Raw genomic sequence first — 72,089 nt, 5'->3', positions numbered from 1 at the left:
CACTTATTTATTTCTTGTAAGGCAGTTTGAACTGAGATGACTGTCCATTAATAGGCTGTGAGAATCTACAGGGGCTATCTGGACTAGGGAATCTGGGCTAGAAAGGAAATCAGCGCCATTCTGTGGTGGTGTTTTTTTTTTTGTTTGTTTGTTTTTAATTGTTTATATCTGCTGAGGATCTGCCCCATCCATGAGCTTACAGATGCCCACAATTGGCTAGTGTCAATGTGATTAATGAGAGAGAGAGACATAACGCTGTGTAGAGTAGTGTGTATATATAGAGTATAACGCCGTCTCTCCCATCCAGACAGAACGGCCATATTTGTTTCATTGGCTCTCGGTCACAGATGGCTGTGGCGTCTTCAGGATTTAATCTTGTGATCCTTAAAAAAGTAAGGAAAAAAAATAATAATCCACTTTAAGCTATTTAACAGCAAAAAAAAAAAAAAAAAGACGACGTCAATGCCGGACATGATTTTTTGTGCATTTCTTTTCCTTGGAAGAGCGGACGGCGCTCTTAAAGCGATTAATTCAGGTCACATGACAAGTCATTTCTTTGCGTTATCATGAACGAGCCTTAGACGCACTGTGCACTTTGAATAAATGACCAGATGACAAAACACAACACAGCCCTAGTTTTATATGGTGTTAATGTAATTAACACTGCCACAAAAAAATAAAAGAATTCATTTCAGACACTTGTAGGTCTAATAACAGGCATATGTAGCCTGTATTTTTCTTTTACTGCTGCATTGAGAGTTTTTATATACAATATTTGAACATTTTTTAATGCTTTTTTTTCTTTCTTTTTCCTTCCCCCTCTTATAACTTGTAAAAGTGACGGTGCATTTTATTTCTCTTTGCACCCTGCAGCAGATCTCCTCGAGCAGAATTATTGACGATACGAGCGTTATCAGTGTCACTGTGCACCTGTAAGGCCATTATGTAGGGACAGTCAGTCATCACCAGCTGGTGAATTACAGAGACGCAGGCTCTCGGAGCCTGCAGATGTTTACATTCCTCCGTTTTTCAGGAACAGCGTGACGAATCGTGTAGACACGGCAATGGCGGTTATCAGCCGTTAGACCGTCTGCGAGGTCATCGAGAGCAGGGCAGCAATCGAAAGTTTTTACATTGAATCTGTTTTATCGGCTCCGTTTCTGCAAAATCTCTCTCGGTACAGTTTAATATTATTATTATTATTATTATTATTATTATGATTATTATAATAACGTCTGCACGAATTAATGACTTAAAATTTTAAAAGGAGAAAAATAATACGTTCTGATAACTATTCAATTTTAATCAATAACGAATCTTCTAATGACGGCAACAACAGCAAAACAACGAGTAATAATGACATTTGACAGATTTTAGGATTCAGTACAAAGGATTTTAGGATTTTTTTTCTTTCAGGTCAAGAGTACTATGTGATGTGATGAAAATATGTCAGATAAAAACGTATTGTGATTTTCAACATTCAGTTAGCAATTTTAACACAAAATTAGCTAGTTAACGGTTGCTTATAAAATTGTTTAAAAACAAATAAATAAATAAATCACAATACTAGTGATATTTCCAAAAAGTCGGTTGTGACTTCATTTATCATGTTATCCAGATCTCATCATCATATATATATATATATATATATATATATATATATATATATATATATATATATATATATATATATATATATATATATATATATAATCTCTCTCTCTCGATCACCTGGCCATAGGCTCTACGTATTACACCGTGTGAGTGATATCACGGAGTTGATTAGTCATCACAGCCGTTTCCTTCAGACTCACTACCTGTGTTGATGAAGCAGGTCTCAGATTAGGGTCAAGGGGTGACTTGCTCCAATCCAATAGAGAGAGAGAGGGAGGGTCAGTCGTGGTTGCTGTGTGTGTGTCTCTGTGTCTTTGTGTGTTTGCAGACGACTTCAGCTCCAGAATTAGTCTCCTAAATCCATTACTCAAGGAGAGTTCTCCATGGCAATGGGTCTGTGATCGGTTTCAGCGCACCGCTTCATTAAGTGCGGAGCAGCTGATAAAGCGATGGTATACATAAACAATAAATAAGGTTTATCTGAGCTAGGTCACACAACATGTTTGTAATACTGTACATGCCTGCAGTTGGTTTTTTTGGGGGGTTTTTTGGTCACTGCCTTCATTTAATAGGAACAGAGTCATACTAGCATCGTTATGTTGTACTAGATGTATTAGAGTATCATACAGCATAACATACATTTGTTTCTGTTTTTTTTTTTTTTCTTGTATTTTAGGAGAAAAAAAAAACATTTCAGAGCTTATGAGTCTAGGAGCACATTCTGAACATTGACCAACAGCCTTTTGATGTGTATTCATGAGGGGGGGAAACATATCATTTTAATGTTTAACTATCATGATAAAGCCGATCCTCCATGCCACATTGGCTATTGGTTACATCGGTTATCAAGCAGCATCGATCATAAGCTGGTTCTCTTTTCAAGCAACTCGAGCTCTGAAGTGTGTGTATGTTGAAGAGCATTGCGGGATGCCTGGAGAAATTCCCAAAAAATAAATCAGGAAAATTATTGGTTGAACCATTTACGTTTCTCTTCCCCAGAATCCAAGAGGAAGTTCCCAGTAAGGAAGTTCTGGAAGAGGAAATGTCGTGGATGAAGGAACACCTGTCTCAGCTTGGCTCGCCCGTGGTGCTCTGCCACAACGACCTGCTCTGCAAAAACATCGTACACAACGTGAAGGAAGGTGTGTGTGGATGTGAAGTCCACGCTTTGCGATTTCTCAGTAAAGAGAGAAGCTGCGCTTTTTTTTTCTTCCTTTTTTTTTTGGCCTTATTGAGTTTAAAAAATAAAAGTAAAAAAGGACTGTTTATAGCTGCTGTAACATAAGTGATGACAGAAACTAACTTATTTCATGGAACTGTTGAATTATTGGCAAATTGCAATAATCTGAGAGGAATAACACGCTTTTGGACATGCTGTTATCTGAAAATAATCAACTTTGACATAGCGGGCCTAATCACGCCAGCCAGTCGTTTATTATTTTCCTATGACAGCATGCAATTAATCACAAAAAGCTGACTAAAACGGTGTCGTAACATCTCAACATCATTCCACACCATCTTTCAAAATGTCAGCGTCTATGAATATGCACAAGTATGCAAATTAGTCATCTTTAGCTGTCTCGAACAGTGTGATAGCACTTACTAACAAAGTAATTTAACTTGCAATCCTGTGTATGAATTTCAAAGCTTGTTGAAACATACCATAACAATCCTAACCGCTTTATTCGTTATAGTTGGCTAGTGAGCGTAGCATGCATTTTCTGTGACCGAAAGTTTCCTCCAGGATATCCACACCCTCGAATCCCCCGAAAGCACGTTTATTCGAGGTTATTGAGTAAAATGATCAGAGTGTGGCTCTGTTAATTTTTCCAGCTGTTTTGCTTTTACAGGTTACGTTCGCTTCATAGACTACGAGTACTCAAGTTACAACTACCAGGCGTTTGACATTGGGAACCATTTCAACGAGTTTGCAGGTGAGTGAGTCACACAGAATGATGAATACTGTAGCCCGGAGCATTAATGCTTTGATGTCATGTGCTATGTGTGTGTGTGTGTGTGTGTGTCACAGGCATGAGTGAACTGGACTACGGTCTGTACCCGAGTCGGGAGCTGCAGCTGGATTGGCTACACACCTACCTGAAGGCCTACAAACTCTTCACCAAGAAGGGAGAGGAAGTGAGCCAGCTTGAGCTTGAGACACTCTACGTTCAGGTCAACAAGTTTTCACTGGTGAGGAAATGAATGAGAGTGTGAAGGTGGAAAAAGAGAAACTTTCTCACCATTAATGGCTTGAGAATTGTTATGAGCTGCGTATTGAGCGGTAGAAAGGCAAAATGTGGGAAACAAAACCCCATCATGGCGGGGGGGGGGGGGGACAGAAGGATTCATACACGTGGACCGATGATGAAGTGGAACTACTGCTAAAGGTTCGCTCGGGTCTTATCCAAAATCCAAAATGTAACTGACGATTTGGATCGATGAATCGATTTAAAGGGCAACGACTGAAACGAATCAAGGCAACAATCATAAATAGATTGTTGCTGATTTATAATTTATTTATAAAATATTATTATTGAAAACGGACAGACAACCGGTGTGGGGAACAATATAATACACTACCGGTCGAAAGTTTGTGGACACACGACTGAAATCTTTCTCATGGTCTTAAAAACCTTTTGATCTGAAGGTGTATGATTAAATGTTTGAAATTGGAGCGAAATATTCCGATAAGTGTCCAGCGTAGTTGTGAACTCCTTTAATACTGTTTAAAAAGCGTCTCAGGGAAATTCCTCAAGAAATCGGCTAAGAAAATGCCAAAAATACGTTTCTGGAAATTCTAGGCGAAAAGGATGTTTACTTTGAAGATGCTAAAATACTAAATTATTTTGATTTATTTTGGATTTTTTTATCACAACATAATTCCCATAGTTCCATTTGTGTTATTCCAGAGTTTCGATTACTTTATTATTATTATTCTAAAATGTGGGGGGAATAAATAGAAATAAAGAATGAGTGTGTCTAAATTTTTGATTGGTAGTGTACGTGATGTGTAAATAGTTCATTTGGTCATTTGCTAATAACTCCGAATGGAAATTGTACCATCGTATCATGTGGAAGCCTTCGGTTTACACCCTTACTAATAACAAAATAAATTGAAATGAAATTACAAACATGTTCTCAAATAAGAATTTACAGAACAGGTTCTTCATTTTCAGTCACCCAAAAACAATGTATTTGGGGGGGGTTCGCCGAAAAACCGTAATGTTTTTAAAAATATCCGTACAGGCATGGACGAAGCCTGAGAGAGTGACGTTTGTCATGATGAACCTTTTGTTCCTCTCTTCTAACAGGCATCACATTTCTTCTGGGGCTTCTGGGCCCTCATCCAGGCCAAGTACTCCACCATTGACTTCGACTTCCTTGGGTAAGCAGCTCTCCCAAGGCACTCTCATCTCATTGGCTTTTATTTGACTAAGAAAGTTTAGTTTTAAAAAAAAACTATAGTCAATTCCAGTTATAATGTTGATTATAATTAGAATGTGATTAAATATGCTGGGTTTTTTTTTTCTTTCTTGCCCTGGCAAGCAGATAATATTATGCACTCCCTGACACTCCTTAAACCTGAAATGGTAGAAATGCTCATTTTCCTGTCTTAAGCTGTCAGTTCTAGAAGATTACATCATTTATATTGTTGTGGTTTTTTTTGTTTTTTTTGTGTTTTTAAAAAATGGTAAATCACAAGCAAGGCAATAATCAACATCACACAAAAAGCAAATTTGATCTATAGAAGACATTCAAAACTATGGCCGTGCTCAGGTTTATTATTAACCCTGGCATAATTAATACTCGGACAAAATGTTTCAAAGCAAACTCGACCGAATTTTGGATACGTTTTGAAGTGCAGTTATAAGCAGAATTATGGTTGAATCATGAAAGTGTATTTCTTTCAAGAACAAGTTGAGTCGGATACTCGACAAGTATTTAAAGCATGTAAAACGATGCTTGTCGCAGCTAGTGTTCAAGATGGCTAGTGTATGTATCGGTAATGTTTTTCTGTTTTAAAAATACATTGCCCATCTGTGTGGGGTGGAATGTGAATGAAAGCCTCACTAGGGGACGTAGCAGTTTTCTCGTCTGCTCGCCTGAATAAAAGGTACCGAACGCCATTGGTACGGTTACTAAAGGACGCCGGTATCTGTTTGCAGCGGAAACACAGAAACGTGAGTCAACAGAAAGCACAGGCAGGCTCTGGCACATTACTACCCCATCAACCTGTGGCAGGATTTCTGTTTCTACTGGATCTAATGACTTCCAGTCTTAAACATGCACTGCACGCACAACAAAACAAACGGGTTCGATGAAGGCCTGAACTCAGTGTGTCCTTGTGTGATTATAATAACAATCTGCACGGCGTAAGGGTTTGAAAAGGACATAGTTCGAGTGTGACAGTCGAGGTGAACAGAATTAGACACAATTTGAGGCGTACAGCATCGTAACAAGCATTATTCCATGTTTCGAGAACTTTTGTTATATTGTGGGTGTGGCTAAATGTTAATCTGTGCCAAGAATGTGCTTGGTTATTTTTACTTGGCTATTTGGCCTTTGAAAGATTTTACACTCAACTTCAATCCCTTCAGGGATCAATAAAGGTACATCTTATCTTATCTTCTAGTGTAATTAAAGCTAACTTAACCTTCAGAACTTATAATTGCTGAGGAATTTTGGTGTATGTGTTTCAGTTAGTCGTGTCATTAGGAATCCTTTAATAATTTCCTAAAATGAGTAACCCTGATCTTTTCTTCCACCCCTCCAGATACGCCGTCCTGCGCTTCAACCAGTACTTCAAGACCAAGCCGGATGTCATGGCCCTGAAGATCCCGAAGTGAGAGGAGACAACAAGCTGAGCTGCTGCTTTGCCCTTGGGAATGGAGAAGCCTTTTTGGAAAGGGGAGGGTTCTGGGGTACAGCACGGGTGGGTATGAGGGCAGGTCGAGTTCCTGGTTCCCTCCACTCAAACACAACTCGGTCCACATGTGTGTATTTACTTCCACATTTCATCACATCATAAAGCGTTTTTTTTTTTGTTTTGTTTTGTTCTTTTTGGCGCACTTTATTTATTTCTGGCTCACTTTTATATAAATATTATTGCATGCATTCACCCAAACTTCTTTTGCAGTGGGGTTTTACAGTGTGTATCTGCAATTATATAACTAATGCCTTTGCTTTCTTTCTTTCTTTTTTATTTCTTTATATATATATATATATATATATATATATATATATATATATATATATATAAATATATAAAAGAGCAAGCAAGAGAGAGAGAAAAGTTTCAGCTGCCCAAAAAAATTATAATCAGAAATTAGTTTTCAGACCTGAAGCAGCATATGTGGTAGTCTGGAATCCTATGCTTGGTTAAGCATGACATTTTTGACTTTTTTTTTTTATCATCTTCTTTTTTTTTTTTTTTTTGCACTCTAGACATTCCTGAGAGGTTAAGGCCACCGGGGCCAATCGTCCTTCTCTTTCTGGGGACCAGGGTTTTTTTCTCTGCCTTTTAAGCTTTTATGGTAACGAGTAACTCTGTTGAATTTTCCACTCAGCGCAGGTGATGGAAAAATCTCAGCCCTGGCCTCCGCCTCTGTCATTTGCCCTCACATTACCTGCTGAGGGACATACCGGGCAACCGAAGTCCCAGAAGCTTGACTGGGAATTTTTTTCTAATGACTAAAAAAAAAAATTCGTCAATCTGTTCAACCAATTCCTGAAAGGAAAAAGGTGCTGGAGGTTATTTAAGCTCGTTGCATAATTTGATCCAGCAGATGTTAAGGCTTTGTGTGGCTCGAGTTCCTCACACATTAGATCTTGAAGCAATAGATTCAGGTATAACCTTTACACTAATGAAGTGCATATTATTAATGATCACAGCAGACAGGTGACAAACGAAAGGGGGGGAAAAAACACACTTATCAAATCTCAACAAAATCGGACACTTACAGTACGAGGTGAGAAGTTAGACAGCGCGCTCCACCACCATCATCATCAAAACACCGCTTCAGAGAATGTCTTCTGGTGTTCATCGCTTCAGTACAGTTCCAAAGAGGTGTAAAATAGTTTTCAAGGTGTACTCATGTTGTACTGGTGGCTCGTGGTGGCCCAAAGCACCTTACTAAGCCACGTCCTTTAGCTTGTCCTCTGTTTGGAACAAAAGCTTTACTGTTAATAGAGATATGCCCTTATTTCTTATAAAGTTGTTGTTTTGAGTTGTCTAGTTTTTTTAAACTTATCTTGTTATTCTGGCTTAATATTTAACATTTCACAATCTATCAATAAAAATTAATTTATTGTGTATTAGCTTAGTTATTACTTCGTAAACTGTTTCCCTGATAGTCAGTAAGCCAGGCGCTGCTTTAGTGGAAATTCAGTTCACACATTTGTTATGGCTAGTGATTATTAATTCATTAAAATGCGTTCAGGTACGAACGATTCAAATTCGAACGAACAAAACGAGCGCTGTGATAGGACCATTCTGTCCATTTTAAGTGTTATGAGAATAAAAATAATACGACACAGACAGAATTGCAACATTATATTGAAATAATACGATACCAAGTCAAAATAACATATCCTCTCATGAAATAATGAGATCTTAAGTTGGAATGATGACGTATCTTAGAATAATGAGTTTAAAAAAAAATGAGAGATTACATCAAAATAATGACGTACCTTGAAGTAGAGTTGTCAAAATAACGAGCTCTTAAGATCTTCAAGCTGTGTTATTTCGACGTATATTACGTAGAGATAACATCTTGAAATCTTGCATTAAATCAAAATAACCATATCATGAAATAACGAGTTAAGTTGAAATAATGACATCTCATTATTTGCCTTTAATAACTCATTTCAAGATATTGTGCCATTATTTCAACGTAATTTATTTTCAAGCTAGGTTGTGATTTCGACTTATTAATCGTTATTTCGACTTGAAAATATGAATTCACAATAATGAGACATTACGTCAAAATAAGGCCATAGCTTGATTCTTAATTATGTTGAAAGTAATATCATAAAATAACGACTTAAGTTGTTGTAACGACAAATATTTCAATTTAATAGCCAATTTCTAGATACGTTTTGTTTGAACTTTATTACAGGACGTCATTATTTCAATTTAAGATCTTATTATTTCAACGTAAAAAAAAATTATTTTAACTTAAAATATTATTTAGATGTAATAACTTTTATATTTAAGATATTAAGTCATATTAATGACGGGGCATTGCTCTAATTTAACCTCGTGTAATTTGTTTGACCTTTGCATCTCTTTGCTTTTGACATTTTCTCCAAGTCGAATCTCTTCCTCACCAAAGTGCGAATCCTGATCCTATTCTCAAACCAGGTGGCATTTTCACACCAAAGTAAAAATAGATTGATTTCCGAGGTCGATGAGCTAGAGGTAGCCGTGCGTTATCCTGCGTCCCCGCCGCTCAGGTGCACTGCCGTGCGTTAATGGTTGATGACGCTAGTTAATAATGAATCAGGCGAACCTGCGGGCAATAACTGGAGCCAAGAGGCACTTCAGAAACACCATGAATAATTTTGTAGCCACTGTGTCACTAATGATCCTAAATGATCTGACGTCGCCGTGCTGAGTTTGTCCTGGCTTTGACTTCTCCTTTCTTCTCTTTCGTCTATTATTTATTCCAATTTTAAGTGTTTTTATGAAAACTTCCTAGGATTTCTTAGGGTTTTATTTATTTATTTTTTTTGTTTTTTGGAGACATGGTTATGAGTGCTGCTGCTTGTTAGTCTCCGAATTTCTTTCTTTTTTTTCTGCACTCTCAGAAGTAAAGGTACCGAACTGACTTTGATCCATGTCACTGAAGTACCATTTAGTGCGTGTCTTTTACAATTAATCCGCTTTTAGCGTAAACGTACAAGGTCCGATTTTATACCTTCCGGTATTTTTAAAGGTGAAAAAAGAGATAATATAGATACAAACGAACGATGTACCCTTAACGGTACCACACCACACCAGCGTAAAAGTACCATACCTTTTGCTACCTTTTTATTTGAGAGTGTGGTTGCTGTAATGAAATGCACTAATGTTCTCTGTAGGTGTATATATGTGAATGTTGCTCATTAAGGTGGTCCCAGAAAGAAAATAATCTAGCACAAAAAAAAACCCAAACACGAACGGATGCTGACGGTCATTCTGGAATAACGGTACCAAAAAGGTACTTTTCTTTGGTGCAAGCGTTGCACTATCAAGGACATCTTTTGCATGTACGTTTAAGGCATATAACCGGACCTTAAGGAGCATTTGTGAGCCTTTTTAAAGCTTTAAAAGCTAATCAAAGGTCCACACACTAAATGGTACCAGCCTGGCGACAAGGAGAAGTACCATTTGGTACTGAGATTTCCGAGAGGAATGAAAGAAAGCCAGTACTTAAATTTTTGTCTTTTTAGGCACATCTGAAAAGCTCGGAGTTATAAATATATAATATATATTTATACACACACAGAGTAAAAATGTACAAACAAACTTGAAAGTGAAGGCCCATGTTTTTTAAAATATGCATATGAAGTAGCACTAGTGTTAAAAATCTTTAATGTAACTCATTGCATCTGTCAATATTGTTTAGATTCATTTAAATATTTTATTATTGTTGTTTTTTTTCTTTTCATTTTTCCATTACAGCTATTTTCTCAGCTTGCAGTTCTTTTGTGATCGATTGTTTTTTGGGTGTTTTTTTGTTTGTTTTTGTTCTGTGAATATACCGAACTGACTTGAACCAGTGTACAGTTAACAGTGTGTTTTCTCTTAATCTCGACATTACCATTTTGTACCTGGAATTGGACTGGACCGGTTCCTGGTGTTTCTCTCCGACATGGTCACTATGAAACAGGAGTTGCATGGAGGTGTATAGACTCATCACCACCAGAGAGCACTGTAGGTTTGCGCTGAAGAGCACATGTGACCTTGAAGGGAATGTAAATACTGTGAAATATTGTGAAAAAGACGATACTGTACTGTACAATGACCCTTTCGACCTCGGCTCAAGCGCCGAAGAGAGTAATTTAACATTTTTGTTCTTAAAGAATTCCATTAAAAGAAAAAAATGTCTGAATTAAAACTGTCATTTAATCATTTCACCGAGAATTGTGTGCGGAGTTCGTGTTAATAAATACCAATAAGCTGAAGTACAGTGATGTTATTAGAAGAATATCTGTATCAGCACGTAGCATTCAACCAAGGATGTCAGATAATTCATATATTTGGGGATTTATTCTTAGATTATGAAACCACAGAATGACTTAAACCGCTATTTTATTTAAATAAAAATACCACCACAAAGTTAATAAATATTTATTTATTATTATTCGATTTTTTTTAACTTACATTTTTTAAAATAGTTTTCAATTATTAAAAGTAAATGATTACATTCTCATTTTGAATAATGGTTTAATTTAGTTGAATTTAATTATTAAATGTAGTAATTGAGTAAGCATTTAATGCTCTGCTTTGCCCATTTTAATGCAAGTTCAACAAGCTCCTCCAGATTCGTTTGTTGTTCAGGGGGACGCTTTTATTTTTAATGGTCGGTCTTGCAAAACTCTAAATGTTCTACATGCTCAACAAGAGCTCTGAAGGTGTGCTGTGTTATCTGGCACCAAGATGTTAGCAGCAGATCCTTTAAGTCTTGTAAGTTATGAGATGGGCCCTCAACACCTTGAGCTCTTAGTCATGTTACTAAGTCACTGTTATTAAGGAATACCGTTGCCATGAAGGGGTGTACTTGGTCTGCGACAATGTTTAGATAAGTGGTGCCACTTTCAGTGGTGGACAGGGGTCAGCGGTTAGCGGTTGTCCTTCCTTGGGCAATTTTGGAGATGCTCTGATCCAGTCATCTGGCCATCATAATTAGAACTCAAACACGACAGTAAGATGTGTGGACTTACTGTGAAAAAGAATAATCCAGACTGAATAGGATCATTAGAAGGTCGATCGTCTTCCTACGGCGGCGTTGTAGAATTCTTTCTTCGGATTGGCCAGAACGAGATGTTTAACGATTATGGAAGAAGTCTCCATTTTTAAGCACTTCGTATCAGTCCAAGTTTGTTTTCAACACATGGGAAAACAACAGGGCAGTTGAAGGAACAATTTTTTTTTTTATAGCTGCTATAGCATAAGTGATAACAGGAACTAACTTGTCTCATGGACTTTGCACAGGTCTAAATGTAACTACAACTGGATAAAAAGTATGACGTGTTGGGTGTTGGCAAATTGTTGTAGTAGCTATAAGAGGAATAAAACAGTTCAGGACATTTCGAGATGGTAAGAGTAACTCCATCACATGATTATTTTCCTATAATGTCGCAACACAAAAATGTTTTATTCCTCACTTCAAATACATTAGTACGTTTGTTTGCTGACCTTTTACATTGAGTAGCTAGATTTATTTATTTATTTTTGTGGCAATGCAATCATTTTAACTCAACAGCTTAAAAATAGATCAATAATTCAACCCTACATTGTTCATTGTAATTCTTGGTTTCATAAGAAGGAGAAAAGCGCTGCCTGGAGATTCGTGTAACGTGTCGGTTTGGTGCGTGTTCCTTTATTTGGGTTTCATCCTTGAACTTTTGCCCGTCTCCTCTGCTTCATGACCCGCGTTCACTCCCTGTTCCTCGGAAAGCGAGCACAGGAAGTCTTCTATCAAGGATATCCTGAAGCAAACACTCGCACACTGTCGAATTTCCAAGGCTAATTTGGAGTCACGCTTACATTTTGCTTTTTTCCCCCTTATAATGTGAGATCAGAGCGTTGTTCTCAAGTCTGTGCAAGTTTTCAGTAGTGTAAGAAATGATAGAATGTGCTTGATGCTGATTTGTCTGAAGTTGTGTTTTTTGGGGTTTTTTTTTTGTATAACTTTCTATAGTAAACAACTTAAACAGGGACTTGCATGTTGGATGCTCCACATAAACTGATTTTTTTTTTTTAAAGGTTTCTGATTAGAGATGTTTTGTTTAACATTTATGGAAGGAGTCTCCAGTGTCAGAAGTAAAGCTGTAATGTCATGTTTTCTTGACATTTCTTAGAGAAAATAAAAGGCAGGGTAGGAAAGGACTGTTTACAGCTGCTGTAATGTAAGTGAAAACAGGAACCTACTTGTTTTGTGGATGTTCCACGACATGAAATGTAACTATAAATGGATAAAAAGTATGTCATCAGGTTCTTTAATTAAAAATTATGTACAATACTGCTGCAGTATAAAGGAAAAATCACTTCAGGGACGTGTTATTTATTGGAAAGTAATCAACGTCAGGGTGGTCAGTTATCCCGCCTCATCACACCGCTCCGGCGCTGATTATTTTCCCATAACAGCATGCCACCACTTTTACTTTAGCTGCACTTTTCTCCCCATTTGAAAGTTTGCGTCTCCATTGAAACGTTGTGAAATTCGTAAGCCTAATGTCCATTTTAAGGAAAAACCAAAGAATCAAATCTAACTGCAAAAAAGGAACAATTATTTTTTATTAAAACCTCAAAACAAACCAAAACATACAGGGAAAATGTACACCTTTAACTTATACACTTTTATAAACAAAATAAAGTCTATAATCTATATTTACAACAGCTGGGTTTTTTTTCAACAGTAGACCAAATCATAAGTTCTTTTTTTTTCCTTCTAAAATTCTTCAAAAATCTGATTTTACAGGTAAGATACAAACTGTATCAATTCCTATTTTAAATTATATACACAATTCCAGCATGTTTGTTTTATATGCCAGCTAATGATAGACCGTTCTCTTTCTTTCATTCCTCAGTTTCTCTAGTTATTAATTTATTTATTAAAAAAAAAAAAAAGAATCTCATTTCAACTAAAAAAAAATATTTAAAATTAAAGTAAGTATTAAAATGGCAGTAATAACTTTTGAGTAGCTGGCATGGTCATAAGCTGTGAGGTGGAATGATCGTTCAATAAATCAAAAACAGTTACAAACGTTAATGCAAACCCACGCTATATACACAAACTAAACAAAAACGATGGGAATAAAGCGAGGTCGGATGGATTACTGCTCACATATTCCTTTATAAACTTTACTCAGACTGTCCTAATTTATATATATATTTATATATAGGTGCTCCAAAAAAAAAAAAAAAAAAAAAAAATTTTAAAAAGTGCATTTTACATGCCTGTGTGCCTCCTATACTGTAGGACTTAATAATCATTTGAGGTCAATACCAGTCCTAAACAGCAGAGGGCGCAATCAACTGCTGTAAACTCTCAGAAATCATAAAGTACCAAACTGTACTATTCCTTGCAAGAGTGGTAACATCTTTTGTACCTTTAGTATGCATCTAAGGTGTATTTAAGGTGCATAACTTGACCACTAAAATGCTATAAAAGCTAATAAAAAGAAAATTAATGCACCTTCCTCACACACTAAAAAGGCACAAATGATGCCAATTGGTACCATGCCAGCGACAAGGAAAAAAGTACCGTTTGGTACCTTTTTATTTCTGAGAGGGTACACATAAGATTTTGGGTAGAACTCCTGAAGTTAAACTCCTAAGCTCCTGAAGAGTACAAATCTTACTTTAAAAATTTTTTTTAACTGCATTTGTTTATTTTATTATTATTATTTTACATTTCCTTTTCCTTCACAGATAAGCATCTGTAAGAGTTTATCTTTCAGCACTCCAGGCATGGAAAGTACCGCATTCGGCTACGAACAGGAACTCTAACTTAAGGCAGAGGAAATGTTTGCCGGAAAAGCCTCGGTGACATAACAATAGTAAAAAGAGCAAACAACGTTTTTAAACACCGCATATAATTGAAAAATAATCATTTACTTTGTTTTCAGTTGAGTTATCATTTTTATATATATATATATATATATATATATATATATATATATATATATATATATATATATATATATATATATATATATATATGACTGCTGGGAACATTTAAAATGTAGATTAATAATAAATTTTAAAAAAAGAGTACATCTTTTCAGCGTTCACTCATAGAAAAAAAAAATCCAGCTTGGTGTGAGGAGCTAAAAAAAAAACAACGACAAAAAAAAACAACCTAGTACACCATCTCTTTGCCAGCTCTATAGTTTTTTCATCTTCCTTATTAAGTGATTAATGAAACTGATCAATAAGTGATCCAGGGAAGGCAATTTTCTAAATGTCTTACTGTTGCGTTATTTGCGTTATTAAAAGAACTTGTCTGATATAAGTATTAGTAGGCATATATTCAGAAACTGGTTCTGTTCTACCAGTTTGATGTGTGTTTTGGCAGCTTGTAAGATGTACTTGTCAGTAGCCTTAATTGTATCGGTATTTTAGTGGCATTACATGCATGTTTGAGATGCTTAATATTGGTATTGCTCGGATCACGGGCCGTGAGTTTGACACCCCAACACACTGCTCCTCATTCAATACAGAAATTGATGGGCCAAAAAGGAAAGTTAATCAGTCCATACAGGATTTCGCCTTCGAGTTTTTATTTTTCTGATTGTTGTTGGCAACAATGCTTGCTTTTTCTGCTCCCCCCCTACCCCCCACCCAAATTTTGCGACACAACTTGCAGTATTTTTTGTGCTTTTTTTTTGTCTGTATATGGAAAACTACTTGAATTGGCAAAATCACAACTGCATGAAATTCACTATTGCAGTGATGTTTGTTGGTAAATGAGACCTTTTAGCTGTACTCATGTTCGACGCACATGATTGTCCTCACAATACGCATCATATGATGCATCTTGGCGAAAATCTGCGGTGAATTCGAAAAATCGCGAGCTCCTCCAAATATTGCAGAGTTTGCTTGATTTTGCGTTTGTTTCTGCAAGAGCAAAACGCCGAAATCCTGGAGGGACTGCTTATAAGAGCGCCATGTTTGGTCTCCAAGATTTTATCCTTGTAGCTCCAGTGCAAACCTGGAACAAATTTACGTTTGAGGTCAATTATGCAGGTTTAAATTGATTAGTTCACAAATAATGTAAACCTATTGATTGATTTCAGCATGAATTAAAGGAATCATTTGGCCAAAAAATGATTTTCATTTTTGCGTATGTTTCCATTAATGTTAGCTCTGTTAGTCTGGTAGCGCTATTTAATTTAACCTAAACTACAACTGTTAAGCCTGATTTCCCAGAGTTTATCTGCTGCTCATACGCGCAGTTCTTCCTGTGACATCATCTGCATTTTAAAGTCCTTTTCTCTGAAGGAAAAAAAAAGTGCAGTACTTTGACCGACAGCAGCACTGAAGGACTGTCAAACACATCTGTTATTGTTTATTTTAAATAACTAGCATTTTTTAATAAGCCGTCCCTTAACATTGTCATCACGACTGGCATAAAGTCGTCTAGGAAAAGCAAAGATTCACTTCAGGGTGAACTGTGAGCCCTCGACACGTGAAAGCACGTCAACCCAGAAACCCGAACATTTCACCTCACAGCACCCTGCACTCTCGTCCCACCCGTCTGTCAGTCGGTGAGGACAACTAGCTCGCCCTCGCTGCGCTCTCCCGCGTCACTCTCTTCTCCCTCGCTGTACGGTGGTTTGGAACGTGGCCCGTCCGGCTCCTCTGGGCCACGTGGGGCTTGGGGTGGCTCGAGGGAACGAGGGAGGTAGTGCTCCAGAAGGGAAGGGTGCAGAGGCAGGGTCATGGACATGGGTTTGGTGGAGTACGGAGCATCGGCCGTGGAGTAGTGCAGCTGCTGATCTGATTGACTACGAGGTAAATAAGAGGATATCAGCTTTTGGAAACATGACAAGGAAGCCAAGAAATCAGTGATAATTATTTTCATATCAGTCAGATCTTAATTTTATAACATGATACATTCACTTAACCGTAAATACAATATAAGCAGATAAAAATGTACAAACGTCACTATTTAGTAGGTAAATGCAATTGTTGGCAAATTGCTCTGGTATAAAAGGAATAACGTACTTCTGGACGTGATGACATGAAAATGGCATCAATATCACACCAGTCGCTGATTGTTTATTTTGCTTACTTATTTATAAAGGAAAGTGTGGTAACAAGCCAATGCAGTTCTTAAGCAGGTGAGTGAGTAGTATTCTGTGCCAGTCAATTTTCAGCTTGATTTGTTCACCTGGGTGGGTATGAGCTGCGCTGCTCCTGCCTGCGGCTCTTCATCATGGCTTTGTACTCGCCCACACGCAGCCGCCTGCCTTCCACAATGCATGTGCGCTTCGGCCGGGGTTTGTACTTGTAGTCGGGGTAGCGCTCCAGGTGCTGCCTGCTCAGCCTGGCCTGCTCCTCATAGTACGGCTGCTTCTCCTGGTTCGACATGGACTTCCAGCGTGAGCCTACAGGGGGCAAGACAGAGACACAAATAAGAGTCACTCCATGGAAACTGCAGCTGTTCAAATGTATAAAGTTTCACTTTGCAGTGGATATTGTTTAATATGATTAATGCAAGGTGTTACACCTGCGAAAGTAAGCATTTACATTCAAACTCTTCTAATAAAAACAAGGTTTCTATTAATAACAACAATATTTCTCAGTCAGTCAAGCACAAATTATGGTATTTAACGGAATGAAGTTGTTCTTAGAGATTAGGAAGTACTGCAACCTATTAAATGTGTTTCGGGAATATTCCTAGTTTATTTCTGCATCAATATTTGTTGACGTGTATTACACAATCAAATATCTACGTTTACTATATATACGATAAATTTCCCCACATTCATACAACACAAACCAGCTGCCAGGGTTTTATTTAAGTAATTTATAAAAGAATGTTTACTTTTTTTGCATGATGAAAATATCAGGCTACATTTTATATATGCTGTAAGCTTTTTCCTTGTTTTTATTACCCAAGTTTTTAATACCTAATCCACACAGCTTTCCACATACAGATTGCACAACCATCGTCGACCTGATGTTCAGTTTATAACGTGACTAAACATTAATATTTAATTTAGTATTATAAATCATTAGGACATTAAATCATTATTTACTAACTGTTTTTCGCTCCCAAAATGTAACCTACACCTCTCTGTTTCCAAATCATCAATCATGGGTTTTTCTAAACTATAAGTAACGTAAGCGGTTGTTTAGGTCCTAAGAGCCACTACGGGGTGCTGAAAAAACCCCGCAAGATGCATTCCTAGGGTTCCCGGGATAAGGCTCTGGATCCACCGCAACCCTGAACAAGATGAAGCTCTTAGTGAAGATGAACGAATGAGTGCGATGAGTGGCAGTGAACCCATGTTTGATCAGGCTTTGCAGAACTTAAGATTATAGATAAAATCAACATTTTTTAGTTTGTCATTTTATCGTCCTTTTTTTTGGGGGGGGGGGGGTACACTGTGTTACGCAGTGTTATATATATTTATATATATATAAAACTAAAATAACTAATATGCTCTCACCTTAACTTCTAAGAGAGTTATCTTGAAATATTCAAGTTAGCAAACCTTGAGTTCGGTCCTTGAGTTTTTTTAGAGATAAATTCTTTGTTACTTCCGTGTAACTCATGTTTAAGTGGAAACGTTATCTTTTGACCCGTATGCCACATTTTGGTAATGTCAGGGTAAGTGTGAGACGGTTCTTCAAAATTCGTTTGTCTAGAATTTTACCCACCCTCATGTCACAGTTTGGCTTTCACCGACAGACCCATTGTGGTCTGTAGGTAGACTGTTATCTCGTTTAAAGTTTTTTAAAATTTATATTGAGAACACAATGTAGCATCCCAATAATGCTAAACGTTTTAAGCTCTGAAAGTCAACAAGCATTCAAAAATTTCACGTCCGTGACCCCGAAACTGTGTGAATATACTGCACACATGGTGCTTAGATCGTTCTGGCTGCTTTTGAGTAATAACCAATAATGCAAAGTTTAAGTACGTTAAACTGGTAGACGTAGCAGAGGTTCGCCTGTTTGACGGTTTGGTATTATCGCGTAAGCTCTAGAAGAATGTAAAGGCAAGCATGTAGACACTAAGGCATAGAAAAAAAAACACACTAAAGGTGAAGACTGAAGATGACTGGAGTAACAATAGGTGAGTAAACGGTTCAAATGAATCCAATCAGGGTCACAGGCACTGAGTGACTCGGGCAGGCAGGAGGAGATGGAGTGGTGGGGGTGTGGGGGAGGATGTCGTGAGTTTTTCAGACTCTGCACAATGGAAAGGAATGTTAGTGTTTTGTCAGAGGAAGAGGGGTAGGAAGGCAGCTGGAGGAGGAGGGGGTGGATCTGGGTGGTGTTTTCCTGTCGGCCAGGGAAGCCAGGTGGCAGTTCATGCCCCAAGCAGTGCCGCCTTCCAACTTTCTCCGTCACCCCCCTCATGCCCCCCCATCCTCCAGCTCGTTAGTGCCAGGGGCGGTGGTACATGAGATGACCTAAGAATCGGTAAGCAACACCTGGACTGATTGAGGAAACCACCAGGCAACAATGAAGGGCAAGTATTGTGAGGACAAAGATGGTGAGACAAGGTAAGGTGGAGAACAAGAAATAATTAATAAGATAATTAATAGGAAAAAAGCAGGTGAAGATTGAGCAAGTTAGAGGTTAACACTGTGCACACACAAAAAAGCAAAGGTGACTGAACAATCGAGCAAGGTTTTTTTTTCCCCCCTCACCCAGGATCTTGCTGATGCTTGAGTTATGCATATCAGGAAAGGCTTGTAGGATGCGCCGGCGTTCGTCCTTAGCCCACACCATGAAGGCGTTCATGGGTCTCTTGATGTGACCGGAAGAGGTGCTCCGGCTGTCGCTGTAACCCCCGACTCCAGAGATCATCTGTCCTATAGTACACCATGTGACAAAAGTATAAAGGCATGTGTTTTTTGTCTTTTTTTAAATTAAGGAAACAAATAATCAAGGGCGAGCCTTTAATTATCATTCTTTCGTCTGTTATAAATTCCAAAGTAAATAATGATAGCCTGCTGTGATGCAATTAGAGCAAAATATGCTAATTGTCACATGTGCTCCAGGCATAAGGAAGTTCTTGCGTTAAAATGGTCGAGCGTGCTTTCGAATCCAAAACACCAATTACAAAAAGGACAGTAGTACCTTCGGAGTCGCTGCTGAGATGCTCGTCGTTCGTCCGTACGGACTGTCCGTCCTCCGCACGGTCGGCACGGAGTATGCGGTCAGCTCGGGACGCTTCCTTATAATCGCTCTGTGCACAATGCAAACAAAACAAACGCGTTTATACAGCGAATGCCGTCAAATAATGCCGACCCAACCCGGTGACGCCCATCCCAAAAACAAGGCGTGAAGAAATTGACAAAAATAATAAACCTCTAAATAATCTAAGCGCTTCTCTATAGGTGACTAAACATATACTTATCATCAGGGTGTCATTATAATAAGAACACAAAAAACAAGTTTGAAGAAGGTCTGAAAGGTGACAGGCATTTAAAAACAGGTTCGTGAGGAATGCATAACAACCTGCATTCATGACAGATAAAGGGCAAATTATCGTACCATCCTGCAGGTTAAAGCTGAAAATACTGGAAAAACTAAAGTGACTTGTTGACAAGTGCTCTTCAGAAGTCACGGTCACACCAAGAAAATTAAACTTACAATAAGAAAGGGATGAAACCATTTGAAGAACAGCTGTTCCCCTAAACGCTGCCCCAGTTCAAGTGACTTGGTGTAAATCTATACTTGACCCTGAACGCGTTCTCAGATGTCACGGAGTTTCGCGGTGACAAACGGCATGCCCAGGTGCCACCGATCAGCCTCGTCGGAGAGAGCTGAAGTGGAGTGTGTAAATATGTGTGTGTGTGTGTGTGTGTGTGTGTGTGTGTGTGTGTGAGAGACAGTGTTCGGTGCTTGCTGCTTTAAGACATTGACTCACCAGCCTTGTGCTGCTGTCCCTCTCTCGGCTCGCTGGACCTTGGCCTCCTCGCAACAGCTGCTGGGCTTCGTGGATGGTTTGGCTCACAATATCCCCCTCTCCCAAAAAGCCTAGGGAAGGAGACAAGACAAAGACAGAGAGAGATTTACACGCGATCATTTATCCTCTCCACTCCTTCCGTCTAACACCTAAGGAACTTGGCTCTCTTCCAAGCTCATGGTCTTTAAAAAAGAAAAAAAAGAAAAGAAGCTAGGCTGCATTTCAAAGGCCTGATCCGCAGGGCACGCCCAAGGGGACTAACGCATTTTCTTGTTTAGATCAGGAAGCTTTGGAGGTGATGACAATTGTCAACAATGTCTCGATTTCAGTACGACAACAGCTAAGAGAAGAAGAAGAGAAGGAGTTACTCTTCTATAGACTCAGGGAAACACCCATGAGTACGTCATTATAAATCAATTAAAAATAATCAACATAAAATAAACATATCGTTTATTATGGCATTTTGTTTCGAGGCGTCATCAACCCCCCCACATTAAAAATGCCATATACATGAATATGTCTTTTTTGTTGCTGCTTTGTGAATGAACACAATGAGTCTGGATTTGAATTGCAAAAACGTTCAGCAATTTATTTCACAGCAGCCAAACTTATAAGCCAAAATATAGGCTTACTATATATCTTATATAATGGCCATATGTTCATCATGAACACCAGTCACGTCAGCTAGCTACAACTAAGTCGTGGGTTCCATGTCTTCGTCTTTTAATAATTAGCATCCGGCAGCGAGCTTATTTAGCGACACGACGAGCTGAGATCATACGCAACGATACCTTAAATCGGGTTGAAAGTCTTGATGGCGTGTAAACGATGCTGACCGGAACACCGATCTTCATATTAATAAAAACCAGCCGTTACGAGTTGAAGTTAACAGGTTCTACATTTTGCTCGGTCACGGATGAAATGGGATAACTTACAAAAGAAGTCAAAATAAATAAATAAATAAATAAATAAATAAGCAAACAAATAAATAAATAACAGAAGCAGAAAGTCGATACGAAAAATGAGCGACTCAAACTGGTTTTTAGATCAACGCAGCTCGTAATGCAGTCAATGGCTGAATCGATTCCAGCGACAGTGAGGAGCAATAGGGCGAATGTATTGATCGTGTAAAGTCTGTTGACTACAGAACGGTGAAAAGTTGTACAGCGCTTTATCACTGATTGTGCGTCTGAGACACTTTGCTTTGCTGTTTTTGCGGAGGCAGGATGATAAGAAAATGTAAAATAGGCATTCGGCAGGAAACCATGAGGGAAAAACCTTGCGGCTAAACGTAGGCATACTACGTATACTAATATTCCCATATTTTATATACACCAAGTTCATGGTTTATTACGTCCACCTACGATACAGGCATACTTTGTAGTATTAAAGTTATTGTACTTACTGACTGTAGTCCAACTGTTACCATGTACGTTTTTCTTTCAACCGTTTTATTCATCCTTCGACTACTCAACATTTTCTCATTATCTAGTGTAGAATTCACGCCAAACCCAAAGCGTAGCGACCTACAAATATGCTGAAAAGACGAAAGCCAACGAAGACCAAAGAGAGGACGTGTATGAGAGCTTATTTAATCTGTTCTTTGACATAACAGATGTATTCACTTGTACTAGCTGACCGCTAATTCAAAACGGTAGTAGACTAATCATCGTTTCCATAGCCGATGAGTGCGGTAGAGTTCATGCAAAGGAATATCAAAGTGAAAGTGTTCCATCAAAGCAAAAAGGAAGACATACATTTTGTCCCAGCGTAGTCTTATACAGTGACTATAGAATTTCCTTACCATCACTGGTTTTTCCACCACCCAGACTAGCTAACATCACCACAGTGGCAATCTGTGACTATATTAAATCACCTAATAGCGCAGTGATCACCAACCCAGTTCCTGAAGATCTAACTTCCTCAAGACTTTCGCTCCAACCATAATCGTGCTCGCCCGACCATCTAAATCATTGCCTTAAGACAGTGGTTCCCAAACTTTTCCAGGGCAAGGCCCCCCAAATGGCATTAACATTTGACCGAGGCCCCCCTTTTGCAAGATGTCTTTAAAACACATTAAAAATACAGACTTCTGAATATATCTCCATTTTTTTTTACTAATAATTACATCTTACATCTTTACATTACATTAGATTAGGAATTGATTGTGTGTGTGTGGTTGTCTGAGAGTGAGAAAGAGAAAATCATGTGTTTATTTATTTTTCACACCAAATTGTTGAGGCCCCCCGGGCGCCCCCGGTGGCCCTCACTTTGAAAACCACTGCCTTAAGACATTCTTGCTCAGCTAAAACGAGCGTGTTAGATCTTGGTTGGAGATGAAACCAGCAGGAAGGTAAGTCTCTAGGAAGAGAATCGGTGACCACTGTAATAGTGCATAACAGGTTCTGAAAGCTCTTCTTCTTCCTCCTTAAATTACTTCTTAGAATCTACTTTAAGAGCTGGTTATTAGTGTTCGAATTTGAGTTCGAGACCCCTGGATTCATGGAAAGGGAGCACCACTGAGAATAGGCGATCAAAAATATCCACCCAACCTTGGTGCCGTGGTCATAACCTCACACAGATGAGTGTACCTGATACACTCATATCACTGTCGCACATTACCAAACAGTGCACTGTAGCACTCGGTAATGTACACCGAGTGAACAAGAGGTTCACCAATCGGTGGGTCTGCTAAACCCTGTGGTACATCAGTATACACACTGAATGAATGTGCATATCATCACACACCCAGGCTAAGAGCAGGTCGAGGGGAGCTGTGCTGTAGATCTCTAGCCCTGTAGGTGGACTGAAGGTGGGAAGAGGGAAGATCCAGACTCTGGGGGCTCTTGGGTTTGGATGTGAGGTTCAATGGCTGACTGCTTTCCTGTAACAACAAGAAAATATAAGATTCACAAAATGAAAAATAGGAAATGATGCTGTAAAGCTGAGAAGAAAAGGAAAAGAAATATGTACCTGTCGAAAGACTGTACCACCGGATCTTTCGATAGGGGTGGAGTGATGGTTTGGGAGAAGCTGCATGGGATATTCCACTGAAAACATAAAAAAAGATGCATCCATCATGAAAACTAATTAACTGGCATGATTACTGGCTAAATATAGTTCAAAGACTTTTTAAAGTATTTCCTTGATGAAATGAGGGGGAAAAAAGCAGGAGAATGGTTCTTTGAGGGTTCTTTGAGGGTTCCTTGAGGGTCCCCCACCAAAACCATTAACTCATTGACTAACCTAGCAGTCATGTTTCTAACCCCAAGCGCTGAACTTGGACAAAACAACAACAAAACACAACACGTTAAAAAACACAGCCACTTCTTTTCTCCTATTGTGCTCCTTTCTTTTGAGTCACTTTTGCCTTAAGGGAACATACAGTACTTTTGAGCTATAGCATGTCCATGGCTTTCCACAACCAGCAGCAGCACACACTTCAAATAAAAGGACGAGTCGGAGCTTCTGCCGAGGCCTGCGCACAGTCTGCGCACCGAGAAGCAATTCAACTCCTCTGACCTCTAGTCGAGCTTCTCGTGTTTACACAAGAGGAACAAAAGCGGGAACACCAGCGTTGAGGCATTCATTCGCACAATTACTGCTTTTATTTACAAATTAAACCTTGAGATTAAGGGAAGAGGAAAGAAAAAGGGAAAATCAAAAACCAAGATGCACTGAGGTCAGAAACTCTGAGGTTTCTGAGAATTTTATTCAGCTGAAAATTGACTATGACCCAGGTGTCATCGTTTTAAAAAAAAAAATTTTTAACTCATTGTGCATTGCGACACACTAACAAAAGACAAAATCACACTCAGTAACCTTGGCCCACAAAAGACCAGATCAAACAAAAACAAACTAAAAAAAAAAAAACTTTCAAAAGGTGTGGAGGTTGTTAATATTTGAAATCATTCGGTTAGATCTCTTAGACAGAAAGCATTTGATCGATGTGAGAAGATCACGCCACTGAACCCGGTTCCTCCACTCGTGGTGTAAAAGCTAACAGTTACACAATACGGAGCTGACGTCCAATGCGACAGAATGCCAGGATTCGAGAAACAAAACACTCCATTTATTGAGTGATAAAGGAAGGAAGGAAGAAAGAAAGAAAGAGAAAGAATTTAGCACAGGCAGAAAGAAAGGAACAAAGAAAAACGCAATTACGAAAACAAGAACACGAGAGGGAAAAAAAATGACGCAAGTACAAGAAAGAACGCAAGTACAAACGTAAAGAAGGATGTAAAGAAAAGATGCGTGAAAGAACATAACATGAAGGAAAGAGAGATGAAAAGAACTGAAAGAAAGAAGAAGGAGCAAAACCTCGAATTAAAGGACAAAGGCGAAAGAAACCAAAAAAAAAACCAGCAACAAACAACATAAGAATAAAGACGGATGGAAAGAAAAAACAAAGAAACAATTATGTTTAGTTACTGTATATGAACGTAGTTGAACTACAGTGACATGCAACTCAACCTACAGACCTCGATTAAATGCGAATCTTCAGACTTCTTCACTTTCTCTCGATTTAGCACAAACGAGGTATCTATTGCAGAGCTTTCCTCACACCTTCAGACCACACGCCTGCTTCTACCAAACAATCTCCCTCTGCTCGCTGCTGGTAGAAGTTTCAATGAAGTTATGTTTGGTAAACACGGAGATCCTAACAGCAAATTAAAACTCAAGTCCTCGGCTGATTGGCTAAAACATGTTGCTTCGCTGAACTTCTGTAACCACGTCGCGAGCCAGAAGAACTTTGACAAGAAAAAGTCTGAACTTCAGAAGGCATGCATGTCTGGCAAGTACGTTTCGAAAATGTTCTAAAATGAAAGAATAATTGTTGCGTAACAATGGTGTGGTGTTTTACAATGCTACAGCACTGCAGCAGATTAGGTCACTCATGAAAAACAACAACAACAAACACCACCCCATGTTTGTCATCCTTATCTTTAACATACAACCTCGACTATTAGTATTAACGTTACCTAGCTAGCTAAAGTTGAGATGTTTTGGCCAGCTGAGAAAATGAACAGAAAGCAACAGCAAATAGCATTCTGCTACTAAGCTTAACATTTCTGAATACAAAAGATTAGTACGCAAAATATTTCACATGTTTCACACATAGCATTAGGACAGAGACAGCGTAGGGCAGAGATACTATATATTAATGCATCTTCGCATTTAAAAATATAATAATAATAAAAATCTTGCTTGTGATATTACAGTACAGAGTGGAGGAGGGAGGAGGTGAAGTGAGAGAGAGCAGGATGGAGAAACCACATATGCAGAAATGGGGAAACTGCACCACAAAAAAAACCCAAACAACAACAACAACACTACTGAGCAAAACACCAGGTAGGAGGTTTAGAGGTCAAGACAAAATATCCCAAACTCAAAGAAGTAAGAAGTCTGGTAAGTATCCATTGGACTTCCTTTTCATTTTCATTACATACTGTATGTTTCAGAGAAACCTCACTTGTGTTGTTCTTGTTTTGGGTTTCTCACATTTTGTATCCTACCGCATCAGCTAACGATGCATAGTTCTTGGTGTAAAAACATGTATACTGTACAAACACACATGCACACACACACAGGTATTTTTATTTCCTCATTGTTAGCGATCTCTAATCGCCCTTTATCGGTATGAAGAGCGTATGATTACAAGGATACGTTTAAACGTGCTCCGAGACACTCACCTGGCTTGCAGGGAATGGGCTGAAGCGGGAGCCCCATCTGCGTATCGGAGGACACGGACAGTGGCTGTGTATTCGGGTGGAAAGCAGGGATCATCACGTAGGGCAGATTCACCTGCTGAGGCAAAATGTTCAAAGGGTACACGGTCACTCTAGTAGAACAGATCTACACTACTTCTTTACACTTACTAAAACAGATTGTGATTTACGGTGGATTGGTGAGGCTTCACCTGGATCTGCTGCTGCAGGAGGTTGATCTTGTGCTGCTGTTGGATCAGCTGCTGCTGCTGTTTAGCAATCTGATACACACACACACACACACACGAGAACATCTGTCACTCAAAGCAAAATATTCCTGGACTAGGCAAGGAGATGATTTACAAATACATTATTTGGTGTGAACAGATACATATACAGATACAGAGGTTCACAGAACATCTGGTTGAGACTAGAAGTGACTGTGATCCTGTGGGATGCAACAAAAAGCCCAGGGTTTTTACTTCCATGCTGGTGTGAGTGAGCGTTTGGATACGAACACCAGCTCTGCCCGATACATTCACAGCATTCATTCGTTCATTCATCCTTAGTAACTGCCTGGTCAGGGTCGCTGTGGTTTAAAATGAGGCCACTAAATGTGTTTACATTTTCAGCTGAAGCTAATTATGAACTGGAGTGATGTAGCCAGAACACACACACACACATCATACTGACACCTCTGTCATTTCTACAGCTGGGGTTTTCCCCAGTTGTTTTTTTTCTTTTCCAGTGTTTCAGAGGAAGTGGTAGTAGGGTTCAAATTTAATTATTAAAAAAAAACTTCTCACACCCACTTTGGGTTTCAATGCAAATACAGGTTACAGATACGGAAGTGAATACTTGGTGTGGTAAACAGATACTGATATTCTGAACACTAAACAGATATGGTGTTGCACCACGATTGGGCACCGATCTAGAATTAAGCAGCTTGAAGCAGTTTGTTTGCTTCTTTTATATACTTTGATGTCTTTGATCATGCCATGATCATTGTAGATGAGAGGGGGTACAGAGGAGGCAACACACCCACACACACACACCTCTTCTCTATCCTCCACTGCCATTTATTCGTTCTCTGTTCATCTCCTCACCTGTTCCTGCTGCTGTCGGGCCAGCTCCATCTGCTGCTGCTGTTTCTCCAGGAGCAGGGCGGCCATGTTCCTCTGCTCCGAGTGTGCTCCCAGCAACTGCTCCCTCAGCCCAGACAACTGGTTAATCATCAGCAACAGCTGAAGCTCCTTCTCAGCCAGGCTTTCTGGAGTGCCTACACACAAACACACACATTTCAAATGTTCAGCTCAAGAGTAGGATAAACAACGACAAAACAAAACTTGAGAATGAAAATCACAGGATATTTTCCACAAATTTTAATTCCTTCCTGTATGATTGTAATTCCAGCATAATATACCGGCACGACATGCGTCACTATGACGCGCGTTGGACAGCAAGTAAAAACCTGAAACAGTTTTGTTTACCTTTTACGTTGGCAGTGCCTTGGAATCCCTTTCCCAAGATCTTCTCTCTCCAGTCTGCGTTCAGGATTTTCTCAATTGTCGGCAGCACTGAGGATCAAAAACATATTTTAAGATTAACCGAATGGCTTCTTTAGTTTTGCACTGGAGCTATGATATGAATTTCGAGAACGTGTAACGAAGGTTCAGAGCTCTGCATACTTAAATCATCGTGCACTTAATTCAAAGACATTTTTTTACATAAAGAATTTCCGAAAAATAGCATGATGAATAGGTAGAGTTATTAGATTGGAATGACACACTGGTGAACAATTACTGTACGATTTCACGCTCACAAACTGGAAGGAAGCCAGAAGATGTTGATTGGTGTATTGCTGTTGATGCCAAACTAGATAGAAAATTATAACCTTCCCTTACTTTTGTAGTAGCATGGTAACTTCTTTATTGCAAGAATACAGGAGCAACCTTCAGTCGACAAACATGTCTTGGATGATCGTGTGGGTTAATCATGTGGTAAAAGCATGTCTTAACTCTGTAAAGGAGCTTGTTACTTGCGTGAAATACAGTATGATGGACTATCTACCATGACTTACAAGCATTTCGGACAGAACTTTTCAAAAGGGAACCTTTTCTCACTAGTTCAAACTCTGTGTCTCTTGACCTGACTTGAACACAAACAGACCACTTGATTCCATAAGTGGCTGAAAGCTGAGAGAGACAATTGGGCTTCATTTTAACTCCAAATGTCGAGATTTGTCAAAATGCTAATACTAGACCATGGTTCATTGCATTTGAAACAATGCACTTTTTCGTTAGGAAGTTAAGAACTAGTAAAGACTTAAAGGTAGAACTCACCTTCGCTGACATTCGGCTGGGCTTCGGGCCTGCTGCTGGTCCTGTTCAGCACATCATGACTGCTGGGACTAAGTGTGTGTGCTTGCTCTTTGCTTGGTGAACTTGCCTGTGTATATAAAGGGTGTTCACTTTACACTAATGTCTACATGGTTGAACTGGGAATGTACAAGTTCATGAAAATTATTTTTGCTGCAGGGTAAATACGCGGCGTCACACTAGCATACATACAGTACATTCTGATTATATAAAACACATTATTTACACAAACTTGGGAGCATAATTTACTATGCAATTTTGCTGTGTGAATAATACAAGTTGAGCTATTAGGGTGGTGTGATTCGTTAATAATGGGGTTGAGCAGTGATATGCAGTAGAAATCACATCTTTAAGGTGCAGCTTGTAATGTCTACTTCATGCATCCTATTTGTTTGGTTCTGGCCTGGAAATACACAAATTACAATTAGTAATACATAGTTCTAGCACAAGTGGTGGGGTTGGTAGCCTTAGGCCACCTGAAAGGTTAATGCCTTCCCACTATAGATCATTTTTGCTCTGTAGGGTACCCTTATAGGACCCCAGGTCTACTCAGGGATCTTAGAATCAACCCCACCACTAGGGGATTGATTTTGTGGAAGGGAAAGGCATGAACGAGTGTTTTCTAGATTTCAAGGATCTATCCATCCCTCCATCCATTCCATACCTCTCATCCTACTCAGAGTCATGGGGAGCCTGGAGAGAATCCCAGGGAACTTGGGGCACAAGGCGTCGGACCCCCTGGACGGGGAGCCAACCCATCACAGGGCACAATCATACACACATTCACACACTACGGACAATTTGGAAATGCCAATCAGCCTATAACATGTCTTTGGACTGGGGGAGGAAACCGGAGTATCCAGAGGAAGCACCGGGAGAACATGCAAACGCCAGGCACACAGGGTGGAGGTGGGATTTAAACCCCCCAACCCTGGAGGTGTGAGGCAAACTTGCTAACTGCTTAGCCACTGTGCCCCCAGAGGGATTTACTCTTTGCAAACTGCTCTATTATATACATTCAGGTTTACAGACACACTGTACCATAAGCATCATCCTTACCAAAGGGGACTGTGTGCTGCGAATGCTCAACTTCTCAGGATCACCTCGTTCAGCTATCAGCCGTAATGACCGTTGGCATGAAGGCGAAGACTCCCTGACTCCGCCTCCTTCTCCAGGTGCTTCCTCCAACTTGATTCCGATGCCCACCATGGTCACGTTACCACTAGCATGGGGTTGTATCGCAGGAGGACTGGGCTCACACATTCTGTGAAAGCAATGACATCTTATCACTTACAATGATCCAGAACCCTGGATTCATTTCTAAAGTAAGCAATTCCTGTTTGCGATATCAGGATGAGGAATCTCTAATCTGGGCACTCCGCTACCATTCTTCGGTTATCTGACAGAGCAGGAAGGCCCAGACCAACAGCTGACTGCTTTGCATGAGTAACAGAAGGGCTTTGTGAGCACCACACACAGGCCAGCCCATTCAATCGCTTTTCAACAAAGCCCAGAATACGGTAGCACTTCTTGTGGAACTCCAGGGCTTCAGAGCACTCGTGGTTGTAAGCAGGAAGGGGGGTTTGTGTATGTATGTATGTATGTAAGTGTGTATGTGTGCATGTGTGGATATACACTTCTCAAGGACCCGAGTCTATCAACACAGCGGCAAAAGACAGATGGAAGACTCATGTTCTCCCTAGACCTCGTCTCAAGTGGCAAACCAAGCCCATGTGCGATGAAAGATGAAAGCAAGAGAAAGACGAGGACGGATAAAACAAGAAAGAACAAGACATTATTGTAAAAGTGGCTTAACTCTGGAACATCTCTCCAGCCACTGTAGTTTTTTTTAGTAAGGCAAAATAAATAAATAAATAAATGTGTGCACTTTGTACATATTGTACAAGGCCTATTGTTGCATAGACGGTACAAAGGAAGTATGAACAATGGGAAGGAGATCGACAAAAGCAATAAGCTGGGAATGCAGCAGGGTAACAATGCCGCTACGATGTGCCAAAAGGCTGTGGCTGCGGAAAGAAAAATAAACAAAAAAAATGCGGAAGACTAGCAAAGCTGCCAAAGGCAACAGTTCCTCTTTCAATTTTCTTTGACTTTGCCAACACAAAGCCACCTATGAATTCACACTACACAAGCTCTCGGATACTCAGAAGAGCGTAGTAATATTTGAGACGTAAAAAAGGTGGCTGTGTGGAGACAATTGATAATTGCCAGGTAGGGCTGAAGTTGCCTAAAGGAAGGGCGCAATGAAGAGACCTTTAGCTCTTCTCTGTACGAATCCGTCCGGCATTGTATAGAGAAAAGAAATGGATACCAAGTGACAATGACAGAAGTACAAAAGAGTGTTGGGGGTTCATTAAAACTGTGCAACTCTTATCAAGTTTTATAAAAGTCACAACAACCATGCACCAATCCAACTTGTTCACGCTGGGTATCAGCTGGTGTGTGACACTGATACTTACATCCTCTCACTAACCAAGTCAACTGTCTGCAAGTTATGCAAAAGAGCTTTGGCGTTGTATCTTGTTTGGGTGTCAAATAAAACCTGATACTGATCTACGATTTTAGACCAGTACTGGCTCTTTAAACCAGTACATCCCTAACCTAACCTAATGATTGACTTCTTCTTCCAAGGTCTGTAGGACACAGACTCCCCTTCTCCCTTCTTACCCATTGAACACATCTCTCTTAACTAAATCCCATCACTGGGTCTATTACAGAGAAGTATACACTACTATTAAGTTGATGGTCTGCAAGGGGAGCGCAGACTCGTCAGCTTATTCTGCGTGCACTTACAGATAAAGAGGTTAAAGAACTGTGGTTTTATTTATAGGAGTTAAAACTGTTAATGATGCCGGAATTAACGATGAGTATGGAGGATAAAGCTCTTTTTAAGTCCCAGCTCCAACGCAAGTGCAAAGTCGTGCTTGCAACAGGTGGAAGGTTGGCTTCCCTGGCAGATAAGATTGACAGGTGGTTGACTGACAGTTATGCAGATAATGAAAAAAAAATTGACTATCCACAGGCCTAACTACAAACACACAGGGATTACCCCTTCAAATTTGGATGTTGTAGTGCTTTAAAGTTCAGTATTTGTTTCTGGCAAAGCACGATTGGGTACTCAACAGTTTATAACACTCCTGATGTGCAAAACAGTAACAACAATATCTATATCATTAACCGAACAACCACCATTGACAGATTTTTGAAAGACTGAGATGCTAGATGGGCTTACACTTTTTAGGATTTATTCCTAAAGTTAATGGACTGACTGACTTGAAGTCTTCATACATGATTTGTTTTTTGGTTGTTGTTGTTTTTATAAAACAACACCCCAAATATAACTAAAATTGCTTGCTCCATCTTGACCGATGAGCTGTCCCAAATGAGACATGACAATTTTCATCTTACCTGTTGTTTGGTTGAGGAGTCATTTCTCTACATCGCTATAGAAGTGCTTTCTGAAGTCTTATTCTTTGTCCAAGAATGGATATTATTGTATTATTAGTATGTCAAAATAGTACACTGCCTACAGCAGTCTCGTACACTACAACGTAACTACAATACAGTTTGGAACTCAGCCTCGGCTGAGTCGCCTCCGATATCGAGTGCTTTCCATACGCACGACAAAATAATAAATGCCTCAGGTCGTCTAACAAGTTGCAGCACATTAGTTCAACCAGCTAACTAACATCGTGCCCCAGACGCCACAGATGCAAATATCACATTGCTCCCTCTGCCTCCTTCCCTCCGAAAGGTTCCACGGTGGTTAATTTCCTCATTATGACAAGTTATTTTTGAAAAAGTCCAAACAATAACCGAGAGGAGTGCCAGGAAAACGCCTGAGCTCGAGGAGAAGTTAGTGTCCAACACATGAAAGACAACCACAGCGCTTGTAGTAACATGAATGACACGATGCCTGTTTGAACTTGCTGTCTGCGAGCAAGACAGTACTCTTCCTTTTCATTTTTTTTTTTTTTTTTTTTTTAAATCTCTCTAATATGGCATGCACAATATAATCCTGACATGTTGCTTGTGGCACATATTGTTGAGTAACAGTTTGGCACTGTCAGAATAAACACCCGCGTAGAAACGCAATCGTAATTAAAAGATGATGATTTTTATCTCGTCTTTCAGATCGCGTTCAGATTCATTCATTTTGAAGATTTTTAAATAAATAAGCAAATAAATAAATAAATAACTTCAAAGCGAACTAGGCAGAATATAATTCAATGCTGATACATGTACATATACGTATACAAACTGAAAGATGCAACTAAACACGAGTATCAGAGCACGTACTCCAGCTCTGGAACGTTCAGCGACTGAAAACCGAACCATAAACTGTACCACTTCTCTGCTCTAACACACCTGAAACTAACCTAGTGATTTGAATGAGGTGCCTTAGAGCACGCAACAACACTAAACCATGTTGCTCAGACCCCCACGGTCACAGCTGTTCACTCCTCGTTCAGAAACTTCGAGTCCCTGTGCATGCTTTACCAAGCGTAAGCCCACACAGCTGTTGCATACCAAGAGTCGGAGGTTCCCAAACTCCTCTTGTACACTCACAAATGCACTCCAACAACAACAACAACAACAACAACAACAACAACAACAACGTGAACCCTGAGCAGTGTCCCTGACCTGCAAAGAGTATGCATACACCAACCTCAAGAATTCCCCGTCAGCCCTCATCACCCAAGACTCGTGTCTCGAGTGCAGTGCCGTTTGCCAGCGTGGGAAAGCAGTGAAGCATGTCATGGCACAGCTGCCGAGGTTCTCTGTGACCCGAGCGCTCGGTGACCTCCTCGGAATGGAAAAAACGCTCTTCTTGCTTTTTGGGCTATCCCTGGCTCTGTCTGGGACTCTGCCTCTGCCTCTACCTCTGCATGACACAGTGCAGCCACAAAAGCGTGCCTTTATCCAAAGCAAACAGTGGTATTTGCATGATAGGACAGCCTTCTCAATAATTACAGATAGTTATTGAGGGTAGTAGTACAAACAATACGAAATTTGTAAATGGGTATGAATGGGAATTTTTTATTTTATTTTTTTTTATGTGGTGTGGTGACTGATACTGATTTAAAAATATTTTGTCATTTAGTCAAATATTAAATCAGTTTCTGATTTAAATCAATTTCTGAAACTAATTTCTGAAAAAGTAGAGTGAAATCTAATCTAATACTGCGTATTACAAAGCAGAACAAAATGCAATATATGCGCAATAAACAAGGATGCAGTTTGTATAACTCACTTAGCTCTTTATTTATGCTGTTTAACGCTGCAGTCACTTTTAATGAGGGGAAAAAAGTAAGTGTCTCCCTGGTTATTTAAACAAATTTCATTTTCTCCTCAACAAATAAAATGCAAACCGATTACAAACAAACAACGACAGTATTCAAGTGGCAAATATAGAAATTAAAAAAAGTCACGACTGTCATGGATGCTATTTGTCTGTTTATCCACAATCAGTCATGCGTAACGCTGCTCACAGTTCAAATGTGTCAACCACTTTTTCTTTTTTTTTTAATAACTGCATAAAAAACATTCAAGCCACCTCTACAAATGAAACATCCTACTATGTGAAGGAAATCAGGTTGCCATTATTCAACCGTGTTGCACAATGGGGGAGAGAGAGAGTAGAGACTCTTTATTCTTTATACTCCAGGTCATAATGGTCCTTTAATATGGATTTTCCACTTCCCTGCCAGGGACAGCCCCTGCTCAGTCCCCTCCACACAGGTATGGGTCTTTGGATGTTTTGAATAAAGGAAGGGGGGGAAAAAAACAAATGCAAATCGACAAGGATCCAAGAGGAGACAAAACTCCAAGAGACAGTTTGCCTTGTATGTAAAAAAAAAATATATATATATATATATATATATATCTATATATATATATATATATATATATATATATATATATATATATATATATATATAAAACAATATTTGCAACTCCTTTCACAGGCTGAATAAATAACACACACTACCAGGTAAAGTCCACAATAAACAGTCTACACAGGCGGATTAGATGTACACAAACGTTGAAGACATCATTAATAATCATATGTAGAGCTTAGCAAATCAGCATTTGCGCTGCCATCTTAAACAGTGGCCTTCAATATTTATCTTCGAACAAAAGCTGGATCACATCATCAGGCCTGTGTCTTTTAAGAGCCTGAAAAGGGGCGGGGGGTCTCCTAAATAAGATGTCTTAATAGGATGATGACACAAGCGTGGATTGGAAACACACACACACACACACAAAATGGGGAAAGGAGAAAGGCATGCGCTGCTGCTGGGGCTTTTTCTCCCCCACTCTTCCTTCTGCTTTAAAGAAATGGAGGTTAAAAAGCGCACTCTTTCATCGTAGCTCTCCGGGCCTGAAACAGTCCGGTTATTGTGCCACCGAGCGAAAGGCTAGTGTGGCATTTATCTGAGACACAAGAGGAGGATGGGGAGAGGGGGGCAGTGAATGAGGGGGAAGGCACACACAAACACACTCCGAATAAAGAAACATAACAAGAGAAGAGGAATAAAGGATGTTTGTGAAGGGCCCCCTTTCACGCAAAAAAAAAAAAAAAAAAAGCCTCACAAAACCAGCTCTCCAATTTGCCAATTTCCTTCAGGCGAAGTAAGGGGGGATATTAAAAATGTACTGTTTTCTAAACCAGGCGCACTTTTATGTCCCATTCTGCTCTACATGCACTTTTGCATTGTGAATGTGTGTGTGTGCGCGCACGCATGTATGTGTGTTTGTTTGAGAATTGGTTTCAAGAACACATCACTACACTTCTAGCTTCATAATATTCGGCCCGCCGCTTGCGCGCCCTTGAACCACAGGATAAACAGAGATCTTTAAGATGCCAGGGCCACGCATATGTGGTGTTGCCATGGCGACCCGGCCATCCTCTTTTGTGTGGCGAGGAACACAACAGGTAATTCTGAGCAACTGCTGGTCCCATTATTGAACCCACTGTCGAGTGCGGCTCACAGAAAAAGAAAAAAAGAAAGAAAGAAAAAAAAAAAAAACACACACACACACACACACACACACACACACACACACACACACACACAAAAAAACACGGGGCGTGACCTCATGGCAGCATCCAGATTTAAAAATAGCAAGTTAAGTTTTAGTAGACAAATAGATTCTGAAGAGATTGGATTGTAATGAAGCGCTGTACGAAGGCTTTTACGAGCTGCTTTAAAATATTAGTGACGTTTAGGTTAGAAAGGAAATGCGTCAGAACGCTGTTACATATGGTATCTCTAGCTAAATGATTCATTGTGCTGTTAAATATAAACAACAACCTACTAAACATGGCCAAGGAACAACTTGATCCACTTTAAAAATGCTAGAATCTATAAATATAAGTTTTATAAGTATATAAGCAGGGGTGGAAAGAGTAAAAGTAGGCCTATTGTTACTCTGCAAAGAATGTACCGTAAGTTAAGTAAAAGTACCCATAATAAAAACTACTTAAGTATGAATAAAAGAATAGCTTGTTTAAAAGTACTCACACTAGCTAACCTAATTGTGTAGTAAAAATAAATAAATAAATAAAACTTCTTTCCTCAAATTAGAGGCCAAATTCCCCAACGCCGATAACGTAACAGGCTTCAGAAGGCAAAGCCACAAGAGAACCCTTCCTGGTTGTGACTTCGAAAAGCTCTCAGAGGTTCAGCCATGGATGCTTTGTTGTTGTAACATTAATGCATCTCCACCCACAAGCTCTGTGATTGTCATCAGTTGGCACCAGTTCTCAAGTTGTCTATGTGATCTGATATGATTAGGTGGAGAGTATAAACAGTCCAGTCAGCGTTGTGGAGTCAAACGAAATCGAAAACCGTGAACAAACTAATAGCAGAAAGCTAGAGGAGTTACACGAAAAACGGATACTTTCGGTGTGTTAAGCTAGCTTGCTTAGCCGGAGTTTAAAAAAAAAGTGTTGAACAACAATGTTATGGTTACATTTTGACATGCCCAGCTACGGTTAAATAAAATATTAAATAAATAAAAAAACTCTGACAAATGCGACTTAGTTTACTAGCGGTTAAATAGCCTCTCAAAGTACTATAACTGGGTCGTTTTTCCTCAGGATTTGTACTCAGTAATGAGAGTACTTGTAATTCGTTACATTACACCACTGTATATAAGTAATGCCCCCATGTCCTGCTCTCACAAACAGGTAGCCAACTAGTTAACTGCTAGTTAACCAAGTTGCATTTATCATCATATCAGTAACTGGATCTCAAAACATAACTGACTTAACCCTTAAGATTTGTTTAACACTGTTTTTACTAACTATATGCAAGTAAGCTAGCTAGCTAAGCACACTGAAATGTTCTGTTCCAGCCCTTAAAGTCCCCATGAAATCAATATTGAAGTTTCATGGCTTTTAGCATGAATATGTTTGCCTTAAGTTTATCTATAAGCTAGTGCGCTCCAAAAAAAATTTGCATGTAGAAGATTTATGCTTTCAAAATTTACAGTCTCTCTCTACCACCTATACGGATCACCAATACAATTACGATGACATCATTCCACACTTCAGCTTCTCATCAGATTTTCTGTCCAATCAAGTTGCAAGTTCCCAGGCTGGGAGGTAAGCGAAACACTATTGGCTGTTTAAAAAAAAAGGGGGAGGAGCCACTTGATGTGTCCCGCCCTGACTTCCTGTTTCAGTGGAAATTATGTCTAAACAACGAATAATGCTACATGTTTCAAGGCGCTTCACAGGGATTTTAATCTCAGACCTGATTGGTCCAAACTAAATTGTATATTTTGTGACATCACAAACAGAGCTAATATGTAACCCCGTCCTCAAATTAAAAGTAGTATACAGCTGTACTATGTAAATCCCTGACTTAAATGGAAAAATCAGACTTTTGTGTCATGACAACAAATTAGATTGTCACATTTTGGACATTTTTAGGCACAGATACAATTTTTGTGAGATTGCCCAACTCCACTAGGAACACAGTTTATAATAAAAAGCATTCATCGAAGTAATAACTGTAAATGTAAACTGGATAATGATAAACGGACATCAAATTAATTTCTATAACTAGGAGACCTGAAGACTGTCCAATTTTTATGTGCTTTATTTGTCTATTTATTTATTGTATTATGACCATGGTGGGGTGTTGTCCAGAGGAAGAAACGGTGAGACCTTCACCGTTCAGGACATCCTGAGATGGCCCAGGCCTCACCAAAGCCCATGTTCTCCTCCTGCTACAAACAGGATACATGCTTTCTCTACATGCCTAGACAGGGACACCACAAACAACGGAGGGAATATACAGAAATAAAAAAAATGACCTTTAAAGAACATTAGACAAGCCCTAAAAAGCAAAAGCAAAGGAGAGGTAGATTATGAAAGGAAGAATCAAAAGTATGTGTGTGTGTAGGGGGTCTGATTCAGATTGACTGGTTCCACGATATGAACCAGAAACTTCCATTACACAATTCGTACACAGCAGTAAAGGAAATATGGTTTTGCTGTTGTGGCTAATATAAGATTCCTAGTGGTCAGAAGGCGTTGATTAAGTCTCTCTAACAGCGGTGCGCACAGAAGTACAGCTGCAAATCTCAGGTTTGTATTAATGCTGTTCTGATGTTATCATTTCTGTAGTAACAGCTCATTCGTTCAACATAAGAGTAATAACAAACTGACTAATAAAACATATCGTCACTTGAAATCGTTCTGTAAAAAGTTATTCTTTTTAAATAAAACGAAGTTTTTCTGTAATGAAATGTTTATGGAATGAGTCTCCAGTCTCAGCACTTTATTTTTATTTTTATTTTTTTTAAACAGTTTTCCGACATGGGAAAGTCTTCAGGACTTTACACTTTGTGGTTTCAAGCTGCATTTCTTGCCTTATTAACTTGTTGAGAGAGTAACAAAGAGAGGCTGATGAGGGAACAAGTGATAACAGGAAATAACTTGTATCATGGACATTCACAATGTTAAAAGCGATTTTTAAAAAAAAAATAGGCCGTGTAATTCATAATAAATTCAAAAATTGTAATTGTTGGCAAATTGCTGTGGTGTAAGAGGAACTATTTGGGGTGTGTTATTAAAAAAAAAAAAAAAAAAAAAAAAAAAATTCTCCACTAATCTCCACTATAGTATTATGTTGAAAAGCGCATTAGATACAATTCGAAGAACTTATCGTACATCACTGGCTGCTGATTCGACCGGAAGTCTGAATGAGAAACATTGAATCTGTATGAATTTATTTGTTCAAATCGCTGATATGAAGTCAGATCAAGAAAAAGATATTAAATTCAACATCCGTCTTTTTAAAATATAAATCATATTTACACAGTATGAACACTTAAACAACAAAAAAATATATAATAATAATCGGAAAAAAATATTTTTCTGAGAGCGGGTGTGAAGGTTGCAATTCTCGACCACATCAATGATGGAACAGAGCTCCTTTTCACATAAACACACACACACATACACACACCCCATCCTTAGCTTTAACCTCCCCACCACTGATCTACGCAAAGTTCTAAGAAGACAAAGATAATATCAAATGTATAAGCTGTTATAATTGGTATCAAATGAGACACCGGATATAAGCATTGATACACAAAGCAGAAGAGCTCATAACCTAATGAGATGAGTAAGACAGTAATATACTCCTTACAATATGTATGTATATGCGTATAAAAGTTTTAAGAGTTGTGCGTATACTACTCCACAATCCAATTTTTTAAGATAAACGATCAGGTTTGCCCCACACTAACTAAATCTCCTGTGTAAACAATTTAAATAATAATAATAATAATAAACACTCTGTACAGATTCCCAATAGCGATGAAAAGAATTTTCAACCCACATTTCCTACTTTATAACAAATTTACACAGCATCATCCAACACGCTTGAATGATTACAAACTTCAGTTACAGTGTCGCATGAGTCAGTCGAAGCGATGCAACCAAACCTGTTATTTCGTCCTCAGCTACAGTGCGAGATCAAGTGAAAACACTACAATAATATAACTGTCACACTCATCAAGGATTAAATAATGGTTCAATAATTCTGATTAAACATCATGATCAGAAGTCAAAAGTCAATCCCCCAATCCCCCAATATCTAACTGTACACACACTATTTGTGACCAAATATTTAACAGTCTTTGGTTTATTTTAACCAAATCGTGAACTATAGCGGTCTAGTAAGTTATCGAACGATATGAATAGTCTCCGTGTTCTCGTGGGCGATGGAAGGGGGACATGCAAATCGGGTGCAGCGATATTTCCATGGCACATTCTTCACCAGTGAAAGCCCTTGCTGTGCTAAAAGAGCTGTTGTGAATTATTCCAGTTTGTGAAAAGGGGAATGAATACACAAATAACCAAGCAAAATAAAAAGTCCAAACAAATCTGTCTGTGATAGCTGCATCTAAAACGAGCACGATTGCGAGGCCGGCCTTCCCTTATCTTCTCTTATCTTATCTTATCGTTCGTAACACTAGCATGCGTTGTGCAGAATTCTGCGAGGTGTAAAAGTAAATTTGTTTTTATGCTGTTGGACAAATTATTGCACCAATCGGTTACAGAGGTGTGTTTTTATTACAGGGCGCACACACACACACACAGAGAGAGAGAGAGAGAGAGAAACGGACTAAAAAGACTATATAAACACTTCTTTGCATTTTTTTATATTTTAGAGAGTAAAACAGTACATATTTCATACACACGTAATGAGGACCGAGTTTGTTCGAGACACACAAATGCTCAACGTTTCGATTTCATTTAGCATTAAGTAAAGAAACACTGGAAAGAGTGATCGCTGAAGAAATATTACGGCCTTACTAAGAAAAATCTTGAGAAGTTAAAATCATCAAGCTAAAACTTTACAGGTTGCATATAAATGTTAAAGTTGGAAACATTAAATAGGTATCACGGGGTACTAATGAAAAACCTAAAAAAAAGTTGTTATACTGTTAATGTTATTATTGGATTAAAATGTCTTTAAATACTTAAAAATGTAGTTATTTATTTATTACAAATCTTACGATGTACCTGTATAGATTAGTACATCAGCAAAATGATGATGATTCCAAATTTACTTTAAAATCGACTGAAATGCTATCTAAAACCTTATTTATTTATTTATTTAAATTGTGAACACTTTATACGATAAATTGTTGTATATTTAACAGATATGAGCGATGATCTTTAAATACGAACCTCTACACCTCTAATCTTTTTCACATTTGGAACTTGTGTTTTGAGTTTTTTTGCTTGGGTTTTTTTAAACGTAGGAGAAAATTCATTAAGTCACCTAAGGCGCCTGAACTCATGTTCAAGCTTGCAGGATCATCCCCCCCCCCCCCCCCCCCCCCAAAAATACTCCCAACACCTTCTCAGAAAACAAAAAGAGACAAAGTAAAAACTAGAAAGCATGTGACATGACAAAAAAAAAAGAAAGAAAGAAAAGAAAAGAAAAGAAAAGAAAAGAAAAGCGGAGTATATTGACCAGTCTTGCCTTCTGTATTTAGAGTAAAACCTGTTTGGCAGTTGTGAGTGGAAGCCGTAATTCAAAGGGATCAGTTTCCTTTTATTCTTGTTCAGGCAGATTTACAGCTTTTAGTAAATGCTACCACAACATGAACATACCCGCTGCACACTACCTTTACTACCCTGTGTGCTGCGTGGAGAAAATTCTCAGCAGTTGGACTACTTAATTATGAAAATGCAGAAATAATAATAGTTATAATCATTATAATAACAACAACAATAAAAATGCAAGGAGAAAGGGTTTAATTAATTGAACTAATTTAATTAATTCAACTCAACAAATGTGGTGAGTTTTTCGGTTTGTTTTGTTTTGGTCATTGTTGCATTCTTTGCCTTGCCAGACTGTAGTTTGCATGATACATTCAACACTGCTTCACCAAAATGATCTTAAAAAGATCTTGAGATTTTACAAACATTGACAAAATGGAACAAAATTCCTAGCTACATTTTTTTTTTTTTACCAATAAATTTAAAAAAATAAATAAATAAACCCCTTCACATCTTCAAAGGCCTCTGGAAATTGTCAAATGTAAAACAACCTGACATGAGTTATTATGCAAATGCGTATCAGTAGGCTCAAAGGCACGTACATTTACATAGGAAAAGTAATCATACTTACTTAAGAAAAGTAATGACCCCCCTTTCTGCTGAACAGTAGAACAATTGTGCTGATTTACTTTGGCCGCTGCGTATTAGTTCACCTTTTTCTGCAGCTACTCATTAAACTCTGTTCTTATGTCTGATTTACGCTGCCACTCTGCCTTCATGTCACCGCTGAGAGAGAGAGAGAGAGAGAGAGAGAGAGAGAGAGAGAGAGAGAGAGAGAGAGAGAGAGAGGGGGTAGGTGGCAGTGTTTGGGAACATGTGGGCTACTGTGAAAGTATTGATAGCACTTTCCATGTAATGTGCAACAAATGAGGCAGGCGTTGTCTAATATACACAATTTCTGACTATTTAGATTTAATTTCCCATAACTAAAGAAACACATTTGAAATAAAGTTGCTTTGTTTTGATGCCCCCGGGGGTATTTTAAGAAACATTACACCCTTGCTATTGAAAAATGTATGACAGGTCATGATAGTCAGAACTTTACAGGTTATATTCCACCTTGATCTAAATAAATAAATAAATAAATAAATAAATAAATAAATACAAATCTGATAGAGTGATACTGTTAATGTTACAGATTAAAATGTTAGCAAAAAGATTACTACTACAACGTTAAATGACTGAAAATGGACTAAATTAAAAAGATATCAAATATCATTTGCATTATTGTATATTCATACAGGTTTGTATAAATGTAAATGTGAATAATGTATCGGTGTCATGTTGTACCTTCATAAAGAATCTGAAAATTAGACTGTTCGTTATCTTTTGAAACATCAGACAACGTTACTACAAATACGACACAGTTTTTATAAAGAACAAACATGTAAAGTGCAAATTTGAGTAGTTTTGTAGGGTTATTTGTTACAGATGACATTTTTTGGTTGAAAAATAATTCACATTTTGGACGGGTTTGTGTTTTATTTTTGGTGCAGAAGAGTAAAACTGACAAAAATTTTGACCAAAAAGTTGCATTTTTCCATTAGAAAATAAAATTAGCTAAGGAATAAAACATTTCACAAATAATTCCAACGCTAATAAGAATTACAGTAGTGAATCACTGGTGCAATTCTGCGAGAATAGACGGGTTCCTACATGACTAGGGTATTTATTTTTTTCATCCCCCTGAACCAAATGAAGAAAAAAAACCAAACAGATTTTTGTGTGTGTGTAACTTACATTTCCAGGTTGGGTCGCAGTAAGTGCACTAGAACGCACTGGAAATTGTGCGTAGAATCTGGCAACCTTGAGTCTTTATCTAATCGATTTTAGTCCAATCTGCGGTGTCAGTTTCATGCATTTGACACTGACATGCCATTTTTTGCCAATACTCCATCAGATGACAAGATACAAAATGACTAACCTTTCAAATGGACATTTTTAACCTTCCTGAATTCGCATTTTATACTACTTTCTATCAAAATAGTTAGTTGGAATATAATAATTCACATAAAACAGAAAATTAACCGATTTAATATATGGAAAAGAAGTTTTTCAGGATCTTTCTAGGGAATTTTTTAACTTCTTGTCCTCTGCCATGCGATGTGTCCGTATGATTAACGTCCCATGACGCAGTCATACCTTTCCACCACGTGTTTAAAACTCAAGACAGAACAATGTCTGAAATATTCCTGCTCTCACAAAACACAATGGCATCCTGTGTGTGTGACACAAACAGACTGCATTACTTTCTCTCTCCCACTGACACATGAAACAAAGAAGAGTAAGTGATGGCATAACTCTGAGTATTTGATGGACAGCAACGACAAAAGCATGTTATGCATCTTTGGGAGTTTTTTTTTTTTTTTAAAAGAATGGCTCATTTGAAGTAATTGACAAGGTGACAAGCCCAGAGGAAAAACACACTTCACAGGCCATTGTTACAGCTGCTCTCATCAGACCTGTAGTTCAATAGGACACCAAAAAAAAAAAAAAAAAAAACAATGCAGCGCTGAGCACAAGCGGTCAAAGTTTGAATGCAAGATGAAACGCACTTCTGTTCTCTCTGCTGATCTTCCTACACCAGGGGAAGCTTGATTAGGACGCTGCTCCAGCAGGCTGCTGTAGGTACGTATGTATGTATGTATGGGATTGTACAGAACCACAGATCAGATCCACACGGTCATACACCGTCTTACACTTTCCTGTTCGGGACTGGTCCGTGTTATAGATCACTCGAAACGGTCAAGCAGGATTTATTAGAGATTGATGTTGTGGGGTTAAGTGTTGGGTAATCACTAAAGCCAGGTGTCAGTTGTGCAGAAATAAGAAGTTGATGGAAACACACTCCAGGATAAACGGATGATTTGAACATGAGTGTAGAAAACTGTGCTGGTGTCATGTCTAAGCGAAGCAGAATCAAGTACAGGAACGAAAGGGAACATTACACTGCACACTGACAACGTCTGAAAATGCTCGGTCTGAGAAATCGACTCCTCGGTCTTCCCCCCTTCCGTCCCAATTATCAGGAAATCTAACAAGTGAAAGCGATTTCACACAAATAGGAAGACACATGAAGAATTAGAGGTTAGAGGACCTGACCCTGCAGCTTATCTATAAGGAAGAAAGAAAGAAAAACAAACTATATGTCAGAGAGAGAGCGAGAGAGAGAAAAGAAAAAGTACATGTACGACAGAGAAAAAAAGAAAAATAAAATATATGTCAGAGAAAGAAAAAAAAGCAAGAGTACATGTATGATGGAGAAAGAAAAACAATCAATGAAAATGACAAAAAGAACACAAAAAATGGAGAGAGTGTGAGAGAGAGATAAAGAAAGAAAGAGAGAAAGAAAGAACGTAAGAGAAAAAGAAAGAAAGAAACACACCTAGAACTGAGGTCAAAGAAAGAAAAAGGTAAGAAAACAAAAATAATGGAGAAGGAAGAAAGAAAAACATATATATATATATATATATATATATATATATATATATATATATATATATGTATATGTATATGTATATATATATATATATATATATATATATATACATACACACACACACACACACACACACACACACACACATTATATATATATATATATATATATAAATAAATATATCAGAGAGAGAGAGAGAGAGAAAGAAAGAGTAGATGTACAACAGTGAAAGAAAGAAAAATAAGTAGTGTCAGAGAAAGAAAAAAAAGTAAGTACATGTAGGACAGAGAAAGAAAGAAAAACAAACTATGTCGGAGAAGAAGACAAAAAGAACAAAAAATGGAGAGTGTGAGGGAGAAAGAGAGAAAGAAAGAAAGAAAGAAAGAAAGAAAGAAAGAAAGAACAAACTGAATAAAAGCAGAACAGAATTCTGAGCGAGAGGCAGAGATGGATGGAGGAAAAAGAAGGAGAGAATGGTGGAACGGTGGAGGAAAAGGTCAGGGACTCCCCCCTGTCAGGCTGCTTTGTGCACGCTCAGCCACTGTAAAGCCAAACACTTGCAGCCACTTTGCCAACTTCCTCCTTTAAGGATCCGCTGGGAATCTTCACTCCGGACCATGTGACATCACGCAAAAACGACATCCCGGATTATCGGGGATCTTACACAGCGAGGGACTTTCTCAAACTAAAATCCCTCAAATCCACCAATCATGCTGAGACACACACACAGCTTCCTGTAGGTCTAAATGCTCTTTCCTGTACGAGACCAAAGCACTGAAATTCTTAATATACCTTTAATCTCGTTGTCCACTAACAGGCAAAATTTATTACAGAGCATCAGCAGCTCGTTAGACTAAACTCCCCGCTGAATTGCACTGAATTATGCCAAGTTTCTCCATGAATGCGACCGCCTGCAGGCCGACTCTGTACAGATGTGCCCTCCTGCCCTTCTTAACCCACCAAGACACTTACCAGAGCCTAAATGGAGCGAGGTCAGACGACTGATGAATTCCGTGCTAGTCGAGGCTGGTTGGCACGACACTGCTACTGCTCTTGCTGGATGCTGGTTGCATTTTGCTAGTTTTGCTGGTTTTGCTGGTCTTGTACACAAAGACGTACCTCTGCAATCTGCACCTTCCATCATGAAAAAGCTTTTCACCCAGTCACATATCTCCACACACTTCGGCTTCGTCTCAAACCAAATATTACTTACAGTAGTGTGGAAGAGGAGGACAACCATAACATGGTGAACACCACATTTGGAGATTTCAACTCCATGTACGTTTCCACTCAAAACATATGTACAGGTAAAAGCCTCATTTTTCACTTTCTGTAGAAATAAAGAATGAAAGAAGAGAGGTCCAAATAGAAAGAAAGAAGGAAAGAACAGGTGACGTGTAGAAGACAGCTGAAGTGTATAAAATTAATTATCTCGTTACAGTGTCACCTGTAAAGGTGTGGGATATATTAGGTAGCAAGTGAACAGTCAGTTCTCGATGTTGACATGTTGGAAGTAGGAAAAATGGGCAAGCGTAAGGATCTGAGCGACTTTGACAAGGGCTAAATTGTGATGGCTAGACGACTGGGTCAGTGCATCTCCAAAATGGCAGGTATTGTAGGGTGTTCCTCGTATGCAGTAGTTAGTACCTACCTAAAGTGGTCCAAGGAAGGACAACCGGTGAGCGGGTCATGGGCTCCCAAGGCTCATTGACGCGCATGGGGAGCGAAGGCTAGCCCATCTGGTCCGATCCCACAGAAGAGCTACTGTAGCACAAATTGCTGAAAAAGTTCATGCTGGCTCTGATCGAAAAGAGTCAGAACACACAGTGCATGACAGCTTGCTGAGTATGGAGCTGAGGAGCTGCAGACTGGTCAGAGTACCCATGCTGACCCCCAGTACACTGCTGAAAGCACCTACCATGGAGCAGTGGAAGAGGTACCACCTACCTAAACATTGCTGCAGACCAAGTACACCCCTTCACGGTAACACTATTCCCTAATGGCAGTGGCCTCTTTCAGCAGGATAATGCTCCCTGCCACACTGCAAAAATTGTTCAGGATCGGTTTGAGGAACATGACAAAGAGTTTAAGGTGTTGACTGCCTCCAAATTCCCCAGATCTCAATCCGATCAAGCGTCTTCGGGATGTTCTGGACAGACAAATCCAATCCATCGAGGCTGCACCTCACAACTTACACGACTTAAAGAATCTGCTGCTAATGTTTTGGTTCCAGATACCACAGCACACCTTCAGAGGTCCTCTGGAGTCCATGCCTCAACAGCTCAGATCGGTTTTGTTGGCACGAGTAGGACGTACATGATATCAGGCAGGTGGTTATAATGTTACGATCGGTGCATGTCAGAGAAAGAAAGAAAACCGCAGTTACCGAATATTAAAATTAAATGTGTAGCGTTGTTCGTGTTGTCATCATTGTCATATGCACATGTCCGTCCATCCTCATGTGTGAGGTGTACCTGTTGCTGTTAATAGTTTAGGGAAAAAACACAATAGCTCTTTGATTTCACTTCAGAGATTCTACCACAGTCTTGTTTATGGCACAATAAATCAGTGTTCCAGCTGTCACATGACAAAAACAAGAAGTGAAGACCTGACACACTCATTACTGCACAGTTCACACACCACGGGGTGGCAAAGGGTTTGCGTTTGCTGTGTTGATGTGGAGTTGAATGCAGTACGAGCGCAGCATGGCCAAATGAACACAACACGAGGGTGAGGGTTAGGGCGAGGTTAAGAACCAAGAGGTGTGAGGTTAAGAACCAACATTCTGCCCCAAACGCGTGTTGGGTTAATTAAAAGAACTGACACCCGACTGGAGATCCGAGAGCAGATTATAACCACGCACAGCCTCCACACTGAGCCAAGACTAATCACTAACTTTCCCTCCTCTAAATGATCTAACATTAAGCAAAACGCACCACATCTCTCTCTCTCTCTCTCTCTCTCTCTCTCTCTCTCACACACTCACACACACACACACACACACACTCTCTCTCTCTCTCTACGTCACGTTACGTTATGGACCACGCGTAAACTTTCAGACTCACCACACTCCGTGGGAAACTGTGCTGCCGCCCAGACAAAAACCCAGAACTTCTTATTCCTTTGCGAAGTCACGCTGACCGCATGCGTTAGTTGTCAGTGTTGATGTTGGGGTTTTGTTTTGGGTTTTGTTTTGTTTTTTTCTTTCTGAGCAGCGTTTTAATCAGAGGCACGCGCTCAAACGAGAAATCACACACAGCTCGAGATCATTATAGCTCGCGCTCCCGTCTAACGTCTAGGCGCTGTCCGGTCTCCCTGCACAAGTCACTTTCTGGTGTGCGCGCGCGCGCGCGTGTGTGTGTGTGTGTGTGTGTGTCCAACATTTCTGTGTCTCCTGCCGTTCACCTCCCTCTTAAAGGGAAAGCTCTTCATGTCAGTACACAGAAACCTGCTGAACTGCAACACAAACAAGAAAAGATTTATTATTAGGCCTATTATTATTATTATTTTTATTATTATTATTATTATTATTAGGCTACTCTTTGTTTTATTTTATTGCTTTTGGTCTGGAATATTGTTTGACATCGTCTTTATTTCTTTCTTTCTTTCTTTCTTTCTTTTTTCCTTCCTTGTTGCTTGGACCTTTATCCTACCTTCTTTCTTTCTTTCTTTCTTCCTTTTTGCTTTATACCTTTATCCTACCTTCTTTCTTTCTTTCTTTCTTCCTTCTTGCTTTATACCTTTATCCTACCTTCTTTCTTTCGTTCGTTCTTCCTTCTTGCTTTATACCTTTATCCTACCTTCTTTCTTTCTTTCTTACTTACTTTCTTTCTTCTTGCTTTATACCTTTATCCTACCTTCTTTCTTTCTTTCTTTCTTTCGTTCTTCCTTCTTGCTTTATACCTTTATCCTACCTTCTTTCTTTCTTTCTTTCTTTTTTACTTACTTTCTTCCTTCTTGCTTTATACCTTTATCCTACCTTCTTTCTTTCTTTCTTTCTTTCGTTCTTCCTTCTTGCTTTATACCTTTATCCTACCTTCTTTCTTTTTCCTTTCTTTCTGTCTTCCTTCCTCCCCTTTTTCTTTCTTACTGTCTTCCTTCTTGCTTGGACCTTTATCCTACCGTCTTTCTTTCTTTCTTTCTTCCTTCTTGCTTGGACCTTTATCCTACCTTTTTTCTTTCTATCTATCTTTTCTTTCTTCCTCCCTTTTTTCCTTCCTTCCTTCTCGCTTGGACCTGTATCCTACCTGTTTCCTTTCTTTCTTTCCTTCCATTTAGTCTATATTCATCTTTAGCGTGTTGTCTCGTCATCATTATTATTATTGGTGCTTTTTATTTTTTATTATTTTTATGATTTGGTCTGGGATAGATTGATTTAGGTTGACAGAAGATTATGTAGGATAAAATGAGTTTAATTAAATAAGTGTATGTTAAAAAAGCGCACTTTCCACTCATCCCAGTAAAGCCGGAAGTAATTAAAATGAAAACCGTGTGGTGTAGAAAGAGCATTAATATGCTAGGTAGTGTGTGAATTACTGTAATGGACTTAATAAGGGGAAAGTAATACACTGTGATAATGTGGATTAGCTCATTGGATCAGGGAATGACTGGCTAAATCCTCCATTCTGAGCAACTATCCCGAGTGTTACTTCAGGAGCTCAGCGTGTTTATGGGCCGCGCTCTGAGCTCGGGACGTGGGTGATGCCATCTGCGCGTACGGCGGGGGGGGGGATACCACCTTGAGTGAACTACCCAGGTGAACTCACTGGTTACGCCTTCAAAGCTTTTTCTAACGTCTCTTTTTGTCTCTTTTTTGCTGCATGTGCGCTCACGGCTCGCCGCAGCTTCGCCGGCCCGAGAGTCCAGCGCCATTGTGCCGTTTCTAATCCCCTCTGTTCCTGCCTTTGTGCGGCCGCCCAGCAGGAAGTGGGAGCCGAGCAGACAACAATTAACAAAAGAGCTGCGAGGAATACAATTAGCCATCAATAGGAAACCGCGCGCCTTTGTGCCTGTTGCCATGGCGACGCTCGACAACCACCATTGCAGGATTACGGGACCTTTTAGCGCTCTCTCTCTCTCTCTCTCTCTCTCTCGTCTTGCCAGAGGAGCTAGATCTCTTCTATCTTTCTCTTCTCCGTCTTTCTTTAACCATTCACCATCTTTTTCCAGTTTCTTCTGACTGTTTAATTTAATTTATTTATTTATGTCTCTTCTTTCCGAGTCCATCTTTCCCCCTGTTTGTTCCTGCTTCTATCTCCTTGTCCTTGATCTTTTTCTCCAAGTCCATCTGTTTTTCTGTCATTTTTACATTTCTTCATTATTTATTCATCTTCTTTTCAAGTCTTTCTTTCTCTTCATTTATTTAATTCTTTCTTTCTTTCCTTCGTAGAGTTCTATCCTAACTTTTCTTTCTTTCTTTCTTTCTTTCTTTCTTTCTTTCTTGGTCCTCTACCCAACATTTTCTTTCTTTCGTTCTTTCTTTTTTTCTTTCCTTCCTTCCTTCCTTCCTTCTTAGAGTTCTATCCTAACTTTTCTTTCTTTCTTTCTTTCTTTCTTGGACCTCTACTCTACATGTTCGTTCATTCTTTCTTTCTTTCTTTCTTTCTTTCTTTCGTGGACCTCTACCCTACATTTTCTTTCTTTCTTTCTTTCGTGGACCTCTACCCTACATTTTCTTTCTTTCTTTCTTTCTTTCTTTCGTGGACCTCTACCCTACATTTTCTTTCTTTCTTTCTTTCTTTCGTGGACCTCTACCCTACATTTTCTTTCTTTCTTTCTTTCTTTCGTGGACCTCTACCCTACATTTTCTTTCTTTCTTTCTTTCTTTCGTGGACCTCTACCCTACATGTTCTTTCTTTCTTTCTTTCTTTCTTTCGTGGACCTCTACCCTACATGTTCTTTCTTTCTTTCTTTCTTTCTTTCTTTCGTGGACCTCTACCCTACATGTTCTTTCTTTCTTTCTTTCTTTCTTTCGTGGACCTCTACCCTACATGTTCGTTCTTTCTTTCTTTCTTTCTTTCGTGGACCTCTACCCTACATGTTCGTTCTTTCTTTCTTTCTTTCTTTCGTGGACCTCTACCCTACATGTTCGTTCTTTCTTTCTTTCTTTCTTTCATGGACCTCTACCCTACATGTTCGTTCTTTCTTTCTTTTTTTCTTTCATGGACCTCTACCCTACATGTTCGTTCTTTCTTTCTTTCTTTCTTTCTTTCTTTCGTGGACCTCTACCCTACATGTTCGTTCTTTCTTTCTTTCTTTCTTTCGTGGACCTCTACCCTACATGTTCGTTCTTTCTTTCTTTTTTTCTTTCATGGACCTCTACCCTACATGTTCGTTCTTTCTTTCTTTCTTTCTTTCTTTCTTTCATGGACCTCTACCCTACATGTTCTTTCTTTCTTTCTTTCTTTCGTGGACCTCTACCCTACATGTTCGTTCTTTCTTTATTTCTTTCTGTCTTTCTTTCTTTCATGGACCTCTACCCTACATGTTCTTTCTTTCTTCGTTTTTCTTTCTTTCTTGGACCTCTACCCTACATGTTCTTTCTTTCTTTCTTTCATTCTTTCTTTCTTTCTTGGATCTCTACCCTAAATGTTAGTTCTTTCTTTCTTTCTTTCTTTCTTTCTTTCTTTCTTTCTTTATTTGATCTCTGCCCTACCTGTTCTTTCTTTCTTTCTTTCTTTCTTTCCTTCTTTCTTGGATCTCTATTCTACCTGTACTTTCTTTCTTTCTTTCTTTCTTTCTTTCTTTCTTTCTTGGACCTCTACCCTAAATGTTCGTTCTTTCTTTCTTTCTTTCTTTCGTGGACCTCTACCCTACATGTTCGTTCGTTCGTTCGTTCTTTCTTTCTTTCTTTCTTTCTTTCTTTCTTTCTTGGACCTCTACCCTACATGTTCGTTCTTTCTTTCTTTCTTTCTTTCGTGGACCTCTACCCTACATGTTCGTTCTTTCTTTCTTTCTTTCTTTCATGGACCTCTACCCTACATGTTCGTTCTTTCTTTCTTTTTTTCTTTCATGGACCTCTACCCTACATGTTCTTTCTTTCTTTCTTTTTTTCTTTCTTTCTTTCTTTCTTTCGTGGACCTCTACCCTACATGTTCGTTCTTTCTTTCTTTCTTTCTTTCTTTCTTTTGTGGACCTCTACCCTACATGTTCTTTCTTTCTTTCTTTCTTTCTTTCTTTCTTTCTTTCATGGACCTCTACCCTACATGTTCGTTCTTTCTTTCTTTCTTTCTTTCTTTCATGGACCTCTACCCTACATGTTCGTTCGTTCGTTCGTTCGTTCTTTCTTTCTTTCTTTCTTTCTTTCTTTCTTTTTTCTTTCTTTCATGGACCTCTACCCTACATGTTCGTTCTTTCTTTCTTTTTTCTTTCATGGACCTCTACCCTACATGTTCTTTCTTTCTTTCTTTCTTTCTTTCTTTCTTTCTTTCTTTCGTGGACCTCTACCCTACATGTTCGTTCTTTCTTTCTTTCTTTCTTTCTTTCTTTTGTGGACCTCTACCCTACATGTTCTTTCTTTCTTTCTTTCTTTCTTTCTTTCTTTCTTTCATGGACCTCTACCCTACATGTTCGTTCTTTCTTTCTTTTTTTCTTTCATGGACCTCTACCCTACATGTTCTTTCTTTCTTTCTTTCTTTCTTTCTTTCTTTCTTTCTTTCGTGGACCTCTACCCTACATGTTCGTTCTTTCTTTCTTTCTTTCTTTCTTTCTTTTGTGGACCTCTACCCTACATGTTCTTTCTTTCTTTCTTTCTTTCTTTCTTTCTTTCTTTCATGGACCTCTACCCTACATGTTCGTTCTTTCTTTCTTTTTTTCTTTCATGGACCTCTACCCTACATGTTCTTTCTTTCTTTCTTTCTTTCTTTCTTTCTTTCTTTCTTTCGTGGACCTCTACCCTACATGTTCGTTCTTTCTTTCTTTCTTTCTTTCTTTCTTTTGTGGACCTCTACCCTACATGTTCTTTCTTTCTTTCTTTCTTTCTTTCTTTCTTTCATGGACCTCTACCCTACATGTTCGTTCTTTCTTTCTTTCTTTCTTTCTTTCATGGACCTCTACCCTACATGTTCGTTCGTTCGTTCGTTCGTTCTTTCTTTCTTTCTTTCTTTCTTTCTTTCTTTTTTCTTTCTTTCATGGACCTCTACCCTACATGTTCGTTCTTTCTTTCTTTCTTTCTTTCTTTCTTTCGTGGACCTCTACCCTACATGTTCGTTCTTTCTTTCTTTCTTTCTTTCTTTCATGGACCTCTACCCTACATGTTCGTTCGTTCGTTCGTTCGTTCTTTCTTTCTTTCTTTCTTTTTTCTTTCTTTCATGGACCTCTACCCTACATGTTCGTTCTTTCTTTATTTCTTTCTGTCTTTCTTTCTTTCATGGACCTCTACCCTACATGTTCTTTCTTTCTTCATTTTTCTTTCTTTCTTGGACCTCTACCCTACATGTTCTTTCTTTCTTTCTTTCATTCTTTCTTTCTTTCTTGGACCTCTACCCTACATGTTCGTTCTTTCTTTATTTCTTTCTGTCTTTCTTTCTTTCATGGACCTCTACCCTACATTTTCTTTCTTTCTTTCTTTCGTGGACCTCTACCCTACATTTTCTTTCTTTCTTTCTTTCTTTCTTTCTTTCGTGGACCTCTACCCTACATTTTCTTTCTTTCTTTCTTTCGTGGACCTCTACCCTACATTTTCTTTCTTTCTTTCGTGGACCTCTACCCTACATTTTCTTTCTGTCTTTCTTTCTTTCATGGACCTCTACCCTACATGTTCTTTCTTTCTTCATTTTTCTTTCTTTCTTGGACCTCTACCCTACATGTTCTTTCTTTCTTTCTTTCATTCTTTCTTTCTTTCTTGGACCTCTACCCTACATGTTGGTTCTTTCTTTCTTTCTTTCTTTCTTTCGTGGACCTCTACCCTACATGTTCGTTCTTTCTTTATTTCTTTCTGTCTTTCTTTCTTTCATGGACCTCTACCCTACATGTTCTTTCTTTCTTCATTTTTCTTTCTTTCTTGGATCTCTACCCTACATGTTCTTTCTTTCTTTCTTTCTTTCATTCTTTCTTTCTTTCTTGGACCTCTACCCTACATGTTGGTTCTTTCTTTCTTTCTTTCTTTCTTTCTTTATTTGATCTCTACCCTACATGTTCTTTCTTTCTTTCTTGGACCTCTATTCTACCTGTTCTTTCTTTCTTTCTTTCTTTCTTTCTTGGACCTCTACCCTAAATGTTCGTTCTTTCTTTCTTTCTTTTTTCTTTCTTTCTTTCTTTCTTTCTTTCGTGGACCTCTACCCTACATGTTCGTTCTTTCTTTCTTTCTTTCTTTCTTTCTTTCTTTCTTTCGTGGACCTCTACCCTACATGTTCGTTCTTTCTTTATTTCTTTCTGTCTTTCTTTCTTTCATGGACCTCTACCCTACATGTTCTTTCTTTCTTCATTTTTCTTTCTTTCTTGGATCTCTACCCTACATGTTCTTTCTTTCTTTCTTTCTTTCATTCTTTCTTTCTTTCTTGGACCTCTACCCTACATGTTGGTTCTTTCTTTCTTTCTTTCTTTCTTTCTTTATTTGATCTCTACCCTACATGTTCTTTCTTTCTTTCTTGGACCTCTATTCTACCTGTTCTTTCTTTCTTTCTTTCTTTCTTTCTTGGACCTCTACCCTAAATGTTCGTTCTTTCTTTCTTTCTTTTTTCTTTCTTTCTTTCTTTCTTTCTTTCTTTCGTGGACCTCTACCCTACATGTTCGTTCTTTCTTTCTTTCTTTCTTTCTTTCTTTCTTTCATGGACCTCTACCCTACATGTTCTTTCTTTCTTTCTTTTTCTCTTTCTTTCGTGGACCTCTACCCTACATGTTCGTTCTTTCTTTCTTTCTTTCATGGACCTCTACCCTACATGTTCTTTCTTCCTTCCTTTCTTTCTTTCTTTCTTTCTTTCTTTCTTGGACCTCTACCCTACATGTTCTTTCTTTCTTTCTTTCTTTTTCTTTCTTTCTTGGATCTCTACCCTACATATTCATTCATTCTTTCTTTCTTTCTTTCTTTCTTTCTTTCGTGGACCTCTACCCTACATGTTCGTTCTTTCTTTCTTTCTTTCTTTCTTTCTTGGACCTCTACCCTAAATGTTCGTTCTTTCTTTCTTTCTTTTTTCTTTCTTTCTTTCTTTCTTTCTTTCTTGGACCTCTACTCTACATGTTTGTTCATTCTTTCTTTCTTTCTTTCTTTCTTTCTTTCGTGGACCTCTACCCTACATTTTCTTTCTTTCTTTCTTTCGTGGACCTCTACCCTACATTTTCTTTCTTTCTTTCTTTCTTTCTTTCGTGGACCTCTACCCTACATTTTCTTTCTGTCTTTCTTTCTTTCATGGACCTCTACCCTACATGTTCTTTCTTTCTTCATTTTTCTTTCTTTCTTGGACCTCTACCCTACATGTTCTTTCTTTCTTTCATTCATTCTTTCTTTCTTTCTTGGACCTCTACCCTACATGTTGGTTCTTTCTTTCTTTCTTTCTTTCTTTCGTGGACCTCTACCCTACATGTTCGTTCTTTCTTTATTTCTTTCTGTCTTTCTTTCTTTCATGGACCTCTACCCTACATGTTCTTTCTTTCTTCATTTTTCTTTCTTTCTTGGATCTCTACCCTACATGTTCTTTCTTTCTTTCTTTCATTCTTTCTTTCTTTCTTGGACCTCTACCCTACATGTTGGTTCTTTCTTTCTTTCTTTCTTTCTTTCTTTATTTGATCTCTACCCTACATGTTCTTTCTTTCTTTCTTGGACCTCTATTCTACCTGTTCTTTCTTTCTTTCTTTCTTTCTTTCTTGGACCTCTACCCTACATGTTCATTCTTTCTTTCTTTCTTTCTTTCGTGGACCTCTACCCTACATGTTCGTTCTTTCTTTCTTTCTTTCATGGACCTCTACCCTACATGTTCGTTCTTTCTTTATTTCTTTCTGTCTTTCTTTCTTTCATGGACCTCTACCCTACATGTTCTTTCTTTCTTCGTTTTTCTTTCTTTCTTGGACCTCTACCCTAAATGTTCTTTCTTTCTTGGACCTCTACCCTACATGTTCTTTCTTTCTTTCTTTCATTCTTTCTTTCTTTCTTGGATCTCTACCCTAAATGTTAGTTCTTTCTTTCTTTCTTTCTTTCTTTATTTGATCTCTGCCCTACATGTTCTTTCTTTCTTTCTTGGACCTCTATTCTACCTGTTCTTTCTTTCTTTCTTTCTTTCTTTCCTTCTTTCTTGGATCTCTATTCTACCTGTACTTTCTTTCTTTCTTTCTTTCTTTCTTTCTTTCTTTCTTGGACCTCTACCCTAAATGTTCGTTCTTTCTTTCTTTCTTTCTTTCGTGGACCTCTACCCTACATGTTCGTTCGTTCGTTCGTTCTTTCTTTCTTTCTTTCTTTCTTTCTGTCTTTCTTTCTTTCGTGGACCTCTACCCTACATGTTCTTTCTTTCTTTCTTTCTTTCTTTCTTTCTTTCTTTCTTTCGTGGACCTCTACCCTACATGTTCGTTCTTTCTTTCTTTCTTTCTTTCTTTTGTGGACCTCTACCCTACATGTTCTTTCTTTCTTTCTTTCTTTCATGGACCTCTACCCTACATGTTCTTTCTTTCTTTCTTTCTTTCTTTCTTTCTTTCTTTCGTGGACCTCTACCCTACATGTTCGTTCTTTCTTTCTTTCTTTCTTTCTTTCATGGACCTCTACCCTACATGTTCGAACGAACGAACGAACGTTCTTTCTTTCTTTCTTTCTTTCTTTCTTTTTCTTTCTTTCATGGACCTGTACCGTACATGTTCTTTCTTTCTTTCTTTCTTTCTTGGACCTCTACCCTACATGTTCGTTCGTTCGTTCGTTCGTTCATTCTTTCTTTCTTTCTTTCTTTTTTTCTTTCTTTCATGGACCTCTACCCTACATGTTCGTTCTTTCTTTCTTTCTTTCTTGGATCTCTACCCTACATATTCATTCATTCTTTCTTTCTTTCTTTCTTTCTTTCTTTCTCTCTTGGACCTCTACCCTACATGTTCGTTCTTTCTTTCTTTCTTTCTTTCTTTCTTTCGTGGACCTCTACCCTACATGTTAGTTCTTTCTTTATTTCTTTCTGTCTTTCTTTCTTTCATGGACCTCTACCCTACATGTTCTTTCTTTCTTCATTTTTCTTTCTTTCTTGGACCTCTACCCTACATGTTCTTTCTTTCTTTCTTTCATTCTTTCTTTCTTTCTTGGACCTCTACCCTACATGTTGGTTCTTTCTTTCTTTCTTTCTTTCTTTATTTGATCTCTACCCTACATGTTCTTTCTTTCTTTCTTGGACCTCTATTCTACCTGTTCTTTCTTTCTTTCTTTCTTTCTTTCTTTCTTGGACCTCTACCCTACATGTTCGTTCTTTCTTTCTTTCTTTTTTCTTTCTTTCTTTCTTTCTTTCTTTCTTTCGTGGACCTCTACCCTACATGTTCGTTCGTTCTTTCTTTCTTTCTTTCTTTCTTTCTTTCATGGACCTCTACCCTACATGTTCGTTCTTTCTTTCTTTCTCTCTTTCTTTCGTGGACCTCTACCCTACATGTTCGTTCTTTCTTTCTTTCTTTCATGGACCTCTACCCTACATGTTCGTTCTTTCTTTCTTTCTTTCATGGACCTCTACCCTACATGTTCGTTCTTTCTTTCTTTCTTTCTTGGACCTCTACCCTACATGTTCTTTCTTTCTTTCTTTCTTTTTCTTTCTTTCTTGGATCTCTACCCTACATATTCATTCATTCTTTCTTTCTTTCTTTCTTTCTTTCTTTCTTGGACCTCTACCCTAAATGTTCGTTCTTTCTTTCTTTCTTTTTTCTTTCTTTCTTTCTTTCTTTCTTTCGTGGACCTCTACCCTACATGTTCGTTCGTTCTTTCTTTCTTTCTTTCTTTCATGGACCTCTACCCTACATGTTCGTTCTTTCTTTCTTTCTTTCTTTCTTTCTTTCTTTCTTTCTTTCTTTCATGGACCTCTACCCTACATGTTCGTTCTTTCTTTCTTTCTTTCTCTCTTTCTTTCGTGGACCTCTACCCTACATGTTCGTTCTTTCTTTCTTTCTTTCATGGACCTCTACCCTACATGTTCTTTCTTTCTTTCTTTCTTTCTTTCTTTCTTTCTTGGACCTCTACCCTAAATGTTCGTTCTTTCTTTCTTTCTTTTTTCTTTCTTTCTTTCTTTCTTTCTTTCTTTCATGGACCTCTACCCTACATGTTCGTTCTTTCTTTCTTTCTTTCTCTCTTTCTTTCGTGGACCTCTACCCTACATGTTCTTTCTTTCTTTTTCTTTCTTTCTTGGATCTCTACCCTACATATTCATTCTTTCTTTCTTTCTTTCTTTCTTTCTTTCTTTCGTGGACCTCTACCCTACATGTTCTTTCTTTCTTTCTTTCTTTCTTTCTTTCTTTCTTTCATGGACCTCTACCCTACATGTTCGTTCGTTCGTTCGTTCGTTCTTTCTTTCTTTCTTTCTTTCTTTCATGGACCTCTACCCTACATGTTCGTTCTTTCTTTCTTTCTTTCTCTCTTTCTTTCGTGGACCTCTACCCTACATGTTCGTTCTTTCTTTCTTTCTTTCATGGACCTCTACCCTACATGTTCTTTCTTTCTTTCTTTCTTTCTTTCTTTCTTGGACCTCTACCCTAAATGTTCGTTCTTTCTTTCTTTCTTTTTTCTTTCTTTCTTTCTTTCTTTCTTTCTTTCATGGACCTCTACCCTACATGTTCGTTCTTTCTTTCTTTCTTTCTCTCTTTCTTTCGTGGACCTCTACCCTACATGTTCTTTCTTTCTTTTTCTTTCTTTCTTGGATCTCTACCCTACATATTCATTCTTTCTTTCTTTCTTTCTTTCTTTCTTTCTTTCGTGGACCTCTACCCTACATGTTCTTTCTTTCTTTCTTTCTTTCTTTCTTTCTTTCTTTCATGGACCTCTACCCTACATGTTCGTTCGTTCGTTCGTTCGTTCTTTCTTTCTTTCTTTCTTTCTTTCATGGACCTCTACCCTACATGTTCATTCTTTCTTTCTTTCTTTCTTTCTCTCTTTCTTTCGTGGACCTCTACCCTACATGTTCGTTCTTTCTTTCTTTCTTTCATGGACCTCTACCCTACATGTTCTTTCTTCCTTTCTTTCTTTCTTTCTTTCTTTCTTTCTTGGACCTCTACCCTACATGTTCTTTCTTCCTTTCTTTCTTTCTTTCTTTCTTGGACCTCTACCCTACATGTTCTTTCTTTCTTTTTCTTTCTTTCTTGGATCTCTACCCTACATATTCATTCTTTCTTTCTTTCTTTCTTTCTTTCTTTCGTGGACCTCTACCCTACATGTTCTTTATTTCTTTCTTTCTTTCTTTCATGGACCTCTACCCTACATGTTCGTTCGTTCGTTCGTTCTTTCTTTCTTTCTTTCTTTCGTGGACCTCTACCCTACATGTTCGTTCTTTCTTTCTTTCTTTCTTTCTTTCTTTCTTTCTTTCTTTCTTTCATGGACCTCTACCCTACATGTTCGTTCTTTCTTTCTTTCTTTCTTTCTTTCTTTCTTACTTCTTTCTTTTTTTCTTTCTTTCATGGACCTCTACCCTACATGTTCTTTCTTTCTTTCTTTCTTTCTTTCTTTCTTTCTTTCTTGGACCTCTACCCTACATGTTCTTTCTTTCTTTCTTTCTTGGATCTCTACCCTACATATTCATTCTTTCTTTCTTTCTTTCTTTCTTTCTTTCTCTCTTGGACCTCTACCCTACATGTTCGTTCGTTCGTTCGTTCGTTCGTTCTTTCTTTCTTTCTTTCTTTCTTGGATCTCTACCCTACATGTTCGTTCTTTCTTTCTTTCTTCCTTTCTTTCTTTCTTTCTTTCTTTCTTTCTTGGACCTCTACCCTACATGTTCTTTCTTTCTTTCTTTCTTGGATCTCTACCCTACATATTCATTCTTTCTTTCTTTCTTTCTTTCTTTCTTTCTCTCTTGGACCTCTACCCTACATGTTCGTTCGTTCGTTCGTTCTTTCTTTCTTTCTTTCTTTCTTTCTTGGATCTCTACCCTACATGTTCGTTCTTTCTTTCTTTCTTTCTTTCTTTCTTTCTTTCTTGGACCTCTACCCTACATGTTCTTTCTTTCTTTCTTTCTTTCTTTCTTTCTTTCATGGACCTCTACCCTACATGTTCGTTCGTTCGTTCGTTCTTTCTTTCTTTCTTTCTTTCTTTCTTTCTTTCTTTCTTACTTCTTTCTTTTTTTCTTTCTTTCATGGACCTCTACCCTACATGTTCGTTCTTTCTTTCTTTCTTTCTTTCTTTCTTGGACCTCTACCCTACATGTTCTTTCTTTCTTTCTTTCTTGGATCTCTACCCTACATATTCATTCTTTCTTTCTTTCTTTCTTTCTTTCTCTCTTGGACCTCTACCCTACATGTTCGTTCGTTCGTTCTTTCTTTCTTTCTTTCTTTCTTGGATCTCTACCCTACATGTTCGTTCTTTCTTTCTTTCTTTCTTTCTTTCTTTCTTTGATCTCTACCCTACATGTTCTTTCTTTCTTTCTTGGACCTCTATTCTGCCTGTTCGTTCTTTCTTTCCTTCTTTCGTTCTTTCTTGGACCTCTATTCTACCTGTTCTTTCTTTCTTTCTTTCTTTCCTTCCTTCTTTCTTGGATCTCTATTCTACCTGTACTTTCTTTCTTTCTTTCTTTCTTTCTTTCTTTCTTTCCTTCTTAGAGTTCTATACTAGCTTGTATTTCTTTCTTTCTTTTTCTTCCTTTCTTCTTATTTGGATCTCTATTCTACCTGTTTGTTTGTTCTTTCTCTCCTTCCTTCTTAGAGTCCTATCCTAACTTTTCTTTCTTTCATTTTTCTTTTTTGGACCTCTACCCTACATATTTTTTCTTTCTTTCTTTCTTTCTGACAACTCCTTATTTTATCTGTCCATCTCTCACAACTGGTTGTGCCACCATTCTTTCACCCTCTCCACCTCTTCTATTCTCACCATTTTCATCTTTTTGAATCCATTCTTCTTTCTCCACTCTTTCTTTTCATCTTTGTTCTCTGAATCTTTTTTTTTTTTTTTTTTTGCCCTTTTCATTTCTTTTTCCTTTTATTCTGACCACTCTTTCTTCCTTTCTTGTAACAGAGCAGCTCTCTGGGTTTTTATCCAAATAAACTCTTGCGACCTTTATTCGCTCCTGTGCTTTTCAGGTCTTTCACCTTTATCTCCCCTTGCGGTGAAGTTAGTGACTTTTTTTCTCCCCTCCAGCCTCCTCATTTATTCTTGTCTTTGGCCTGGAGGATTATCTGGCCTGGTGAGGGAGACGGCTGATATACTGACCACACTGAGAGAACTTTCTCTGACAAGAGATGGATTTTTGTCCAGACGCAAAATGCACTGCAGCTTTCACCGTTACACAAAGGAACACTTATCTAACACACACACACACACACACACACACAAAGCAAGGAATGGAGCACTAAATCAGCTGACTCATAGACTCTACAGATCTGAATTAACTTATTAAATAAACCCATGAGTCCATGGTGTAAATATAACACTGTTTTGTCCAATTGTTGAGCACCATGATGTCCTTGTAATAAGGAATTTATACAGTTGAGTGCAAATGTTTGCTTACTCTTATTTATTATAATATTTGAAGAGATTTCAACAATACAACACACACTAAAATTAAATAATTTTCATTCAATAAACAAAATGTACAGTCCCCTTGAAAATATTGGAACAGCAAGGCCAATTCATTTGTTTTTGCTGTAGACTGAAGACATTTGAGTTTGAGATCAAAAGATGAATATAAGAAGAGATATTAGAATTTTGGAAACTTTTATTTCCTGGTATTTATATGTAGACGGGTTAAACAACATGCACATTTTGTATCAGACAACTTAATTTGTAGGCGAGCAAAAACATGTGATTGACAGGTGTTTCTTGTTACCCAGGTGTGTCCTGTTAGACTGACTGTTTAAACAATTAATAGCTTTGAACATCTACTTGTGGTTTTAGGCTTCGGTTGCACCTGTGAAGACTGCATTTTTTGTTAAAAAAAAAGGATTAACCAACATGAAGACCAGTGAGCTGCCTATGGGAGAAAAGCAAGCCATTTTGAAGCTGAGAAAAGAGGGAAAATCTGTCCAAGAAATTGCACAAACATTGGGCTTACCCAATATAACAATCAGGAATGTCCTGAAAAAGAAAGAAACCACTGGTGTACTGAACAACCAGACGTTGAACAGGTTGGCCAAGGAAAATAACAACAGCTGATGACAGAAATATTGTGAGAGCTGTGAAGAAAAAAACCAAAATAGCAGTCAGTGACATCAGCGACAACCTCCACAGGGCAGGGGCGAAGGTATCACAATCCACCGTTCAAAGAAAACAACAGAGATGAGCCACAAAAGTTCTGGGTGGTCTGATCCAAAAGGTTCTATGTTTTATGTTGTTTAACACATCTAGATGTAAACACCAGGAAATAAAAGCTGAAATCATAAACCCTCGTCTCGTATCCATCTTATGATCTCAAACGCAAATGTCTTTGGTATATAACACAAACAAATGAATTGACCTTGCTGTCAATAGTTTTGGAGAGGACTGTATATGCAAAATGTATATGAAATAAATGTAAAATGCATTGTTACATAATTTTTCACAATATCGATATTATAGCATCACATTGTCTAGCCCTTTGCCCACCCTACATTTCTAATCTCAATTTAAGTTTCAGTTCTCAGTTTCTCAGTTCTCCAAATTAGTTCTGGAGACACACATAAAGAGTCATGATGAGATTTGTCGAAAGAGCTTTCAGAGGATCTACGGTCAAGAATTGTTGAATTACATAAAGCTGGCAAGGGTTACAAAGTGATTTCAAAGACTTTAGAAATTCACCAGTCTACAGTTAGGCAAATATTCTACAAATGGAGACATTTTGGGACTGTTGCTACTCTACCAAGAAGTGGGCACTCAGTCAAAATGACACCAAGAGCACAACGAAGACTCATCAATGAGGTAAAGAAACAACCCCGAATGACAGCCAAAGATTTGAAGGCATCATTGGAACTGGCTAACATCTCTGTTCATGAGTCTACAATACGTAAAACATTGAACAAGCAGAGTATGTATGGCAGGACACCATGAAGGAAGCCACTGCTTACTAAAAAGAACATTGCTGCACGCCTGAACTTTGCAAAAGAGCACATTGACACTCCACAGTGGTATTGGCAAAATGTTTTGTGGACTGATGAAACTAAGATTGAACTATTTGGAAAAACCACACAGCACTACATCTGGCGTAGAAAGGGCACGGCATATCATCATGAAAACATCATCCCAACCGTAAAGTATGGTGGAGGAAACATCATGATTTGGGCCTGCTTTTCTGCATCAGGGCCCGGCCAGCTTGCAATCATTGAGGGGAAGATGAAATCCCAAGTATATTAGACAATTCTTCAGGATAATGTGAGAATGTCTGTATGTCAGTTGAAACTGTGTAGAAGCTGGGTGATGCGACAGGACAACGACCCAAAACACTGAAGTCCACAACAGAATGGCTTCAGAAAAACAAAATCTGCCTTTTGGAGGGCCAAGTCAGAGCCCAGACCTCATCCCAATAGAGATACTATGGAATGACTTGAAGAGAGCCATACACCTGAGACGTCCAAAGAATATGACAGAGCTAAAGCAGTTCTGCCAGGAAGAATGGGCTAAAATTCCTCCTGAACGATGTGCAGGTCTGATCCACAGCTACAGGAAGCGCCTGGATGAGACTATTGCTGCCAAGGGGGGTCAACCAGTTATTAATTGTAAGGGTTCACTTACTTTTTACACTGCCATTTTGAATGTTGAAAGAGTGTGTTCAATAAAGACATGAGGGTTCAGAATTTATTTTGTGTTATTATTTTAGGCACATTATATTTGTCAACACCCTTGACTTAGATGAAGATCAGATCACATTTTATGACAAATTTATTCAGAAAACCATGAAATTCCAAAAGGTTCACATACTTTTTCTTGCCACTGTATGCACAATATGTCCAGAATATGCTTTAGTGTTTGTTCAGTAATTACATACCCATGTGTACTAAGCAATGTCAATATATCCCCATACTTGTAAGTGCTATGGACACTGCTGGGTGCTGAATGCAAAACCATTGCGACTGAACAGAAAAATGAATAGAAAACTATTGGGAATGAGCACAAAAAATGATCATGAGAGAACACAAAATTATTGAGAAAGAAAATTATTGCCAGAGAGCACAAAATTTGCTGTGCAGGAAAGCAAAAACGATTGTAAGCTAATGCAAAACTCTTGCAAGGGAACACAAAATGTTTGTGAGGGGGCATAAAAATTATTGTGAGAGAATGCAAATCTAAAGTGTTGTGAGGGAAAACAAAAGTTGTTGCAAGGCAATACAAAAATTGTGAGAGAATGCAAAAATTATTGGCTGGGAATGCAAAAATGATTCAGAGGGAACACAAAATTTTATTGTGAGGTAACGCAAAACTATTGCGAAAGAATGCAAAAATGATTGCGAGGTAACGCGTAACTAATGTAGGGGAATTCAAAACGATTGCGAGGGAAAGAAAAACTATTGAGACAGAATGCAAAAAATGTTTCAGAGGTAACGCATAACTATTGCGTAATAGAGGGAATGCAGAACTATTGTGAGGGAACATTATTCATTATTAAGGAACGTTATTAAGTAATGCAAACTTTTCTGCAAGGGAACGCAAAATTATAGCGAGAGAATGCAAAAATGATTGCTAGGTAGCGTAACTATTGCGAGTTAATGCAAAAAATGACTGCAAGGTAATGAAAAATCAGGGAACACAAAAATGAGTACGAGACCGCAAATCTATTGCGAGAGAATGCAAAACTGTTGTGAGGGAATGTTTTATTAATTATTGTGAGGAACACAAAAATGATTGGGTGATAAAGCAAAACTACTGAGAGGTAATGCGAAATTATTGCAAGGGAATGCAGTTATGGTTAAGGAACACAAAACTATTGCAAGAGAATGTAAAAGTATTGAAAAAAATTAATCTCATGGTGAACAATTAGGGGTTCAGTATCAAGGCAATTCTTGTTTTTGGTTCTTTTTTGAAAGGTTCGTTTTCATCATGTTCAAGCTTCATATTTGACTGGATGGTTATTCTTGTTTTCTTTTTTTGGAGGATACATGGTATAAAAACAAAAAAACAGGTGCATTTTCTTTTTTGTTTCTTCAATAACCATCAGGAGAGCAATCTTTTGCACTCACTATAAGTGACGAATGTTCATTATTAAACACAGTATGCCAATACCACACTAATTTGAATTAATTAGTGTGGTATTAATTTCTCCAAATTGTCTTATAAGTGAGTTTGTCTGCAACAGCTGAGTAATTAAGGGCTGTTCAAGCGCTTTGCTCAAGAGCCCAACCATGGAATGGTGCAGAAACTTAAACTTAACTTAACATTTCCCAGTGGAGGTGTTATGAAATCTTCAACTCCCATGTCTTACAACTCGTATATTTTATACCATTCAATAGTCTAGAACAAGCAATAAAGACCACGAAAGCGAGAATACAGGAAGCCAACATTAAACGCTTTCTCGAGCATTACTGTGATGCTTGCCTGTTTACAGCCTTATCACACTTCACAACTACAGACTGCCTTAGCCTCCTTCCTGTCATAACCCACCTTATGTTTTGTTGTTGTTGTTTTTTACTATGTGTGGGCAAAGAAAATGACCCCCATCCCCACGTTATCCCCAGTATCTCCAACGTTCATAAAGATATTAAAGGTTAAAAGACAAAAACAACCACCATGATGGTTGTTTTTAAATATATGAGCATAACCGGTAACGCGCCTGCATGAAGTAACTATCAAATGATTTATAATATTATTGAAATCTGGATTCTGATTGGTCAGAATGTGTTGATCTGTTAATTTTTTAATAAAACAGAACCTCTGATAGTAGTGCAGCTGCAAATCATGGGTTTGAATTAATACATCCTCTGTCGTTTCTATAGCAACAGCTCATTCACAGGGGCTTGTGTGGTGGAAACTGCACATGATCAATGTCTAATAATAAACAGATTCTAAAATTCGTTAGTATTTACCAAGAAAAACGTGGAATCGTTGATATGTTGATGTTTCCTGTGAGGAGTTTATTTAACATGTACGGAAGGAGTCTCCAGTGTCAGCACTTTGTAGCAGTCAGAGGTAAAGCTGTCGTTTTAGGTTTTCGACCACAGGATAGTCTTCAGGACTGGAGTTTATATTTCGCAGTTTCTCAGTCAAAAAAATTTTTTTTGTCCTATTAACTTCATGAAGGAGGAAAAATTTGAGAAGGCTACTGAAGGGAACGGTTGGGAATTCGATTCCCACCTCTGCTCTGTGTGCGTGGAGTTTGCATGTTCTCCCTGTGCTTCCAGGGTTTCCACTGGGTACTCTGGTTTCTTCCCCCCAGTCCACAGACTGCATGTAGCCAGATTGTCATTTCCAAATTCTCCGTAGTGTGTGTGTGTGTGTGTGACAACCCTGTCCAGGGTGTTCCCCACCTTGTGCCCCAAGATCCCCGGCAACCTTGTGTAGGATAAGCAGGACGTTATTTGGATGAATGGATGTAATCTTTGGCAAACTCCTATGATATAAGAGTAGTAAAGCACTTTTAAATGAGCTGTTATAGGAAAATAATGAACGTTAAGGAGGTAAGAGTAACTCTGCTTCACGTGTGGCAGAAATCACACCACCCGGTCGTCGATTATTTTCATTTAACATCGTTCCCTATCATGTTTTAATTAGTAACACTTTACATTTAGGTTTCCTTCACTAACATCATTTCCCACATTAGGTAACATTACCAAAACATAAACTTCAGCATTAATGTCATACAGTTTAAGCACCACTAACACTCTAACATTAAAATGTACAGTTTGTTAATTCTATTATTTAAAGGAACCTCATTAGAAAGTATTATTATATAATTTATGAAGCTGAAAACGTCCATGACCTTCGATAATGACCTCATTTGGATACCGAGCTTGAGGTGCCATCAGAGGCAGAGGCTCTGTGGTGCAGAGAGAGGAAAAGCAGGAGAGGAACGAAAACCACATGAAATGCCTATTTCGCTTGGCTGGTGCAATTTTTGATTACACCCAAACCAATATAGAAGTTTTGTCTATGTGAGCATTCTACGGAGGAAAAAAAAAAAACCAAGGAAAAAAAAACCCATGAGGCCCTCACCAAACTGCGAATGAAACACATGGAACACATACAGAGATAGAGTGTCACGCATACCGCAGTGCATTTGGGCTGATAGAGAACACCTAAAGTGACACAAATGTTAAAAAAAGTTTTTTTTTGTAAATCAACACACGTCCGATAACATCAAGCACATTATTTCTGAGAAACCATCGGAAGACCGCAACCTATTCCAAATTTGCTTCCGCTCTAACAGTAACAAACAAGTTGACGAAAGTGCATTAAACAACAACGCCCTTCACGTTTGACATATCAAGCTCACAAAATTAGACGTTTTCGGTTAAGATAGCCCAAATGAGGTTAAAACCAGGGTAACAGATGGGCCGAGTGACCTAGCCTCAAATGTTATCTCATTAGAAAGCTTTATACATGATGACGCCTCTGAAAAATATATTTACACCTGAAACAAGCAGCCTAGTTTGAGAATATTTGAGAACTGGATCATGCAAAAGATACAGATGCAAATGCATCTTCTGCAGTGATCAAAATTTTTGCGTTTGTCCAAAGATATAAAAGGGTGCCGGAGCCAGCTTTTATAGCGTTGCATGCAATGTGTCTGAGGTTTTTCAGGAAGCAGGCATGAGAATCATCATGTCAAACAATCTCACTTATTGCATCGAACTGTATATATAAATAAAGTAAAAACATAATCCATTTTGTAACGAAACTATTTTCTAAACCAGCTTCAACTTTCATGCTAATTAACGGCACCGTGCTCGTCAAACCGTGTCTCTGACATAACTCGGTGTTGTGTGGCTGCGTTGCATTCTGGGACTTTGAACTCAACATCTCCACTTCTCCTACAGTGAATTTCGCATTCAAATGACGTTTAAAAATAGTGAACGTGAAAAGAAACGACGGCTGTTGCTCATGTTTCAGAGTTTTGCCATTTTCTTTCTCCGCTGTAACTGCGCTAGCAATAACGATGTCATCCCTGTGATGTTATAGAGCAGCACACAGCTGCTAGCTTTTCACAGGAATAACAAAAATGCATCAGCTACCAACACCAGAACTGCTAGACAAGTCACGAATATTGAACTTGTTTCAGGGTGGAGTTTCCAGCTTCAGGCCACAGACAGCATCTGTTAAGCTTCATCAGAAACCTATACTGTATAATAATAATCCAGACCAGATGGATTGTTGTAAAAGAGATCACACGGTTTATTATGTGCTATGTTAACACGTTTAAATGCAAAGCAGGCCTAATATCTGCCCTAACCCACCAGTTGCTTTAATATGTTGAACGTCAAGGCACAAGGCACAGCTATACGTGTGAGGAGACACCATATGAGGTCGAAGAAGAGCCTATTATATTTAGACCAACTGAAAGCACTGAAGAGAAACCATTGCAGACGATACGCGTCAAATTCGTGCAACAGTCTGAGCGCAACCACTCTGCATGCTTAGATCCATGTTTAATCTAATTGTCTAATGAGCGACAAAGGCAAAGGTAGTACTCTGTCCTCTTTTTCTTCCCTTTCCGCAGACAGTTTGTTCTTTGCCACCCACAGTTTAGTGCTGAGCAAAAAAACAAACAGTGGAGAGAATAAAAGGGCCGGCTCTCTCTGTGGGGGCTGAAGGGAATATTGGCGGTGGCCCACACAAAGCCGGCCCTGAAAATAGCCCCCCGGCACAATGAGACCTGCCACTCGGTGTATGAGATAATGTCTAATTGAAAACAGTGCGGCTATTGTCCTGCTGTCACCGGCCCTATTGTCCAGGTCCTCCCCCCTCCTTTTTTTTTCCATTGATGCGGCACAATTGTTCCCTGCCATTGTGGTTCGTGTACCTCTCTCTCTCTGTCTGTATTGTTATAATTTCATTACTCGTTTGTTTTTTGTTCCCCATCTCTTTTCGCTCCGCTGCAGGTCTTTTGTTCGGAACATTTAAGCACTCCATACCGAGTCACCACCACAGTATGTGTGTCTCTCTGAGTGTATTTTATTGACAAATAAACAGAAAGCTAGCTGTAAAAGAAGGGAAATGGCCCATTTTAGTGCCACAGAGGGTGAGAAGTTCTTTTGTCATTTGCATAAAGCAATAAATACGACTAACGCATTCAGTAAGCCCATTTGACTATTCATGCAAATGGTCGAATGCATATCGGGTTTAGGTTAATAACGAGCTAAAGCAATTGCGTTTAAGCAAACACCTGTGCGACCCTCTTCGCATGGGCGTTGAGTTTAAGTATTTTTCACTTTTTATAGACTGTAAGAAATCATGAGCTGCACTTTCACGACCCCATGTCCTATCATCGACTTTTTAACAGCATGGTGATGTTGAAATGGTGCTGACAAGCAGGCATTTTTTGGAACCGGCTCATTATTTGCTCAGACAAAGGACGGACACTTTCTCACCTTCGGTTTTACCCTGGACCGATTCCCACCTTTCCCGCCACGCGTTATAGCCAAAAGGGTTTGAACAATGAAAAATGCTACTCTGTTTCCTCAGCTGAACATTCAAACAAAAGGCCTTATCAGAAGCTGCAGATTATTGTGCGCGCTAATTGTAGAAATATGAAGGTACTATGTGTTGCTGCTGCACTGTTAAAACAAGATAAGAAACGTACTAATGTCATGAACCGCTCATTCAGAGCCATTTCACTTGAAAACACGATCGCTTTTCTAAAGTAAGCCTGGAATGACTGTGTAGGTTATGACTGTGTGTTTTAGGTGAAACCTCTTGACATACAGGATTCTCAAGCCAAGTAATGATTGATTCATCACTGAGCCTGAAACAGCACTGAAACACAGGGAAGATCTTTTGAACATGATTTAAACTTAAAACTACTTAAAATGACCTTAGCGTCCCGAAAACCATGCACGTGATAATACTACAGAGGACTTTGAAGGCTGTGTAAATATAACACAACGAACGGATAATTGAAACGTGAGGAATGCTAAGTTATGCTAAAGCTAATAAAATTATTATAATTAATTATTTTGATTTTGTTCATTCTTTAGGCAAATCCAGAAATGGTTCATGTTTCCAGCTCATTTGTTTTGGCACATTTTTGTCTATAATTGCAAAGTGTGCTTTTTTATTGTCACTAAAAAGGCAAAACCATACATTTAATCATTGTCTGTAATCCTTTTAAGTAATTATGTATTATATAGTATGATGTGTTATGATTTTACTACATTTTTTTTGCACAGTTTTTTGTGGGGGTTTTTTGCGGAAAATTGCTCAAATTAGCGAAACTTTGCAATTGCGCAAAATCATTCCGCACGCTCTTTCGCAATGATGTTTGTCGGTAAATGAAACATTTTAGCTGTAGTCTTTTTCACACCATTTTTTTTTGGGGGGGGGGGGGGGGACTAAACTAGTATTACTCTAAAACTAATTAATGATATAATTAAAGCTCATTTTTAAAGATAGACTACATTCACATTACCATGTAAAAAACAATGCACAAAAAGTATAAAAGTGACAAGAAAAAGGTAAAGTTTTCTGAGAGTATATAGTATTTTTATGGCATAGATACAGTTACATTGCCAATTCAAGCAGATAAGTGAGGCATTTTCTTACATTATAAAGGAATTCATAATAAAACACCAATTTAATGAAAAGAGTTGATAAAGGAGATGTGAAGATGCCTTTTTTCTGCAATTTTCCCCCTCTTTTAATCAGAAGAATCAGAAAAGCAGTAACTTTTTAAATAAACTATTCGTTTTTATCATTAAAGGATCCTTTAAGACCTATACCCTAAATAGATGCCATCTGAATGAAAAACTGTAGTCATTGTGTAGTGCTGTGTTTGCACTGTAGGTACATCACTGAGCTCCTAGGTGGTGAAAAGTATGTATCCTGCTCCGTGGTGCTACCCTGTGTACAACAATGGTCTCTGATGTTGGCCCTGCCTACATAGCCCGCTTCGAGGCTGCATTCACAAAGGACCTCAACAGGCGAAAGGAGAACTCAAACCTGTGGTGGGTAAAGGTGGCAACCGCTCTAGATCCTAGGTCCAAGAACCTTAGGTGCTTGCCCGGAGCAGAGAGGGTCGAGATGTGGCAAAAGCTGAGTGAGATGCTGAAGGATAGAGAACCTGCACCACAGACCTCTGGAGAAAAAGTGGAGGCAGAGCCACCAAAGAAGACGGCCCTCCTACTCATAGGATCAGAGTCGGAGTCTGATGATGAGGTACTGTCCACAGATAAATCTCTAGAGAGGTACAACGCAGAGCCCTGTGTCAGCATGTCCACTACAGTGGTGGTCATCACAAGCAGGTACATATGGTAAACTGGCCCATATTGCAAGGTACTCGGTACACCTGCCTCAACAGTGCCACGTTGTTGCCAAGACTGTTCTCTTTGGCAAGCCGCATTCTGCAGAAGAAGAGGTCAGCTCTATCATCTGAAAATGTGAACAAGCTAGTCTGCCTGAGCAACCGTTGAAAGAAGAGTAGTCTGTATGATTGGTTGACAGGAGGTATGTTGCACAGATGCACACGGTTTGAAGTAATTATCTTTAACCAAGAATGTAGAGATTGTTCACTCTGTCTCTTCACAGACATTATGGCATTCCTTTTATAAAATAGACCTACTTATTGTTGCAGAAAACTGTTTGAATGTCATTAAAGAACGCAGCGTATTAAGTGGTAAGAGACACTTTTCAGACAAAAAACACAATGAAGGCTGCTGGGTCTTGCTGCAAAAGTAAGAAGCGAGTGTGACAGTCAAAGTATCCAGAGGAACCGTAGCTGGTTCCGCAAGACGCTCAGTAAAACTTACAGCTCATTTCCTTACAAAACTGTAGAAAGTTTATCTGAGACTACTAATTTTTTTTTTTTTAAAGTAAAGGGATGTCAAACTAAATAGTGTCTTTGTTTCATTTATTACTGTTTATTACTGCATTTTATAGTATTGTTTTTAAGTAGAAACATTTAATTTCTTTATTTTTGAAGGAATCTTTTCTGTACAAAATTTCTTTGCATGTGCCTAAGACCTTTGTATGTATACACAGTATATCCTGATCCTTGTGGGTGGTGAGGTAGTGAGATGTGAGCCGGGCAGCCACCTGGCTAGTCAGAAGTAAGGTACGAGATAGGTCATGGGGAGAAACCGAACAAAGGGGCTGCTTCTAACAATCACTCCCGCTGAAACAGGAAGGCCTCACGGGATCAGGCAGGATAGCGATCTGACCTGGGCAGCATTTCCGTCGGCTAAATCCCGAGAGCCACTGAGAGCTAAGCGGACTATGACAGGCTTGGTCATGGAGTTTCCCACAGCCTGGCTACATCGATAGGAGGCAGAGGC

At 38.6% G+C, this 72,089-nt stretch overlaps 2 protein-coding genes across 7 annotated transcripts in view; one reads left to right on the top strand and one right to left on the bottom strand.

Annotated features, from left to right (window-relative positions):
* The window catches only part of etnk2 (ethanolamine kinase 2), a 13,163-nt gene extending 6,344 nt beyond the window's left edge, over positions 1-6,819 (top strand). Inside the window, exons 4-8 of the mRNA XM_053653394.1 lie at positions 2,614-2,756; positions 3,465-3,548; positions 3,644-3,804; positions 4,926-4,999; positions 6,389-6,819. Of these exons, the coding sequence (XP_053509369.1) occupies positions 2,614-2,756; positions 3,465-3,548; positions 3,644-3,804; positions 4,926-4,999; positions 6,389-6,461 (535 nt within the window). The 3' untranslated portion in view covers positions 6,462-6,819. The remainder of the gene's footprint in view (positions 1-2,613; positions 2,757-3,464; positions 3,549-3,643; positions 3,805-4,925; positions 5,000-6,388) is intronic.
* A 7,738-nt stretch (positions 6,820-14,557) lies between these two features.
* LOC128625005 (transcription factor SOX-13-like) lies at positions 14,558-47,776 on the bottom strand. Of its 6 annotated transcripts, XM_053652991.1 has the most exons (15): positions 47,687-47,770; positions 41,754-41,908; positions 29,623-29,827; positions 28,528-28,633; positions 27,676-27,762; positions 27,292-27,464; positions 26,377-26,466; positions 26,171-26,282; positions 23,451-23,527; positions 23,226-23,361; positions 20,439-20,548; positions 19,646-19,754; positions 19,213-19,377; positions 16,719-16,935; positions 14,558-16,332 (listed from the first exon to the last, which is right to left on the bottom strand). In XM_053652991.1, exons 3-15 carry the CDS (start codon positions 29,824-29,826, stop codon positions 16,086-16,088), a joined length of 1,833 nt encoding a protein of 610 aa, XP_053508966.1. In that variant the 5' UTR covers position 29,827; positions 41,754-41,908; positions 47,687-47,770; the 3' UTR covers positions 14,558-16,085. The 6 variants fall into 6 exon arrangements, with proteins under 6 accessions (XP_053508966.1, XP_053508965.1, XP_053508960.1 ...); XM_053652990.1 differs by lacking the exon at positions 41,754-41,908 and having other exon boundaries at positions 47,687-47,776; XM_053652985.1 differs by lacking the exons at positions 41,754-41,908; positions 47,687-47,770 and adding an exon at positions 33,254-33,832.
* Between the last annotated feature and the right edge of the window lie 24,313 nt (positions 47,777-72,089).

Source organism: Ictalurus furcatus, chromosome 21 (genome assembly GCF_023375685.1).
Source record: "Ictalurus furcatus strain D&B chromosome 21, Billie_1.0, whole genome shotgun sequence".
NCBI lineage: Eukaryota > Metazoa > Chordata > Actinopteri > Siluriformes > Ictaluridae > Ictalurus > Ictalurus furcatus.
This window is presented reverse-complemented; position numbering and strand designations above follow the sequence as displayed.

Excerpts from the sequence above, each read along its gene's own strand:
- LOC128625005 (XM_053652985.1), bottom strand. The coding sequence starts at position 33,345 with ATGACATGCTTCACTGCTTTCCCACGCTGGCAAACGGCACTGCACTCG. Across the intron at positions 23,362-23,450 it reads GTGGTACAGTCTTTCGACAG|GAAAGCAGTCAGCCATTGAA; the intron begins GTACATATTTCT and ends TTGTTGTTACAG. Across the intron at positions 19,378-19,645 it reads TCTCAGCAGCGACTCCGAAG|GACAGATGATCTCTGGAGTC; the intron begins GTACTACTGTCC and ends GGTGTACTATAG.